This window comes from Vidua macroura, chromosome 7, assembly GCF_024509145.1.
Source record: "Vidua macroura isolate BioBank_ID:100142 chromosome 7, ASM2450914v1, whole genome shotgun sequence".
Classification (NCBI taxonomy): domain Eukaryota; kingdom Metazoa; phylum Chordata; class Aves; order Passeriformes; family Viduidae; genus Vidua; species Vidua macroura.
Window position 1 is genome coordinate 8,446,441 of NC_071577.1, and position 72,089 is coordinate 8,518,529.

Below are 72,089 nucleotides of genomic sequence, written 5' to 3' on the forward strand. Positions count from 1 at the left end.
AATGAGAGAAAAAAGATTCCCAGGAGACCTCCTTCATTTGGTTGGTTTGTGTTTCAGAAAAGCTGCCTGAAAGCCCACCCCTGTACAGGCTCTAGAAAGGCAGCTTCTTTTTGTGTTTTAATTAGTGGAAAGGTAAACACTGTTTTCTAGGGAGGTTTTGGCAACTCCTCAGCCTTTCATTCACACTTGTTTTCAGTTGTCATTCTGTAAGAGAGCTGCAGCGTGCTTGGGGCTCTATTAGAACTTTGACAGAAAAAGTAACTGATGTCCCAAGCACGGCAATCCTCCGAGCCTCCTGCTGGGCTGTAGGAAAAGGTTTTTTGCCACCTGTGACTGAAATAACTGAATCAAATGGCAGGGATCTGTTGGGAGCCATTGCTTCAGCATGAATACAGGAGGCTTCATTACTCTTGTACCAAGTGCCCTTGAATTTTTGCAGGTTCAAACCATTTTTCTAGGTGCTCTTACATATCTTAAATAAGGAAATCTGTTCATCCTGAATATATCGCTTATAATCAACTGTTGCTAATATATGTCATTCAGTATTATAAACCTGGAGTAAGTCCAGTCTGAAGTGCAGTCTTTAAAATTATGTTAAGCTACATCTGTTGAAATGAAATCTGTAAAATTGCTTTTCCATGATGAATGCAGGCATGGAAGATTTTTTTTTTTTTAATAAAGATGAAATTAAGGTTGTTGTTTGTATTAACTCTGCTGTTTTCTTACTAAAACTTGTGAAAAGACCACACGGTAATCAACTTTTGGAGTCAGCTATTGCATAAGTGTAGCTTTTGCAGTACATCTTTAGTTTGATTCAGGTCTGAAATGAAACCATCTGATGCAAGTCTCATTTTGTGTGGCATTTAACAAGTGTGAGATGATAATTGCTGTCACTGAAGCATGACTGCTTTTGTAATGAATACTTTCTGCTAGCGGTCAGAGTACGCAGCTCTGTGTGTGTAATGCAACATGCTTTAATCTTAAAATAATTAGTAAATTTGCAGTTGAATTTATTGTTCAATGAAGTTCTATTTCACAGAGGTTCTGGCTTCTGCAGTCAAATGATCAATGTTTGCTTTTAATTACGTAGCACAGGAGAGATCCTGTGCACCTTTTTCTGTAATGGCATTGTGCTTCCAAATAGGTATGTGGATAATCAAAATCTGGAGAGCACAGGTTTAAATTGGTTAGTGAAGTGAAGTGCTAGCCCAGCAGATCACGTTTTCTCCCCTGTGCTGTTCAGTCAAATCCATGTTATCTGATTTTACAGTGGCATTAATGTGGCTCTCTTGTATTTAGGTGGGATTGTTTGACTCTGTCACCTTTCCATTGATCTTGCCCACGGATGATACTGGTGTCGCCTTTCTGCTCGTGTAAAGTCAATACTTTCAGCAGTAGATTAAGAGCTACTCCCCTCTGGCTGGAAAAAAAAAAAATAAGTACAACAGGCTGGCTTTGCCTTCTGGTGCTCCTGTGCCAGCAGCAGAGCTGGTGGGATGCTCGTTAAAGTGTGTGAGGGCTGCAGAAAAGTTGTCAGCTTTCTTCTGACATTAATAAATGCCAACATGCATGCCATGATCCTCTGTTCAAAAATTCTTCCCCCAAACTCAGCCTAGTGTTGAAACACTAAAATGCAAAATTAGAAGTACAAAAGTGTGTCTACATATATAAAATCTTGTATATGTGTCACTTTTGGAGAAGGAGCAATACTTGAAAGTCTAAAGTTTTGTCATCATATAATCAGAGATTTTTTTTAAACATTATTTTAATATTCCAGAGATAGGAACCCAAACCATAACACGGTAATAAATCATAATAAATATTGCTGTAATCAAAATAATAAAAAACCTGACACAGAACCTTCTCAATATAAGATAATCTTTGAAGTGAGGAATGAAATGCCGTGTTTTGTAGGACAGAAGTGTTATTTATGTTTTTTTTCCAAGAACAATGCTGCCTGTCCTTCTGATATGGTTGGTTGCCCAAAATAAAGACTTAAGCAACTTATACACATGCCAGGGAGCTCTGAGATTATGCAAGCAGGTATTTAAATATTAAGAATTTGCATTTTTACTTTACTGTTGAACTGTTTTGTCTACTACTTCTCTTTGTGATTCTATTACTTCAAAAAGCTATTTAAAATGCTTTATTTAACAATTATTTATATGAAATAAAGAATACTATGGTTAGAATCAGGTAGGGAGGAGGAAAAGTATTTGTTAATGGAAAAAGTAAAAGCTTCATGCTAGTAAATATCTTACCTATTTATGAGAGAAAATGGTGAAAATGGTGTAGAAAAGCTTTTTAAAAGGTCAGTGAATTTCTATGAAATTGTTCTGTTCTCATTGCCTTTAAGTGTGCAAGGTGAAGATTAAACACTGTATGTTGAGTGCCTGAATTGCCATTTAAAGCAGATGTCAAACACTGGCCCCAGAAAGAGAAAGGACTGAAAACTTTTTGCTTCTTCCTTCCACTTTTTTCAGGAGCTATTTTTCACAGCAGTAATTTCATATACACCTCCCTTGGCAAGGTATTTCCAGCAGTCTCTGTGTAGAGAATATATTTATACCATCAAGATAATCTTTAAAGGTGAGTCTTGTATGGTTAGTACTTGATAATTCCTAAAGGAAGCCAGCTAAGGAAAATATGTAACTCATGCTGTGGCACAGGGCTTTGCCTGCCTTACAACAGGTAGAAATTCCTGGTGTAAGGCACCTTCCTTCCTTTCCTGTCAGAAAGATTGAGCTGGCCAAAGAAAGGTTTTCTTTTAATAAAGGCAAAAATCAATACTTCAACAGCTTTCTTGAAAAGACTGAACAGAATGATTTTAAAAACCCAAAGTGATGACCACCATCACAGCTTCTCTGTTTGCATCACTTGCTCTCATGTGATTACTGAGCTGGAAAGCCCAGTTTTAAGGTGGTGGGGACACAGTAATGAAAAAATGTTTCAAAAACCTCACAAATTCAGGATGCAGAAAAAACTATTATAATCAACAGCTGTGTCTCGCATTCTGAAGGAAAGAGTCCAAATAAAAGCAGGATACTGATGAACATTGATTCTTTTCTATGTGTTTTCAGCTTCTTTTTGAGGACACAAATTGTCATTCACTGTCTGCTAAAATCCATATTTTTCTACTATTGTTGTTAAGGCATTTTTTAAAAGACAAGATTGCTAACAGCTGCAGAACCTGTTAAATTTTCATATCAACATTAAAGAGATGACTAATTTATTAATCTGGTTTAGATTAGAATGACCTTTTCTTTTCTTTGTATTAAAATCCCTTCCCTGAAAATTAGTGTTTTTCTCCAGGTTGCATGTATTGATTACTAGTGCTGGTGTTTATTCATAATTAGGAGTACAGTAGGCAAGAAAGCCATTTTTTTGAAGCTTGATCTAAAGCCTTCTGGCATTTTTATTGGACTGTCTTTTCATAATAAACCTTATTAAAAGCCTGTAAATAGAGGGAGTGTACTTTCTAAAGAGCTGTAAGAAAATTAAATGAGCCCAACTAGTTTTCAAAATTTTGGGCTAACCACCTCAAAAATGTTGTGGCTGATGCAGGAGTGCAGTCAGTCATTTTGCTGGGACTTTGGACAGTCTCTATATGAAAATGCAACTTTGATCACAGCAGTATCTGCACAAACCCCAACCAAGAACCAGCTTTGTTCTGATTTTTTGATGCTAAAATTACAACCTTCTATTCGGGAAAGTAATTATTTCTTTTTATCCCCCCTTTACTTTCTTTTTTTTTTTTTTGATGTTACATGAGAAAGACTTGAGCAGCCAAATATTAGAAAGATTAGAAAGAAGCAATTTGGCTTAGAAAGAGCTATATAGATTGTGGAGGGTGACAGAAGCTGTCAGTATTGATTTTCTGCCACTTTCCTGTTTGACCTTTTGGATTGCAGCGGGCACTCTTAAGAGGATTTAGCTTGTACCAAATTAAAGATATCACAGAACAATTGCTGACTCATATTGTGGAAGCTGGCTGAGCTCTGCTGCCATCAGTGCAGGGCCATGGTCATTACTTGACTTAATGTGCTCTTGTGGATCAAGTTGTTTGAAAAGCTGCTTATGAAAACAAGGTTGATGATGATAAATGAAGTTGCCACCTACTTTATTTTCACACACGTGCATGTGTGTATTTAAACATACTGCTTTAAACTTCTGCATGTGAAATTCGAAATGCAAAGCGATCAAAATATGCCTCCAAAACTCTGATAAAACAATGCTTTAAATATACATCTATAAAAGCTTCATTTGCATTGTTGAGGATGAAATTGGAACAAAAAGCCTAAGTGCTTTGTCTTCATTTAACACCTCCTGGCAGCAACTTGACACAAAACTTCAACGTGAGCATCCTCTGCTGAGTACCCTTCCACCCTATTTGGAGGAAATAAATTTCTTGTCTGGAGCAGTTCAAATACTTTAATCTCATTTAATATTCATGAAGTATTTTGCTATATGATGGAGTTCAATTTGTGGAAATAGTTGTTTTTTCACTGGATGCCCAAAATACAAAGAATAAATATAGAAATATAATGAATAGGTGAATTCCTTTTAATTGTTAAGACAATTTTCAGAAGCAACATGCTAGTATGCAGTTTTTTGTTTGACAAACTGTGCGCTAGATTAATGCATTTTAAAATGGCACAGGAATATTGATCTGGAAGAGCTGTGTGAGCTGAGTGTTTCTTTTTAAAATAAAGTTGTTATTTGTATTCACTCTGCTTTTTGATACCAACACCCATAAAAAGACCACATGGTAATCAGGAATCAGCTATTGCAGAAGTGTAGCTTTTGCAGTACATCATGCCCTGCATGTGTGCATCTTAATGTATACATGAAATGGCAAACCCATGTCAGCCTCAATTAACAGAGGGGCAAAGAACTCAAGAGTTTATGTATATTTCAATAATGCAGGGTCTAATGGAAAAGAAAAACAGGTTACACTGTGGGGATACTGCTCATTAATATTGTAGGATCCACAGATGAATCTCAAACCCAGAGGAAGTCAGCCTGTGCTGCAGTTGCTTGGCTCTGCTCTGCTAAAGAACAAAGTCTAAGGTCCAAAGACCTTTAAGCTTTGGGCACACACATATTTTTGTCCACTTACTGTTTTCAGTAGGCTGTGCTAAGCTCTGTGTCCAGACTGTCAGGTTGTTTCTTTTATAAATAGCCATATTGTGTTGATATAAAAATTTGTGGGTGTACCACTAACTGTAGCTAAGCTGGAGGGCTGTTCATGTGACTCCTGTATCAGCCTCCGTGCAGATACTCTTGCTTTGTAATAAAAATGGTTATCAGGTTTAGAAATGCTAATTTTGCATACATCCGAGTGATGAGTCCTGCTGGGACGCCTGTTGTGCATCCAACCAGTTTCCATGGTGTGGGGCATTTGTCTGCTGTTTGTTTCTTCAAGGCAACTGGAGTTCATTTTGACTAAAAAGAGACAACTTTTGGCGTGGTAGGTGTTGCTCAGGGCCAAGGGAGAGCTGAATAATGCAAGGATATGAAGTATTTGTGGGTAATAAATTGTTTTCTGCTACCAAATGCCTTGGGCTCACCACCAGTGCTGGCATCTCCTCAGTATACATTTGTGTCTAGTGTGTTGAGCCATCCTTTCTCCCTTCCAGTCTTTTTTTTCGAGTTCTGTCAGAGGATCCTTGAGGCTTGAGGTCATGCTGCTGTAACTGCTGAGCAGTTCACAGCCATTTAGCAAGTTCTTTGTGAAGGCTGGAAAATAAAGATCTTTGGATCTGTGGTTTTATGGAAACCTAAACGTGCAGGCTTTTAAATTTTTTCTACAATTAGGAGGCCTTGATTTTAGTTTTTTCATAATTGCATTAATTTCTTTTGGACTTTATGCTCTTGTTATTGGATTTGATTACCCCTGTAAAAAGATTGGTTGCTCTTGGCCATCTCTCCCAGCTGTTCCACATCTCATACAACCTCCCTGTTGTTTGCTCTGGCATGGTGACGATGGAGTTTAACTGGTTCTGTTAATTGATTCAGATTTTAAGTGAACATTTTTTTCCCCCTATTTTTAACCTAGATCTGCTTGCTGGTTTATTTAGATGAACGCGTGCTCCTGCAAATTAGTGTGCTGGCACTGTGCAGGAGTAGCCAGCCAGAAAGAAGAGGCCTTTTCATTGAGGAGGAAGTACCTGTAGAGTACCATTTCAACTTCTGGGGACTCTAAAACTGTCTTTTTTTACTCTGTTCAGAGTCCTTAAAGCAAAAGGAATCTATGGGCACTTCTCTAATAGGAATGGTCAGTGAGGTACATGAAATATTTGGAGTTTCAAACCGGACCTGATAGGTTTTGCAATGTCCCGGTTGCTGGGAAAAGCCGACACGAGTGGATTAGCTCTGCTCACAGAGGGTTTGTGGTTTAGCATCTCCTTCTCTGATAGCTGCTCTGAGCCCTGCAGTGTGTGACAGATTGGCAGAAATAGTCCCTCAGACTTCACTCAGATCTCAGGCTCAAGTCCGATCCTGAGCTTTAGTCAGTGTTTATTGAAAATGTATTTAAAACCCAATTTCGTTGGCTGACAGCATGACAAGATGTCATTCCCTGCATTTTTGCTCAACTTCAGAGTCTTTTGACAGTGCTCAGTGCGGAAAAACAGGAGAGGAAATGGAAAAGTGTGACTCAGGGTGAGTCTAAATGTATCATTTATGCTAACGTGTGAGCTGGAGTGGGATATTTTTGAGGAAGCTTTGGCTGTTTTGTGGATGCGGCTCATTTTCCCTGCATCTCTCAGAATGTAGTTAATGATCAGTGCCCGATGAGGAATTGATGATCACGGGCACTGCTTTTATCCCCTACTGCTGGCATCAAAGCCATTCCCAGCATGGCCACAGTCCTGGTGCTTTTTTAAGGGTCTCCTTGGAAATGTCATTGGTGGTAGTGGCCAATCATTTTTAGGTATTTTCCATCAGCTTGTGTACATCTACGGGATGTCAGGCACTGGAGTTTGGCTGTCCTCGTGCCAGGGTTGGCTGCTATTGAATACTTGCCTGGGTAGTAGACAGCAAATAGATCAATAAAAATGCTTTCTCATGCCTTTTCTGTTTCTCACACTGTCAGCTTCAGAAGTGTTTGCCTAACAATATATCTTGACACATGGCTGTACTCCAGTCCTTTGGTTTCCCCTAATTTTCTAACACAAAAATGAAAAGTATCAAATGAACCAGAATTTTTTCTTCTCCCCTGTGGCCAGGAGGTAGAGTGAACTTCTTCCTTTTAGGCATGTATGAACCTTAGGTGGTATTTTCTCTTAAGCTTCTATTGTCTTTTATTGAAATTATTGATTATCAGCTGACTATACAGCCTAAAGTCTTCAAACTGAAGCATTAACATTGACATAAAGTAGCTATTCTCATGAATTGCATCTATCCAAGCAACTTCTTATACAGGTGAGGCTCACAACAGTGATAAATGCTTCATTTGCCATTTGTTTCTCACACACAGAGTCAGACAAACTCATTAAAGCTCATTTGGAAAAGATATTTGCCATGGATTGTTAGCTACTGTATTTAGCATATAGGCAGCTGCTTCAGCAGCAGCTGCACTTACTCCAGTATCCTCTCATTTCTTCTTTTTTTTTTTTTTTATCAACCTGAGATCATTCAGACGTTTGCAATATTTTTTATTGTGTTTTCAGAGAGAAGGAAGAGCGGGCCCATCTCATCTCAAAGATGCTGTGCCTCAGACTGCTACAAGGTCACTCCTAATTTAGCTAGCATAGATCCGCCAGGGTAAATCAGGACCCCTGCAGGGCTCTTCTCATTGTTTGGCAGCTTAAAAAACAATCTCAGAAATGAAAGAACAGGATCTTCAAAATCTCTTTGTGTATTTGCAAAGCACTGTTCTTACAGTCTCATTTCTCTTTGCCTTGGTAGTGTTGCTGCCTTTTCACTTAGACCAACGTCCTCATCACGCTCGAATTGTGAATAGGATTTTGAATCTACTCAAGAGTAGAATAAATCTTTAGAAGGATTTTTTTCAAGGACTGTTCTCTATGGCAAATTTAAACTTAATCCCATTTCCCATTAGGGCAAACTTTTTCACTGGGCTTCTGAGTAAAACAATTTATTTGCATTATTTAATGATGCCAAAAGGAGTGATGCTTTTCTTTTCCTTTTTTTTTTTCTTTTTTTCTTTAGATTAAGTGTTCTTCTGACCGTGATAACACTGAGGATTAATTTTGGAAAATAAATATTTATTGCATCATAACACAAATCTTAAGCTCATACATATTCATAATTAGACAACTGAAGGAGCTCAGGAGAGTAATTCCTAGTGGGTTTTGGGGTTTGATGTTGTGGTTGTGGGGCTTTTTTTTTTTTTAACTAGAAGTTCTAACCCTGTACTACGTTTAATAATAGAACATGTCTGTGGAGGACAGTGGGATAAAGCCATACAGACCATCAGCTGCAGGCTGGAGTAGGTTGTCCTGGTTTGCAGCTGGAATTGTTTCCTGCCCCCATCCAGGACTGCTCGGGCAGACACGCAGAGCTGCCCAGGAGTGTGTCAGACGTGGCCCAGGGCTGAGCTCTGTCTCAGTGGCTGGGCAGGTAAGTGCTCGTGGCACATAATGTAGGGCCAGTCGTGATGGATCCCCAAAGCTGTAAAAAGACAGTAAATTTGCATGGAAAGACTTAATGGCCTGGAAAGCAATAGTAAAATAGAAGCACAACAAGGGTCTGTAAAGAAAAGTCACTGAGCCAGCTGCGGGGATTTCCAGGAGTGCAGAGTGCACTGGGGCACCATGTGCTCCTCAGTAGCTCCCAACTAACAGATCGGCTCTGAAAACATCACTGATTAAATTTAAAGTATGACTTGAAATGCCCTCAATAGGACAAAAGTAACGCTTGCATTTTTAAGACGTTGTTTTGTATTTTAATAATGATATATCTGATTTTTTAAAAGCAGAACAGATTGCAGTTTTAACCAGTCACGGAGAAATTGTATTCTTCAAGGGAATGAAATGAGACAGAAACATCTTTATTTCAATTCATGTATTATATTAATTTTGCCTTTCTTTAAAAAAAAACTTAAAATATAAGCAAAAGCAGAAGAAACAAGAAAAGCTGTTCTGAAAGCTTAGTAAGAGAAAAAAAAAATCACTACAGAGGATCATGCTAAAAATCTTGCAGAAAAGAAAATTATTACAGTCAAGCATGACAAGCCAAATCGAGGAAGGCTGAATGGAATAATCACCAAGAACTCTCATCCTGAAAATATAAGTATGCAAAATTTCAGGTGTAAATTTTACCCTAGGTCAATCACATGCTCCAAATGAAATCTATTTAACATAGGGTCAAATTTTCTGTTTCCCTGATGTCTTGCCCAACTTTACTGGCAATTTTCCTAGACCAAAAACTAACTTCACCAACTCATTAAAGCTTGAAGAGCTCTAGAGCAACTTTTTAATACAAATTAATAGCAGCCAGTCAATTGGCAGTCAGTTAACCTGTGGTTAAAATAAACAAACAACTTGCCCTAACCTGTCCTTTGCCCTTTCTCAGGTCCTGAAATGCTTATGAAAAATGTGGTCATAACCCTTGGATTGAGGGCTGCCAGGCATGAACACTGACATCTGTTCCAGCACTTGGTGTTTGTGCTCAAGGGGGGCTTTCAGTCCATCTCCAGGGCTGTGAGTTCTGCAGGGTTCAAAGGCACTCACTTCATTTAGTTCAGTGTGTCAGTGGAAGAATCAAACAGAGCAACTTGATTTTTCCCAAGGAGTCTAATTATGTTAGACACTCACCTGTCAATTGAATTAAGTCAAGTAGCTATGAAAATCTTCAGACATCTATATGTCTCCTATAAGGAAATAAAAAGCCAAAATGTTTTAAATCCCAGGATGTTTTAAAATCAAAATTCTGTTCTAATTAAAGGAAATGACTGGACTATTTAATGTAGAAGAGTAAAGGAGATGGATACCAGGCTGCTTCTTCCCATGCTTATCAGTAAGCAGTGATGAACTTCAGTAAAAATAATATCTAGAGCTAAACCATCTTTCCTTTCTACAGCAAAGCCTCCTTCAGTCCCACTCTGTCAAAAGATTAGTGGTAGAGATGTGGTTGATAAATTTTTCTTTGACATAACTACACCTGTGTTTTTCCATGAGTGCTGATAAAGAGCTCCTTCTTAATACAGCCTCCCAGGCAAAAATGTGTGGCCAGCACTCTCACTTTACAAGTGCCTGCTCTGCCTGAAAGTAGGTTTTATAAAGCACCAGAATAAATAAATAATTCTACAGGCCCGTGCCCAACAGTTAGTTTTAATGGCAGAAAAAACCAATAAAGTGATTTTATGAGTCCCAGTTAAAAGTAATTATACACTATAAGTGTTTTAGGTAAGTAAATGAGTCAGACAAAGCTGATAACAAATTGCTGCCTCATTGTGAGCTTCCTTTCCAGTAAATTCAGTCTCACCATGGCAGGACGCTGTTCTGCATTGCTTTGCTCTCCACTGAGTCCAGCTTTGGCCCTGTTCTCATCTGTCTCACTCCATTTAGTGCAGGGCGTGTGGGATTCAGCTGCTTGCATTAGTAGGTGTATGGGTGGCAAATGTGGTGTTGCAAAATTAGGATGACTTTAGGAAGCAAACAGCACTAATGGGAATACATTTTGCTATTTCATTCTAATTTCACTGTGTTATTTATCCTAATGCTAGGGTGTTTACCCAAACACAAAATACTGTCTGTGTGTTTATTGGGAAGCTGAGAAACCAGTTTGACAATAATTTGCACGTCTTCCATAGCATTTTCAAGTGTGCATTTTCAGCAGAATACTGATTAGTTCTCCTGGATGTAATAAGTGCTTTGGTTGGAACTGGGTGTCTACAGATAGTCTTGAAGAAAAAATAAAGGTGGTGTGGGCTTTTTTCAGCCTCTGATATTTAATTAATTTAAAGTACCACTCCTTCCTACCACTCCATCCTTGGGCCCATCCCCATCCAGTGCAGTGAAGCAGTGGGGTCACTGCTGGAAACACCTTTGCCCAAAAGGAGGTTGACAGAAGGGATCAAGGAAAGTGTTTTGGCCTTGTAAGGTGTAGTTTGCTATCACCTCCTACAACTCATGGGAAAGTTTCAAGTAGGATAATCAAAAAGACCCGACAATTTTCGTGGTAATTATTTTCCAGTCAGTTGTCAGTCACCTTACTGAAACTCCCTGTCTACTGCTTGGAAAAGAATTTGTCAGGATCAATGAGTAATCTGATCCATGGATCAAATTAGTAATTGATCCATGTATCTAACTGCCTTTTGCTTTGGTCTCCCCACCTTGATAAGGACAGGAACCTTATAAATAATTAGATTTGTTACTAGACTGCACTAATATTATTAATGTATTCTATTTTTTATTTATTCCTTCAAGTACATCAGTGGATGATGTACAGACTGCTTACAGGAGGGAAAAAAGTGCTATGCAAAGATATTAAAAACATTCTACATACCAAATAATACCAAGATTGATAGCAGAGGAGATGTTAGTAAATTGTACATTTTATTCCACAAAATCTGCTGTCTTTATAATACCAAGTAAATATACCAGACATTAAGGAATCCTTTGTTAATTGTGCTCATGCATGTCACAGTTAATTAACTATAGGAAAGCGTGCTCTTAAGTTGTGGCTGGTTTTTTTTTTGTTCTTTTTTTTTTTTTTTTAGGCTTTTTAAAAATACTTTTAGGCTGTTTTTTTTTCATATAAATATAACTAATAGGCAGAGTTTTGCCAAATCAAGGGTATTAGTTTAATTTTTTTTTTTTTTTTTTTTGGAAATGTCTACACCACAATTTTGCTTTTTTGTTTAGTTATCGTAACAGGAAAAAATGCTTTAAATATTTTTTTTTTGTGAAACAAGGTTACACTGGAACATTTGTCAGGTCTAATGGGCTCTAATCCAGAGGATCAGACCAGAGCAGCCTAATCCTCTCTGGGATGACTATAGCAGTAAATTATCCTGAAGAAGGGCTTTATTTCTGTAATACGTTTTGCTTTGCAGTGACTGTAGGCCTGACCCTTTTAAGTCTACAGTAAATGCAGGATAGCTTGCTGCAATAAAAGGAGCTCACATTTATTGTAAAGTAAGAATATTCACACTAGTAATCACCATGGAATAGATAATGTATTATAATTTCATATTCTTCCTTTTTTTTTTTTTTTTTTTTTTTTTTTTTTTTTTTTTTTTTTTTTTGTCCAGCTGACCTTTCTGCAGATAGTAGAAGTGTGAGCCTGAAGTGCACTCCATAAAAATATCCCCATGGCTGAGGCATCCAGTGAGCTCTCCAAAGTTATCTATTCCTGTAGTATTCTTTCTTTGTCTCTCCCTCCTGTAATGGGAGCACAGAGTCCAGTCTGGTTTGTGACAGCCCCTCTGTGAATAAAGCCTGCTTTTAATCCAATTTATCAGATGTTTGCAGTAGCATTTGCATAGGCTTAAGGCTTTGGAGGATGGAGAAGATGGATTTAGAGAAATAAAGCTAGCTGATAGATGGGATCACTTATTAGAGATCTTTCATATAAATTATGAAAAATAGCTACAGTGAATTATAGCTGTAGGCTTTCAGATAATAAGCCTTTCAGGAAAAAAATAATGAAACTAAGTGACACTCAGTTCTGAGTTTTATTACCAGGCTGAATCATAATTCAAAGTTCTTTTAAAACTTCCAGGATGGTTTGCAAATCTTGATGAAAATGAAACTAAACTTGATCATATTTAACCAGTTTAAGTGAGTTTTTGGCTGCTACTTTACTCCAGGAATATTCCTCTCCAGTAAGTTTCCAGATTATTTCTGTCTGCACTCCATTGCCTGCTGCTCTCAAGGTCCAGGGACTGTAATTTGTTACTGTCAGGTTTTGGGCAGTTATCCCTCATCAGTATGGACAGGGCTGGGGAAAGCCTCCTCTGCCAAGGCAGCACTCCTTGCAAAATCAACAGTAACAGCCTGGCAGGCAAAAACCCAACAGCCTCTGTTCTCCTGTTTCCAGTCTCTGCTTGATGCCTCAGGTTTGAGCTTTTCTATTTTTCAGATTCTGTGCTGCTTTAGTGTGTGGGTCTGGGCTTCATATTAGGGATGGTGAGCTCTCTTCACAGAGCAGGGAGACAAAACAATTCCTTCTCCAGCTGGGGACCAAGGACAAATAATCCAGGTCTCAGGCCCAAGAGCACAAACAACGTGGACTGAAGAGAGAAAAACAAGGAGGATGGACTGGGGCTGTAACTGGACAATTAACTCCAATATGCAAATGGAGCAGAATTTATAAAAGTGAGAGACCCCATGACCATTTTGGTTCATCTTGGGTGTGGCCCTGGCTGGGCTCTTGTGCTGCCCAAGGTGGATCCATTGAGGTCTCCTAATAAATCCCTACTTTATTCTTTAGCTCTGTCTAGTCTCTGTTCTAGGTCAGCCTGCACAAGGCATCATGCCCATCCTTGAAACCAGACTTTCCTCACTCCCAGTGACTCTGGACTTTGCTCACTGCCAGCAGCAGGAGCAGTAGACTCAGTCCTAGTCTAGCCCAGGGGATCCCACAGTGACAGAGAACCTCCTGAACACCATCCTTTAAGGGTGTTCTTAAGGGGGTTTTTGTGTGTGTGCATGTGAAATAAAATAGGCTTGAGGTTTGTTGTGCTGCCTCTGGAGAAATGGGAAATGTTTAGTTTCATGAAGTTTAGTAGCTGCATAGGAACATCTGCCGGTTTATTTTACTGCATAAAACATTTTACAGTAGCAAAGGATGTGGATGATAAAGGAGTTTAGTGCTGCATCATGATTTAAAACAAAAAAATTCTGAAAGGGAGAGGGTAGAATACAGAGACTAGAGTGGATTTGTGCATGGCACTGTGGTGTAGCATGTTCTTGGATCTCTTGGAGACTAAGGAAAGAATAAGCAGAGGTGATGAAGTGTAAGGAATTCATGAATAAACCAGAAGCATGTCATTCAGGGGGCACAACATGAGACAAGGTGTGCTAGGGCTACATGTACTTAACAATGACCCAGTCAAAGGGAATAAAAGGTAAGTGTTGATGACCTTTTCCAATATGCAACAGCTGAAACCAGCAGAATGCAGGTGCAAAGCAAAGGGAGTGATGCTGAGTTAAGAGTCACTTTCCTCAGTTGTACAGATCAAAATCTTGCACAGGTTTAAAAGGTTCCCAAGGTCAAGTACTTCTGGTCCTTGTCATTTGAAAGTCCCTTCTCCATGCATGACTGAGCCCCATTATTGTGTTCCACCCCATCTATTTGCATTTAATTTAGATGTGTTGCCATTCTTCACTTGCCTTTGAAACTTTGATGTCCTATTGTAATGTAAATTTTACTCTGTGCCCAAAAAAACCCCAGCCGAAGGAATTTAGTGATAGAAACCCCAACCCCAAGATCCTTTGCAGTAAAGTTTTCCGTGGAGTTCCAGCATCCCTGTCTCATTAATATGCATTGGCTTGCCAAATGTAATTGCATTCAGGTTAGGTTTTGCTATGAAAAAAGTATATTGTTTCAAAAATGGTGCTTTAAATCAAGGACACCACCAGTGAAGCTACGTAACTTTATTCAAGGTATTTCAGAACATTAGTAAGTCTTACAAAAGCTTGCTTGAGGGTTAATCAACAGTATGGTGTAATGGTGTAAGATCTTTATGAAAAATTATAATTCAATTCACTGTTCTTGTCTTAGGATCCATCACATTGACTCTCCTCATATATATATATATATGTATGTGTGTGTGATGTTTTGCAGTATTCCAGAGTTCTGATAATTCCCTCAAATTCAGATTTTTCTTTTTCATGGTTTAATAAGCCCAAATTAGGTGTCCTCCCTTTGTAGACTACAGGAATTACTTTTAAAGTGTTTCAAGGGAATGTATCTCCTTAGGGTCTTCATGCTATTTCCACTGCTTTCCATACACAGCATCCTGGTAATACCTGAAGTGGTTTAAAACCTGTGGTTTTTACTAGTTGATACCAAGAGCTGAGTGCAGAGTTTCCAGGTGAAATTTCCACAGTGCATAAATGTATTTTCTAGCGTAAAGTCCTGCTATTTCTTGAAATAAAATGCTAACTCAGTTTGGATTTAAATGGAGCAGATTTTGTGAAACAACACTGTAGAAAAGTGTTAGGAATGTGTGAATTTGTCATGTGTCATCCAATATTCAAAACACCACTCTGAAGTGACTTGTGCAATTCTATTAATGGACAAAATTTTGGTGAGGGAGTACTTCAGTTTGGGTATGAATCAACAGTGTTTGCTAGCAGTCCAATCATGCTGAATTATAGTTAAAGTGCTACTTTAAATAATAAGTACTTTCTGGATATAGTTTTAATTTTATGACTAGTGTTCCCCTCTCTTGAGAATAAACAGCATTGTTATGAAAATATTCTAATCTGATAAACATAAATTTTTCATTTTAAAGTCCCCAAAATATATTGGAAGTATATGAGTCATCAGCTGTGAAAACTGCAACCAAATACAGTCTTTTTCCCCAAATTAACTTGCTTTTGGATGTTCTGATTACAATATCACCTTTTCTCTAAATCTAAATGAACCAAAGAATTTACAGTGAATAAACTCTGAGGAACAAATGTGAGAGGTTTGATTTGTTGAACAGAATTTGACATGTTTGGGATTTCGACCTGAGATTCTATCCCAGACAGACTTGTCAAAAGCAGGAACCATTGCACTGAGGTTATACATGCTCAGTGTTTAACTGGTATGACTCTAATCTGACATGACAGACCATTTCCATGCCCTTTCACAACAGGGCACGTTACCACCGATGTATTTAGGGAATTAGAAAACCTCGTATGCAATTTTCTCATAAATGATAAGCAGAGTTGTATATGATACATTGGCTAATGTATGATAAACAGAGGGGTGTGTGTCCTGATTTGGGATGACAAACACAAAGGGATGAAGATATTAATTACATCTCAGCTATGAAAATGTTCCTTCTGTTTCATATGTACAGGCATTCACTAAGGACCTAGTAGTTTCTTTAATTTTGTTGGGTTTTTTGTTTTTTTTTTTTAAGTAAGCAAACTTTCTTGTAAAAGCCTTGTAACTAAATTATTGCATTTCGTATCTTCATGCTTATTGTGCTTGGGTATATTGCTGAGGAGTGAGGCTTGGATCAAAATGAACTTGAAAATAGCCTTCAGCATGATAAATATTTGTATTTAAATAGAACCCCGGGAAATCCTTCTAGCCTCTGACAGAGCCCTGAAGGGGAGCTGGCAACTCTATAGCAAACTGAAGTGTGCAAATCTTCATCCTCACAGCAGATCCAGTAAATATGTGCAGTGTAACACAGCAAATATGGGAAGGCTTTTAGTTGCAGAGGTGTGTAAATGTTTACAAATATGATTAACTGCAGAGCACAAAATCCATTCGCAGCATCAAAGGCAAAACTAAAATTACTTTTTCCTGCCCCCCTCCAGGATTATGCTGAAAAGAAAAACACGATAGCAAAAGCTCTGGAAGATCTTAAAGCCAACTTCTACTGTGAACTCTGTGACAAGCAGTACTATAAACACCAGGAGTTTGACAATCACATTAACTCTTATGATCATGCTCACAAACAGGTAAGAGAAATCTGCTCACTACTTCAGCTTAGTTTCAGAAGGAATAATGAAATAAGATGTCCATAAGGACTGGGAAATCACAGTTGAGTTATCCTCAATTGAAGATTCTGGAAAGCAAAATTCACTGTTTTCTTGGGAACAAATCTTACTGTGGAGATTTTACAGTCAAAAAATTCTGAGGTGGGAAGAAAGAGAAATTTGAAGAGTTTAATACTGAAGAGTAGCAGGGAATGGTGAATAATAATGGATAATGTGATTAAAATTGTAAATGTATAATTTCCTTCTTATCAGTTTAATTTTTCACATAAATGCTGTGGTATACATCATATGTGACTTACTGGGAAACATTTGTTGCAACAGATGTGCATAAGAAACTTGACATACTCTTTGGTAAACTTCTTTTTTTAGTGCAGATACAATTGTGAAACTGGCTATGACTAGTTAAATTAGTGCAGGTACAGTTCTGAAATGAGCTATGATTTTATTTCAATGCACTGTATTTAAAAAAGTGTGTCAATGAAAGGTTTCTGTGTGTTAGCTATAAAGCATCAGTTTTTAGGTTTCTATCACCACATTATATCGCTTCACCTCCAAGCTGTGTGTCTTACTTTGGTGAGATAAAAGCAGTGCTCCCACAGAATGAGAGAGGCAATACATCCCAGGGCAACATCCTGATCTGCAGAGGGGTTAAATCTATTTAATTCAAAAGGAAGGACAATGCATCTTGACTCCCCTGAAGAGATATGTAATGACAGTGCAAAGATATGTAATATCTGTACAGAAAATTCCTACATAGGGCACTTAGCTGGTAATTATTCTGTACCTTTTCTGTTTATTTTTGTTAGTTTGTTTGTTTTTTTAATCTGGTGAAATCATATGGTTGTGCATCTGGATTGATTGCTTTTATTCTAATTGAATCTCCCTTTTTCCTGTTATTCTGCTCAGGGTGAACGTAGATAAGCTACTACATGTTTTATATCTGTATTATATAGAATAATGATTTGCTTTTCTTTTGCACTAGTCCTTGAAACTTTTTTTTCTCTCTCTCTCACTGGTATTTTTATTTAGCCCATAATTTACACTGTCAGTGTGAGTGTTAGATTTAGTTTGGAGAGCTGTGAAGATGTGGACCTCAGCAGCAACAGCAATCTGTGAGAAGCTGGAGGGAAAGATGCATATATTAGATAAGAAATTAGCAGGTAGCTTCATTGTATCCTGTAGCTGTTTATTATGAGTTTTAGTTAAAGTACAGCTGGAATTGATTCTTCAGGTGTTATATTCACACAGCAGTACATCACTGATGGATGGCAGGAAAAGAGAAGTTATGGGCAGAGTCTTCCCCACTTGACCTCACTTAGGATTTATATTTATTATTTTTTTTAGTGCTGTGTAGCACTTTGAAATAATGAGAACCTGAAGGCTGCAGTCCTTGTTCCTCTATTCAGTATTGATGAAAAATTGATTTTGAAGCTGAGGTCAAGTGCGAGACTGAACAGGAACTTTTTATCCAGTGTTTCACATGGTAATTCTTGTTTTCTCATGGCTTTGGGCAGGAGAGGATGGACACTGCACCAGCCTCTGGTGGAGCATGGCAGAATCTGCCTTTCCATCTTTTCTGCAGGGGGTCTGTGTCTGTGTTTGTATGTGGCTCTGTGGATGTGTTTGGTGAAACACAGGAAGCCATCCCCTTCCTCTGTTCAACATTCACAAGTCTAATCTCCCTGCTAGGAATTAAAAAAAAAAAAAAAAACAAACTAGTTTTCAAGTAGAACAATTTGTATGGATGCTTGTTTGGCCAAAGTAAAAATTTTCAGTAATGTTACTGGCAAATAAAACTGTTGATTCCTGAGATAAAATGTTGAGTTTAATTCTCCTGAAATATTTTTTTTTGTGGTGACTTCTATTAGTGCTATGAAGAAGAAACATTCCTCTTCCCATATTTTGGGTGGAAAAGGTGGCAGGCAACATATGCTGCAGCACAGACTCACTCTGATTGGCTCTGTTTTCAAGAACTTCACACCAAATGCTTTTTTTGGGTAGTTTTAATAAGCTTGCTGAAGACATGTGGAGGTGCTGCTGTTGAATGCTCTGATTTTGTCCTGAGACTGCCTATGCCAATGGCAGAAGTTTTCCAGCTGTTCAGTAGAGGTGAGAGGAACTAATAATCTGTCTTTGGATTTTGCTTCATATTTTTCATTTTCTTCTTTTTTTTTTTTTCTTCTATCACACCTTTCTACAATAATGGACAGGTAAGGGAAGTACACTTAGCACAAAGAGTTTCCCACTAGCCAAGGACAGTTGTGCAGCCACTGTGGTTTCAGTGATGCCAGCAGCCAAGAGTGGTTTCTATATGATCAAATGGATGAAAGCTCTGCCTAAACCTCAGCTCACCCCAGCTTTTCTGAAAAGCCATATTTAATCCTAATTGTGCAGTCTGTTATCACACCATCTAAGCCATGGGAGGGTTTGGCAGAGAAAATGTTCCTAACAGCTTCTGTACCTCAGTTCTATTGTAGATTTTCTTTCCATCCAGTCAAATGTTGCTAGCACACAAAATTTACAGGATTTAAACCAGAAGATTTGTTATGTGGGTTCCTCCATTGGCTGGGAGGCTCTGTGCTGTCAGTGTTGGTTGTGTTTTGATTTGTTATGTCTTAACAGCTTCTGAACACCCACTCTGAGATAGTATGAGCACTTTCTGAGCAGTCCAGAAAGAAAGCACAGGACTAGGGTAAAGCCAATTTTATTTCCTAGGACCTGAAGGAGTTCAGTGTCTCAAGAGCCCCACTGCCTCTGTTAGTGCTTTCCTGTTCTTAGCTTTTACAGTATTGTTTGGAGAGCATATCTGCAGCCTTTATGAAATACTCCAGGAACAGCAACTTGCAAGCAGTCAGTGGTAATAGAGAAAAATGAACTCTCTGCTTTGCTTTGAAGGCTTAGACAAAAAAAAAAAAAAAAATACCCCTAACAGAATAAAATGGTGGTGTCTTTAAAAGCAGCAACGTTCTGAGCTCAATACAGAGAGATGAGTAACTGAGGCAGAACTGCTATTATTCAATATAGTAATGAGGGAATAGCTATTTGATGGTCTAAACCCACAGAGTGTGGGATTTGAGACCCATGCCAGGGCTTCAAAACATATGTATGGCTCTCTGCATCATCTCCTCCATCTCTGGAAGGAGCTCTGAAGTGCTGAAAACCCCTGCCTGTGCTCCTTGAGACACTGAGGGTTTGATAAATGCAGCTGAGTATTAAACTCTGAGGCTCTGAGTGACCTTCCTGTCGTAGCTGCTTGGCCTTGGTCACTTGTGCTGTCCTGGGGAAGAAATCTGGACCACACAGCTCAGTCCCCTGTGCCAGCCATGCCTCCAGAGACTTTTGTCACTACAGGGACAAAGAGGGTTTGAAAGTCTCCATCCCAGAACTTCTGATGAATCACCCAATACCATGGCAGCACGCTCGAGCTTGGTGTTCTTTGCCCTCCCAGGAGGACTCTTGCAAATACCAAACAATAACAATAACAGCAAAAGCTGGGATGAAAAATAAATAGCCCTAATGTGTTTGCATCTACAGATGAAAATACAATCAATTAAGTAAATTATAAGCAGGAATTTTTCCCCACAGAACCTTAGGTCATGTCTCAAACTGTTTCTCTCTGAGTGAAAATGATCTCTGTGCTCTACAAATGTATTTAAAATTGTATGCAGGGAATAATGCACAAATTATGCAGGAAGACTAAATTAGTAGTTGTCCCCTTTCCCTATTCCAGACACAGATTTCTCCTGTCCACATTTTTCTCCTCTCCTTACATCTTTTTCTTTGCACATTTTTTTGACATCAGTGCCAAATAAGCTGGAGATAATTTCTATTCACAGTAGAGAATTTCAGTCTCTAGATAGTCAAAAGTCCAAACTTGAATAATTTTCATGTGTTTGAATAAATATTTTGTGGAATATGGGTGGAGAACAAGAAGTTTGTAAGTGGAAAGGTGTGATTAGACATAACAATAATATAACCCCCATCCTTTTACTAAATCTGTACCCCCTATGAGGCACGTAAGGTATAAATTAAAAGCAATATAGCACATTTGGGATGTCACTATTCCCAGCAAAGATAATTGGATGTTAGCAGTTGTTTGAGCCTGCAATTTGAAAACAAAGCAACGAATCCTTATAGTCATCATTACAGCTCTTTTTAAAAGCTCTCATCCCAGAGTTATTCCCTCTGAAAAAGAAAATCCCCATCTCTTCTACTTGGCTGGCACCTGCAGAGGGTGCACTGCAGTGCATCTGCAGCTTCTGGCAGAGCCCAAGAGTTTGCAGGGAAATGGCCAAGTACTGGGAAAGTGATACAGTGATGGAAATGAACTTTTCACTGAGAGCCAGCAGTATTTCATGCTGTGTTTTTTCAGGCCTGCTTTTTGCAGGTTAGTTTCCCCTGGAGCTTTGGAGGCAAAGTGTTGCATGCAATTTTTGAAATGTAGAAATAATGATTCTCAAAAAACCCTGTTGTCTTCTAGAGCAGTATGTCCAGAGCTTTGGTGTAGTACAGGATAAAAACTGAAGAGTTTCAAGAATTTTCTGAAGATTTGCTTCATGAATAAAAAGCAAAAATGATGCATTGTGTGTCAGATTTCAGGCCTGCTCACTAATAAGAGATTTCATGAAATAACTGCTGCTCTTGGATCAGGGAAGTGCCTGGCATGACAGAGGGGTGGCTGCATTTCTGCAGGGACAGTGAGGAAGGGCAGCAGGATGCAGGTGCAGTGCAAGTGCTCCACCCTCCTGGGGAGAGCATGACTCTGGCAGGGAGGCACTTGCAGTGTCATTTTTCTTCATGCCTTGCAAGTAAAAATAATTATCTGCAATGCATTTTGGTATTTCTCTTCTTTCTATTTTTCTTTTCTTCGAGGCTGACTTATTTTTAATATAACAGAGTCAGTTTATTTGCAGCTGAATTTTCTGGAATGGAGAAATTTTCTATTCCTTCTCTTACTTTATCATGTTTCTCATGCTAGAGAGCTACATCTTGGTGTGTCCTTGTGGGCAGGCAGTCATAACTACCCAAGCATAGAAGAAATGCAAACATTTGTATTTGAATCGATCCTGTGTAGTCCTTTCTTACTGTTATTGCTTTCCCAGAATGTAACTTGGCATGTCTTCCTATATTTCTTTTTTTCCCCTCAGGAGAATATACTCATCTTTGTAGCCTTTTTAAATATTAAGGGAACACAAACAAATGTTCAGCTGTGCATTCATATACAGAGATGTTTTTGTAATGCATATACAACCATGAAATGAGCCCCTCCTCTCCCTAATATACTCTGCTCTATCACTGTATTTCAGGTTGGTTTGGGATTTTTTTTTTTCCATTAAGATTGCATTATTTAACCATCTTTAGTGGTTGGATTGGTAGTTCTTTGGGTTTTTTGAGATTATTTTTTTAGTGAAAAACTTCCTTTTAAGCACTTGTGCTGGCATTAATGCTAATAAGGTTCGTCACCAGGTCTATTAATTATAGCTCAGCACTGCTGGGAGCACTGGAGCTGAGCTTTATGGTAGACTTCATGCTTCCTTTTCCAACTCTAAATAATAAAAACAAACAAAAAGCCTTCTGCTGTAACTGTGAAGACAAAGGCAGAAATGCCACCATGATAGGAGCCCACTGGGCCACGAAGGAGGGAACCAGACTGAGGATCCCACTCCTCTGGGATATGGGATGTGTCCAGAGCGCACAGTGGGAGTCTTTATTCCACTTTACCGAATGTATTTTAAAGTTAAATAGAAATGTTCTGTTCTTTATGAATATTTCAGTATATTTAGGGAGAAACGTCACACGCTCTTTCCTGGATGAAAGAAAAAAATTATTTGTTTTCCTTCCAGTTTTTTTTTTTTTTATTTTACCTATAAAATTTAATCCCAGCACTTGGCTTCTTGATTGGTATCAGTGTAGCAGAGTAGTTAGGCATTCTTTAGCTCCAAACTTGTACTAACAGGTTAGATGAGGATATTTTTGAGTAAAGTATTAATCCAGCAAAATCCAATTTTGTTGCCAATGGGTGTTCTGTTTCCTCATTACCAAAAAAAAAAAAAAAAAAAGACATATCACGATGTCCCTGCCACAGTAATTACAACAGAAAAGATACTGTGTAGCTTTTTCTGTTTTCATGTTTGGGAAATTTGATTCTGTAATAATGTTTGATTAACTAATTGACTTTTTTTTTTTTTTTCTGAAGAAGTGTTTTTAGAGCAAACACAATTACAGTAGAGGAGTAGATACCCCATCTGTCCCACTAATAGCCTGCAAACAGAATATTAACCCCATGCACTGACACTACTGATTCCATGAGGAGCCTGTTTTTTACTGCAGGAGGAGCCTTAGTCAGTGGCAGCCCTTCCTCAGATAAGAAACTAAGTATTTATCCTCAGTTCTTTATTTTTTTTCTGGTTTTGAATTATTGCAGCCTTCTAATTTCTGTCCCTTTCAATATCCAGATCAGCCTGATAACCCAATAAATCACTAGCATTAAATTTCCATGCAAAAAAAATTACAGTTTCTTTTCAACTGCACATTGCTCATTTATTTTCCAAATCTAGATTGTCACTTCAGTGAGGGGAAAAAAAATTACAGCACTAATGCAAAGCAGAGGGAGGGAGGGAGGGAGGAGTAAAGGACAAGAAGAAATGTTGTTTGCTCTATACATCGTGCACGTTCCTTTCCCTGGCACATGTTTATACTGCTCTGGGGTTCATCCTTTTATTTAAAAATCTAATCATATATTTCAGTCCAACTTGGTCTTTTTAAATCAGTTCATGAAAATTTCTTTATGCAAGTTAGCAGAACTTGGGGCTAATTTTTTAAACTTTGCTTTACTATATCAGGATCTATGAGGTTTCTGCTGTTTGGCCAGCACTACTGCAAAAGAAAATACTTTTTTTTCCTGTTCATCAGTAAGATAAGAATGGACACAATAATTAGGACCTGAAAATAGGAAAAAATACAGGTTTTTACTTCATGATTCTGAGATGTGTATTGTAATGCATCTTCTGACATACATTGTTTTGATGGGGAGAAATGATTAAAAACTTATACAAGCATGGGGATCAGATGATGGTTTACCTATCACTCACTTAGTTTTATCAGACAATAGATCAGCTAAGCAATTACCTACAAGAAAAATACTGCTTTTTATTTCCCTTTATGCTTTAACAGAGTCAGTCTTCCACAGTTAATTTAAACTTCATTATGGCTGCAAAATTCAAAGCAATCACCAGAATACCTTTTCTGCAGTTTTCAGAAATTCTACATGCAGTTCCACTGCTGTCCTGAAAGGAATCAAGCAGGTTGTAGATTTAACTGTAAGTAATGAATAATGTGGAAAGCATTTTGGGACTCCATGGTTTTGAGCTGTTAAATGATCAAAAAGAAAGCAAAGGAAAAACTAATACATTCCTAGTGGTATATTAAATTCTGACCCCTCAAGGTGAACAATTTCTTACAAGATGATCTAATTTGCTAAAACAAGTGGTGTATGTCAGTGGTTAGTACTCTGTGCCTGATCCTGCAAAAGCCTCCTTGTAGTTTCCTATTTGCCACCAAAAAAGAGGTTCAGGGTATTTTTTTTTTTTTGCCCTCTGGGAGCTCTGCCAGTATTCTACTTCATGCCCTGCAGTTTGTGCATGCTGGTTTCCATGTGAGAGCTCATTCTTCTTTGGGAAGAACTGAGCAACCTTTTCAGCATGGACCACAGTCATTCTTAGGGTAACTATTGCAGTCTTTGCTGATCCTTGCAAAATCAACCCTCCATTCAGTTCAAAAACAGCTTGTTCTTTTTTTAGTGGTAGCTCTGACCTGTTGATGAAACTTAGCGTTGCAATCAGTGCTGCCTTTTGTGAGGAGATGTGACAAGGCAAGCAAACTGCATGGAAGTGAGAGAGTTCTTCCCACAAGCCATGGCCCTGCTCGTCCTGCAGCTGGGACAGTGAGACCTCTCTGGGCCAGGGCTGAGCTCCTCATGGTCCACTGCAGGGAAGGCTGTGAGTGTCGCCCTGTTCTTTTAAAAGTTTTAAAGTTCTTTCAAAAGTTTTCTATGCCTTCTGGTGTTTACATATTTCTGCTGGAGTTTCTCACGCACTGTCATGTAAAGAATGTTTTGCATTCTTTGTGGGAGGAGAGAATTGATGGACCGTTGGTTTGACCAGTGTGGTTGGAGAGGTGGCAATTTCATCCTCCAATCACTGTCACTTTTGGAATTCTATATCTTGCGAGGTCAGAAATAAAACTGCCTCTTTTCCTTCTTTTGCATCCTGAGTGAACACGTGAGTTATTTCATGTTGTAGTGTGATAGTGAGCCTTGGGCAGGCAGGAGCACTGGGGTTTTATTAGGCACGGAAATGCCTAATAAATGCTTAATTACTAGAAACAGTAATGTCTTCAAGTTTCTAAGCCACTCTAGGATTGTTCAGTGGAGCTAAAATATGAAATTTGGGTTTTTCTTCTCTTTTTCCCCATGCAGTCAATGGCTGCAGAGCCTCTGCTGGTTGGCTCTTCTTTCAGTTTAGATTTTTAATTGGTGCTACAACTACAACTCTACAGGAAGGGTCTGAGTACTTCTAAATTTAATCTTTCCCCACCCTCATGCTGCAAAAGAATGAAATAAGAAAGGCCTAAATAAGGTGAGCATTTGAAGGGGCAGGTGAGGTGGGCAGGAGTGTGTCTGTTTTGTCCACTGCTGGCAGACAGGCAGTAGCCATGGTTTGAAAGCATTTCAAGAGTCAATGAAAAGGGAAGTTAGAAATGTGGCCCCGCCTTGTCCTGTTTGTGTTTTGGATTGGCTGAGACTTTTCCTTCATCTCATGGATACCATACACTTTTTGCAGACATACCTCCTGGTTTCTCTGTTTTCACCCAGTCTTGTCTTGACAAACATCCTTGTGACAAATCTGAATGATTACATAAAGGACTTCTCAGTCTCCATGTGTGGCAGAGGAGTGGTTCAGCATCACACAATTGAAAGTGTGGGTGTCTTTTGGTTGAATGATTTTAAAAATAAAAAAAAAAAATAATTAACGCATTCAATCTGCAAAAGACCATATAAATACAAGCACTGTAAGCCTCCCTCTTGCAGAAATCTTTCTTTCCTTGAATTATCTGTTCCAACAGTATGTTGCATCTTTTCTTAAATTAGAACTGGCAGGAGACCCAGGGTATACTGTAATATAAATTATAAATCACATTAATTCAAGTTCATTCATGATGAATGTAACTACTTTTAAATGCCTTGCTTCTCTGATAGCACGCACTGCTGTTGTCTTGGTGTGCAGTCTTGATACACATAATGATAACAAGGGAGGACACAAGTAAGCCCTCACCTTCCCTTTTCCAGCACTGAAATTCAACAAAATTGTAAACTATTTTTTAATGAAAAACCTCAAACTTTTTAAATGCTGATTTTTAAATTTTTATTTTAAACTATTTTAAATTTTTTTTAATAGCTGTTAAGTGCTTGCTTGCAGTGTCATCTGTATGCCACATCTGGTACAGGATCTCATTGTGCTACATGATTTATAACTGCAGAACAACATATCTGCTTCTTACAAATTGGTTGTAATGAGAGCTGGAAACAAAGCAAGAGACTGCCAGAGATGGGATGGCAGAGAAGGGTTACAGCAGTACTGGAGGTTAGGGATCATTATTGCAGACTTTCTTGACACTCACAAAGGGGACAAATTAGAAAACAAGTAAAAAAAGAGAATGAAGCATTAAAATGGTGCTTATCAAAGTCACCCTTGGTGTTTTCACTGTCTTTGCTAAGTAAGCCTTAAGCTATCAGGAATGGTTCTCTTTCTTCTGTTCTGTCAGACAGAGCCTGCTGCCACCTCTCCTTCTCTCTCATCTCTCTTTACAGTCCCACTTCTCAGCCCCAGCAGGAGACTTTTCTTCTCTGCCATTTCAAGACTCATTTCTTGCTTAATGAATCCTTCTTTTTCCCTTTGTTTAGATGAGAGTACAACACATGCTGCTGATGCAGTTTACTTCATTTTCCCCCCTCCTTTCTGCCCACAGTTTTGCATTTCTAAGGAATACCCAATTAGTACACTTTCCTTTGCATCGGCCTCATGTATAGGGTTGGTTGAAAATTATGGATTGTATAATGAGAAATACATTAAAACCATCATCTAAGGTAAATTTTATAGTCTAGGTGTGAGCTTTATGTGCTCACTGAATGAGAACATGTTTGAGTCCCAGCCTGTCTCACATCTGCTTTGCCTGCAAGGCTGACACCTCGTCACTGAGCGCTTGGTGCTTGCGTGGCACAGTGGGAGCTCTAGTCTGAGTTTCTCCTTTTTGACCAGCACCTGCAAGTGGCCAGACCCAAGATAACTCAGTTCAGCTGGGATCTCAAAGAGAAAAGAAAAAAAAAGTCTCTGAGGGGCAGGTGAAATCACTGGGGAATTAACAGGTAAAAGAAGTCCTCTACAGGGAATATTTACAGGGAGATTTTTTTGTGCTCAGATGCTTAAAACTAGGTCAGGCCAGAAGCAGATGTCCATCCATCCCATGCCAAAATTCCTTCCAGGAATATGTTATATACCTGAGGCTGTTTTAGGATCCTTGTTACTTTTTTTCCTAAACAATATTAAAAAAAACCAAAATCAGAGTCAGGAGGCGTGAATGTCCAAGCAAAGCTTTCATTACAATGAAAAGCTTGACATTACATTACATTTTACTACATGAGCAATAGGATTTGTAATGCTGGGAGCTGGGCAGCCTTAAAATGGCTTAATATGATGATAATATGGGCGTTTATTTTACTCCAATAATGTAGATAATGTCTTAAATGACAGCTAGTCTTTTCCAATGACTCTGCGGGTGGCAGATTTTCTTTCCAAGCTCTGCTCGGGTGTCTTGCTTTGTCTCTGCACACCTGCCTGGCTGTGAACAAAGGGAAGCCAGAGTAGCTTATGACTCATTTCTGCCTCCATTAACAGCAAGATCAACAAGGCAAAAATAGTGTTGTATCATTTTCTTTAAGCAGTAGAGAAAATACTGTGTATTAAAAAAGTGCTGGGTCTGGACGCTTCTTCCTGCCTCAGGGTAAGACAAGTGTAAAAATCCGTGTGTGTCCCTGTTGGAGAACAGCTTCACTGGCTGCTCATTGAGTGCTGGGGATCCCCTGCTCCACAGGAGCTGCTGTGCCTTCCCATAGGGGTATGCACACAGAGGATGGGCTCCTTTGCAAAGCCCTCCAGCTGCCATCTGACCTGGAGACACTTGGCTTGTTATTTATTTTTAAGAAGTCAACTGAGAATAACAAAGTTCAAACAGTGTCCCTCTTTTCTTGGTCCGCTGCAGAGGGTGAGCAATTCTGCAGGTGAAGCAAAGCCAATTCTTGTTCTGATTTTTACATTTTTTAAGTAGTTTTTTTTAAGTGGAAGTAAAGAAAAGCAGAAGCAATTTTTGAGCTCAGTTGACTCTTGGGGTGAGCCTCACTCAAGCAAGTGACTGGCTGTGCATGCTGTGCCAGGTCTGTATTTGATGGGGAGCTGGAGCAAGGGGAATGAGGGTGGCTGGGGAGGGAGCAGTGCCCTGCCTTGCCCTCTTTTTTTTGGAGGGGAGAGCTCACCTCCCCATGGGGAGTGACTGCAGGACTGCAATAGCTGCCCAGGGTCGGTGCCTATCACTCCCTGGACTTTGTGTGGCTGGAGGACGTAAGGAAGTGGGATGGCATCCCCTGCTGAGCTCTTCACGCTCTCATTCAGTGGTGCGCAGTTCGGAAAAATCATAAATAAATAAATAAACCCCACCGAGCTCATAATAAAAATCTTGAAATATTAGTCACTTCTGGGAGCACAGATGATTTCTGTGGAGTAAACTGCCTGGTACACTGCTAAGGAAAATATTTTCTTGCGCATTTGTAACTGCTGTCATTGACAGTAAAATTGCTTGAAATATAAAATAATGGTAGTGTGTTGCCTACCGTGACAGGAACTGTAAGAGGTTTTGACCTTTAGTAGGCTTTAATGGGTGCTCAACAGAGGAACTGACGCTTCCATTTATTAACTTGTAATTGTCCAAAATAAATCCTGCTTTCTCCCGTCTACTAGTTTGAAGCCTAGGGTATGTTAATTGTGCTGGCTCTTCTCCAGGCCTGACACCTTGACAGCTCTTGTCAGCTTTTAAAAGTTATTCCCTTATGAAAACTATACTAGTTATTCTCCCATAATGGCCTTGCCACTCATCTCTTCTGTGTTTTTTAATTGTGACATCAAAGTTTGCACTTAGCACTGACCCTCTGACAGGAGAGTGTTCTCTAATGATGAGCAGTAGGTCAGTGCTCCCTGTTCTGGAGGAATGCAAAAAAAAATTAAATCCAGCACTTTGGTTAGCAAGTGTACACCTGGGACTCTTGCTTTACTAAGGCTCAGGTATTTGCTCTTCATTAAAGAAATGAGGTTGTACAGTAAACTGATTTATTAGCTGTACCACCCAGTGCTCTAATCTCATCAAATCTCACACTGTGCAGGACTAGAGCATCTCATAATTTCTAAAAAAAGGCAGCTAATTAACATTTATGTGCTCCAGGACATGGTGGTGCTGAGACTGGTGGCACATTTTCCTTGGAGCTGGCACTGGAGCAATATAATTGTGCTGATGGAGTTGCTGCCTTAGAGATATAAACCCGAGACCTTGCCCAGCACAGTAATTGCAGTTCCCAGGCTGCTTGCCGAGGAGAGAGGGTTGTAGCTCCAGCTGTGCACTGGCCAAAATCCAGGCAGGTATTTAGATTACCCTAGGTTAATCCCCCCTGCAGCTTCAGCTGGTGACAGTGGCTTTTTCTCTTCCCATCCTCTCTGTTTGGTGTAATTGGTGTGCGCTGTCAGAGAGCTGCCACTGTCTGAGCCCAGAGCAGTTCCATTGATAGTACAGTGTACTCCTCAGCCCTGGTGCCTGGAAAAAGAATAAAACCCTCCACTTTAACACTGTAGAATTGATTGTTATTGGAATTACAGGTTCTGGGTAAGGAAAAATACTACTGTCTGTATTTGAGTCCTTGAGCCACCAGAAATCACTGGTTTCTGCGTTTGGTTTACATGTCAGCAGATGAACAGCACTAATCAGATCACATTGAAGAGAACACAAGTTAAAGGCAATGCTTTTCCTTCCACTTGCTTAAAAGTGTAGCAGCAGAATATTATTTGGGACAGTCTGATGTGTTTTGATGGAGGGTTTTGTTCTTCTGATGACTTCTCTAACATGCTCTAGAATCGAAATTTTTCTCCCTGTGCCCTGGAAAATGGTGAAGTTACAATAATGTGGGGATCACACAGTAACTAAGAGAGTTCAATAAACTATTGCTCTTCAGTATTTTGACTGAATTAAGAGGGTATAATTAATAATTTAACTATGTTTAGGATCCTCAAGAGTGAAAGGCAAAACTATGAAAATCAGTAGTAATTAGAGTTTACTTTTCATATTCTCGTTGGGCTGAGCCTGCAAAACCAAGCTGCTAACTCTGGCTTCCCAAATTTCCAGGACCAGAAACACCAGTTCTTAGAAAGTCTGACTGTCACCCCAGGTTCTCCCATTACTTTTAGGATTCAGACTGAAAAATGTAAGAGTTTCCCATCACAAACCCAGTTCAGAGGGCCATTATGACAGATCAGAAATAGCCGAGGAGCTGCACAAGAGAGGAAGGATCGACTATTTTAAATGTGAATGGATATAAAAAGGGTCATGACTGAGTCTCTTCTGAATGTTACGTCCTATTGGCCATTTGCTGGTGGAAGACAAGAGTCATTAGGCTCGTCTGTAATGTGTCGATGGCTGGAGAATTCTACCAGGGTGGAAGTGGGAGAGGCAGTGGCACTGAGCAGGAATCTGGACACAGATTGCAGATGTGCTGTGCACAGGGCACCAGCTGGTGTCTGGAAGGTCAGCAGGAATTTCAAGCAGGATGATTTATTGTTAGTGATACTGCCCCAGGCAGAAGCGAGAGTTCGCAGCATCAGAGTGATGTGTCCCCCTTGTAGGCACATGAGATTTGTTCCACAACACATTTTAAAAGAAGGGAGCAAGTCACAGCTCTTCTAATGTGTCTGCTTGTAAGGGTGTGAGGCTGCTGCCTGTGATTGGATCAGACTCATGATTGCCTGCTGGAAAGCACCAGCTCTGGTTTCAGGAGGAAGGGCTGCTGGGGACTTTCGCTGCTTAAATGTGCAAGAGTGTGATGAATAGACTCACCTCGTGCCTTTGTCAGGTGCAGCTGAGTGTATGTGGTTTCTCAGGGAAGGCTCTGAATTTCTGGTGGGGAGCCAAAGATCCAAATTTAGGTTTTCAGGGAATTTGCTCTCGCACTTTACCATCTTCACTGATTGAAGATTTAACACTGAAAATTACAGATATTTTAATGCAAGAGGTACTTCAAATTATGCAAAAATTACTTAAGCGGTCCTTATATTTTGTGTGGACATAAAAGATGTTTTTTATTCAAAAAGGAATTTTTCATCCAGTATCTGATTATCCTTCTTAAATTTTAGAGGGGAAAAAAGTGCCAAAACCTTAGTGTAAGGTGTAGGTTCAAGGCATAACTCCATTCAATTTATGCAGCAAAGTGTTATACATTAATAAGACTTTGTGATAAAAGAAAACACTACAGAACTTTAACCAAATTATTGAAACTAAGTAGATGTTACTTTAGTTCTAGCTTCAGTAATTTTCCTGCAAGTTATTTCCTTTAATACAAATTTGGGCAGTGGGATCAAGAATGAGCTTTAGTTGTCTGCCAGCAGCTCACTTGGGGACCTGCTTCCTTAAAATTTGGGAAGCTCCTACCAAGTCCAAGTTCAGGTTTTGTGGCACAAACCAGGCTCTGGTGCTGCCTTTGCAGAATGGTGAAATGGGAAATGACCCTGAAAGAAGAAATATTTGGAGTGATGAAACTGTTCTCCTGCCTTATTCTGGGAGTGATCTATGACTTAGCTGATCTCTGCCTGTGTTAAGGCAGGACAACATGAAATGGCCCATGGGGGTTTCAGCCTATTCTAAGCAGTCTCAAATCAGAAATGAGATGCAGTGTCGGCCCTGTGCAAGGTTTTTCATGGCAGCTGCTTCCCACTGGCTCGATTTTCAGGCAGAGTTTGTTTGAAGCACAGGCTGTTTTGTTTGGCAACTTGGGCAGTACAATAAATCTGAGTGAATGGTGAATGGGTCTCCTGCTTTTCTTTGTTTGAAGCCTGTTTGGTCATGCCTTCCTTTAATTACAGGCCATTCTCAACACTCCCTGTACTGTGCTGAGGTTTTGTGTCACCCTGGTAAGGATGGTCAGTCTTTCAGCTTTCAGCTCTGCTGAATTGTGCTTTTTACTGTAACTGGAAGACATTTTAATGTGTGTATGTTTGTGTTAGAGGTAGTCTATAAGTTCTGTTCAGGAGCTGTCTCAGCTTTGGAATTTGATGAATTCCCTGAGCCTTTTTGAGTCTCTCTGTGACTTTGTAGTGGCATCCTGAACAAGCAGGCAAGAAACAGTTTTGAGGGATGACATTTTGATGAATGGATTCAAAACTTTCATGAAGGATGAGTCACTTTGATGGCATTGAGAGAGAGAGAATTCCAACAATAAATCCAAAATGTGTGGAGAGAAAAAAGTGCTGCCTTTTGTAAACCTTTCCTAAGCTTCATCTGTGGCAATTTTGTAAGAAAAGGGAGAGTATGTGGAAAAAAACAACAACTGTCTTCCTGTTTTTTTTTCCCTATCCCAGCCCAGAGGCATTGCAGCATTTTGATAAAAAATCTTGAAGCAGGAATGTGGAAATGTTAAGGCAGAAGTAAAAATTTCAGCCCAGCCTACTTTAAGGGATGTTGTGAAGATTGGGAACAGGTATCTAAAACATCTACATTTCCATGGGAGATAACTTGTGGAGAAAGCAGCCAAAGTTTTGGTAGGCTATAAGGAAATGTCATGATTTGCCTCTGAATTCTACAGCTATTCGTAGGAAAAGAAGTACATAACGAAATTTTAACCCAAATTTGTGAAAACGTTTTCCTCTGTTCCTCGCTAAAAATGCCTGTAAGACTTTCAAGAAAGAAAAAGATTGTGCAGTTGACAAAAATAAAAATACAACTACTTTGGTGAATCAGCCAGGAAAATAGGGAGATCACTCACAGGGTGCTCCTGCTAAATTAAAGACCAGCAAAGGCACTTACACTGTTTCAATTCAATAGTGTAAATCTTGTGCAAAAGCAGATAATCTGGTCTGTAAATACTTACTAATTGTGGAGTGCTCTAGCCGTGCTTGTGTGGTGCTTGAGGATGGTGAGAGGTTTGTTAGCAGGGCTGGGAGTTCTTACAATAAGATTCTTTCTTTTTCTTTCCTTGTCTTTGTCGGAAGAGCAGGCAAGGGTTTCACAGCTCTCATCGATGGTTCTTAGTTGCTGAGTACTTTGTTTCTTTGAGTTTGCTGTAGGGAAAGAGAGGGAGGCACTTTTTAAACTTTTGTAAACATACAGTTATGTTGACCTTGAGATGATAAAGCTTCTGCTCTTATTTTCCATTTTCTGTGGCAATGCTTTATCCAAAAATACCTTCACATGGAGTATAGACATTTTAAATCTGTCTTCTGCTGAGATATACAGAAGGTCCACCTAGTTAATTGCCCCTGTTATTTATGTGTCAGATAGATGGCTTTTTATGGACTATTTTTTCTTCTTTTCATCAAACCTTGAGCTTATGGCAGTTCAGATTTCAGAGTTCAGTGCTGTAGGTAGTGCTCTGTGCTGTCTTCCTTGCAAATTGGAACCTGTATCATGCAAGTGGATGTATTTCTATCCTTGCTGTTGTTGCTGCAAAGAAAAGGTACAACAGGTTAATGTCAGTTTTCCTTAGGAATTGCTTTCTGCCTTCAGGACTGAGATTTGGGTACGTTTCCGTTCGGTAATGAGCTTTACGTTATTAGCTAATTATTGTTTTTCTTAATTTCCTGGTGATTCTTAATCAAGGGCAAATTATCTCCTGATAGGTTAATATCTGACTGGGGTAAAGAAATATTGCAATGAATTCCTTCTGGGTTGTATTGAAACAGAAAGCTGGTCCTGCTGTAGCCATCATCAGCTCTGTCATGTGTTCCTCAAGGCTGGGGTACCCAGCCAAACACCTTCTGCACTTATGGGGGTGAAAGAAACACACCCAGCGTGCAAAGCCAGGAATTTGTTAGTTTAGCTTGAACAAAAGTCCTAACAGCCTAACAGAAAGAATTATTATTAGGCCAATTATGATCATACAGGCACTTAGAGTCCAGATCATCTAATTATAAGAGCTTGTTCCTGACAATGATACAGCTATAATAAGCTTTCTAGTGTCTGATTCTTTTCTGGTGTTAATGGTCCCCCTGAAGAAGAAAAGCGAGGTGTCATTGCAAGTTGTCAGTAATGTGAATTCTTCATGTGGGGGAGTATAATGTTGGTATCCTCTGTGCCAGGAAGAAGGTGAAGTTAATGTTGATGGTTTCTTTCTCCTCACTCAGGTCTATTTGGGGACATTGTTATGTGTTTACTGGCACAAATACATGCTCCACTTAGTTGCTATTTATCCAGTGCTTCATGATAATTTTCAAAAAGTCAAATTTGCTATATATAATAATTTTTAGTTATGTTGGAGGATTTTTCACAGAATCCCAGATTGGGTCAGGTTGGAAAGGAACACAGTGGGTCATCTGGTCCAACCTCCCTGCCCAAGCAGGGTCATCCCAGATCACATGGTCTGGAATATCTGTAGTGAGGGAATATCTGTAGAGTCTGGAATATCTGTAGTGATTTCCCAGCCCCTCTGGGAAATCTGCTCAGTGCTTGACCATTGCTCAGAAGTTCTTCCTGATGTTCAGGTAGAACTCTGTGTGCATCAGTTTGTGCCCACTCCTCTTGTCGTGTTGCTGGGCACCACGGAGCAGAGCCTGGTCCATCCTCTCACACATCCCTGCAGACACTGACAGACAGGGATGAGGCTCCTCCTCATCTCCTCTAAAGGCTGAACAGCCCCAGCTCCCTCAGCCTTACCTCAGGAGAGATGCTCCAGTCCCTTCATCATCTTTGCCACCCTCTACTGAACCTGCTTTGGGAGCTCCATGTCTGTCTTGTCTGAGGAGCCCAGAAATGGACAGAGCACTCTGCATGTGGCCTCACCATGGCTTCATTTCCTTTTTATCCCTGAACTCACTTTTATCCATATTTTAAAGTTGCATTCCTCTAGCAAGCAGTAATGTAGCATTAGTGAGTTGTTTATAGCTCTGGGGCCCTGCTGCCATCCCATTCATCCCATTCCTTCCACATGCAAGGCCCCTGCTGTGAACTTGTGCTTGTCCTTTTGGGAGTCTCTGTCACAGTCTGTTACAGTCCTGGTTTCCCACAGCAGCCCCCAAGCTGTGGTTTACTGATAATTAAAGGAGCACTTTATTAACATAGCATGGTGATACACACATCCCTGCTCTGCAGCTAAGATTTCACTCTGCAGAAGCAGTGGGGCAGTAGGAGATACACATAAATACAGACTTGCTGGCCCAACATTTTTTTTTTTTGTAATATCAGTGGTGTTTTTCCAGAGTTACTTTGCAACACGCTTCATCTGCATCACTGAAACTGAAAACATCTATCAAATCCTGATATTAATTGATCTTGCCTTGTAAGATGCAGCCTTTATATTTAAGATTCTTTTCTGTAATCTGGTGTTTCCCTCCAAGGGCTCTGTGTGTACAGTATTACAGGTTGGCTTAAGGATAACTAAGATTTTGTCTGCTCCACTTTGTTGTGGCTGAGATGTGTCAAAAATTGCAAAGGCTCATTCTTGTCTCAGTTTTCATTGGTCAGATTTATGTTCTTTCAGGAAGCTTGTCATGGTCCTGGGGTAAGGGTGGCAAGGACCAGATCCTGCTGCTGAGAAGCAATTTGTGAGCAGAGGCTTTGGACAGCTCAGTGATCCAACATAAAAAGTGGTATGAGAAAGGAATTGTGATTTAGCTCTGACATAAAGAACTAAAATAAAGAGCTCACTTTGGGGGAATTCATGTGCCTCCTCCAGCCCATCAGTTATTAGTGTATCCTTCAAGGGTTATGGGAAATAACCTTTAGAAGACCTAACTGTAAATTCTAATTCCTCATTTTTGGTCACTGTGCATATTGTATAGATTAGAAAGATTTAAGATTTGGTAGGTTCATTTCAATCTCTGTGGCAGACTTTCCTAAAATGTCACTGACCAAAGAGGCTGAAACTAGAAAACATAGACCAAAAATGCCTGCTATCAATTTTTAACTTGTAGAAAGGGTATTATGTCCTCCTGCAGCCGGGATGGAGTAAGAGTCAGAATAGCAGCAGGATCCTAGAGAGAACTTCAGTGCTGGAGACACAGTGACCACTGTGGAAAGCTGATAAATGCCAGTGGACACTGGTAGGTGTTGGAGGACACTGGAGTGAAGAGTTGTTGCATGGAGTCTCAAAGAACTCAGAGGTGCCAAGTACATTATTCATGCAGAAAACAGCAAAGTGGTCTCCAAAATGAGCAAAAAGCAGCTGAGCCATGCAATCTTGTGTGTTGATGGGAGTGTCCATTTTGTAACCTAATCCTACTGCAGAGCCATTCTAAAGGGAAATCCAATTTTCCCTCTCCAAAGAGGTGTAGAGGTGACCTTCCTCTGAGAGGATTTCCTGGTGAAGAAGTGGTGGCTCCTGTGAAATGCTTTATGGAATATGAATGCTGATCAGACAGGGATTTTTCCATTCGCTTAGAGCTCTCTGGATAGACTTGAAAAGAAATGTTGTGGAGCTGTCAGTATTTATGCATAGAAAATTGTAACTGGCCAGAAAATAAAGCACAGATCAACATTTCTCATTCAGTGGTTGGTGCCCACCTGAAAATATCAGGAAGCAGTGGCTCCTGGGATCAGTGTTTTGGTTGCAGTAAAGTCAAATGAGAAAATATTGGATATGCCATGCTCAGAAAGATTATTCTGGATGTATAAACTTTGGTGCTGGAGTGAAAGGAATAGTGGTGGATCATGCTGTGGGACCAGGGAATGGCACCTGATGTCTGAAATGATCCAAAGCTGGGAAGAGGAGCTGTGGCTGCTTAGGACACCCCATATTTTTGGCCATGTGGGTATTCCCAGAGGGGTGGAGTTAAGCTCTTTTCTCTATCAATAATATAGGAATAAACATTTACTTGTCAGGATTTACAACATTACATGTGGGGGTTTTTTGAGGGTTTTTTTTGTTTTATTTTCTTTGTTTTCTTGAGGTTTTTGGGGTTTTTTTGTTCGTTTTTTTTTTTTTTTTTTTTGGCGGGGGGGAAGTGACCCTTAAAGAAATGATGTGTACCAATCTTGTCTTTAATCTTTGTAACTAAGAAAGCTTTCTTAAGGGTTGCTGAAAACTTTCATGCTGAATTTGAAACCTCCTCTCCCCATGAGCTCAGCAGGAGTTTCCCCATTGACTTCAAGGGAAGTATAATCAGGCCTAGAATTATTAAAATAAATACCTTTAAACTACAGACTCTGTAACCACTTCCCAGATGTAGAAGCCTGTGTCAGCTTCATGCTCTTTTCATTATCTGGTAAAATTATTTTGATAGGTGAGATGCTAATTCTGTAGTTCTGTGTTGTTTCCTTTGTGTGTCCTTATTATTTATGGAATATTCAGCTGATTTTTGCTGAAGCTAACAAAAAAATACCCTGCAGCTTGCAGTAAGCCCAGGCTGTTGTTACACACGTGGTTAGTAGCTATCACAGTGAAATATTCAGTGTGCAACGCTCAGCAGTTCTGCAGGCTTAAAACAATGTTTTTGCACAATGGCAACACTGCAGCCATTAAGTCAGGTTCAGGAAACATAGTTATCTTAAAACAAAAGCAACAGAAGTGTTAATTTATGCTTCATAACCTGTTATTTGTCAGAGTCCTGGAGCCTTGTTCAGCTGCAGTGCTATCTGCATCCTGCAGCAGGGGATGCTGGAGAGGAGCAGAAATGCACAGGCACCAGAAGGGTGTCAAATCAAGTGAGGCTTCTTGTGCTGGGAAGAACATTAATCATCCCATAATGAAGTATGTGTTTGTTTCTGGCAGATAATTTGAGAGAGAAAAGAAAAAGAGCTAAGAAATCTCTTTTTCCTTCTATTGCTCCCTTGTATATCTTTTGCAGTTACATAATCAAGAGTAATTAGTGTGATATTCATCAAGGGTAACTAGCTTTCATGTATCTTACAGGTGCAAGTGTGAAAAATATTTAATGTTATGATTTTCCTCCTGATTCTGAGGCAGTAATGTTTTCATTAGGTTTTGCTTTTCATTTTAAGCTCAAGAGTAATTTATTTTTCCCCATAAAGTTAGGTAGAAAAATCTAACTTGAGACACTCTACAGGATGCTTCAACACAAATATGTAGTCTCAAAAACTAATTATGTTTCATGAAAAATTAATTTCAGTCTTTATATTAGAAAATTAGAAAAGACTAATATGAATTTTCAGTTGTGTAACATAATGCATGTATTTTATATATATTGGTAGGCTTTAAATGTAAGAGCTGTCTCAGCAGTTCTCTTTTGCAGACTGCACAACAAAGTGTACTACTGTGTATTGTACAAGTGTGCTCATGAGCAACTTAGAGTAGTTTGAGAAAATTTGCATCACATCAATTCATTTGAAGTTAGTGAAAAATCCTCTGCGTCATGAAGAATCTCATTTTCTCACCAGGCCCATGATGGATGGGTAAAGGAACACCAACCTTCCTTTCCTCTGAATTCATCCCCACTTCCTTCCCAGTCTGGGATGATGCTCATGACACTGCTAGAGAAAGAGCAGTTTCACATCTACTGAATCAACCTTTTCAGGAATATTATGGGCTCCAAGGACTTGCTATTTTTAAATCCTGCATATAACCGTGTGTGTGTTAGATTTCTTCTAATATTAAAAGACCATCAGGAGGGAATGGCTGCAATCTGTGGTAGAAATATGAGGGGAAAAGGATTATTCACAGCCTGTATATTATTTGTTGTCATCTGGAGAGCTTATTATCTCATCATTTACAATGTGGTTCTGTTGCAAAGTTGTGGGGTTCTTGGTGTTTAAGAAAAGTTTTAAATTTTGCAGCTCAATGTGAGATGCAAACAGCCACAGGCAGAGGCAGGCAGAAGCAGTTCCTAACTTGGAACAAACTGAAAGTTATTGCTCAGCCAGCAAAACAGATTCATGATATTTTTTAAAGGCCTCTTAAAAGCAAAAGTGAGTGTCCAGTATGATCCATACTCTGATAATGTGAGGAGGTGACTCCTGCACGAGACAGAAATCCTACAAACGGTGTTTGGAAGGAGTGGAGACAAGATCAGGTAAATGGGACTTTTCACGTTCAATTCTGGAATTTCTGCAGGGCTGGAGATGCCCCAGCCCCTCGTGGTGACATGTCCTGGTGCCACCCCCCTGGCAGGAAGCTTTCCCTTATCCTGTCAGCAACTTCCCATGGAGTGCTGTTAAAAAAAACCCCAAAAACCCTTGTTCCTTGTCTCTTTCAGGAACTTATCATAACAATTAATTCCATGGTGGCAGCATGAAAAAGAAAGAAAAAAGTCTATTAATTTCTTCTTGATTTCTCCTTTCTGTGGAAATAATGTGCCTCATGTAACTTCTGCTAGGGAAGGCCTGCAGCACTAACAGGGTATTATAATTCTTTGGGTATTATACTATCATTTTCTTGGAACTTTAATTTTTTTCCTCTAATCTTTACAAGAGGAGAATTTATTTTTTAAAATAATAATGTGAAAGCTATTGTCATGAAAAGTATGTAGAATTGAAGACCAGAGCACAAGGGACGAGATGCTGCCCTGTTGTGCTGTGTGAAGGGGCCTCCAGCTGCAGAACAGTAAAACATATATGTGCTCTCACAAACCACTGAAGACAGAAGAAAAATATGTGCATTTTACATCTTAGTAAGCCATGTTTTCTGCTTTAAATGGCATATTTCATTCCCCATTTGAGCATTTACAGGTGTTACATGAGCTGTGTTCTAGTCAGTTATTATTTATAATTGATTAAGCTCGATCCTCTTTGTGAAAGATACTAATCTGCTTTGGTGTGACAAGTGTTTATCTGATGAGCTCTTGTCACACTGTTTGCCACACCAGAATTCACATAAAGCAGCAGTATCCCATCCCAGCTAACAGGGAGTTCCTGCCTGCAGTCCTGCAGCATCCAGAGAGAGGGGAATATGCACAGCTTCTAGAATCATCACTGGAAGCTAAGCAACACTCATGTTAATACTCATTACATATCATATTTTTTTTAATAAATTGAACACAAGCAAAAAATAGCTTTATTAAAAATATGTTTAGATTTCGAGGGAAGAGATTTTTTAAAAAATAAATCCAAATGCCAGTTTTGTCCCACTTCCACCACACTGCTGTTGTTCATGTTTAGGTAATTAGGAAATTTTTGAAGGGCATGAAGGAGCTGCAGTGGACTTCCAGCTTCTTTTAGGGTGCCAGTGGAGTTATAGGAAGGACAGGATCTGGGGAACTTGGGATCTCCTGCTGGACTTGGGATGCACATGCAGCACTGAATATCCCATGTCTTCATGATCCCAGCCTGTCGCTGGCTGGGCAGGTGGAGGAGGAGTGAGCTTGGCCTTTTATTTTGATGAGTTATTTTCAAAAGCTAAAACCACATAAATTAATGATTTAGTGACTACTGGGAATACAATCATTTTTCCTGATAAAATGAGAAGACAATAAAGCATCAAAATTTGATGTCACGGCTGTTAAATTCTGTAATTTTATACTTCCATTGATCAGAAAGTGAATTTATAGCTACGTATTTTCAGCATTGTAAAAGTCTAGGTAATTTAATTGTTAATCTAAGGTCAAAAGTGAATTAGCATAATAATATCTGAACTGCACTGCCCTAAAATCCCCTGACAGACATCTTTCTGACTCCTGCTATTATAAAAACTGTTCCCATTGGTTCCTGACCCTGTTAAAGCTGTTCCTAGATAAGCTTTGCAAGGATAGTTTATGAGAGCCTGTTTGAATAAGCAGTCCTTAGATGATACCTTTGTGGCTGTTTTTTCTGTGAGATATTAGCACCACAGAGAGAGCCTGTATCAATCCTGATGCTTGTTATGACTTCCCCTTCAGTCTCATAAACTTTGTTAAAAATCTCACTGCTTTTCTTCAGAGTCAGTTCTGACAACATTAAGTTATATGTTCAAAGTTATAAAATTATTTAAGTCTGGGTTTTTTTTTTTCCCCTCCCCTTCATTTTAACACCTTAATGCCCTAGTATTCATGTACATTGGGTTTCACTGTTCAGCCTTTACATGATTTTGTTGTCCTGGGACTTTTTATTAATTAATGCCTTCTCTGTCTTTTGAATGTCCATTAGTTTAAAGGGCTAATGCTACAAGTGTTTAAATCTTGGGATAAAAAAAAAAAAAAAAGAAAAAAGCCAACAGCCACTTTCCAGGGTGGCAAAAGGCTTGTAATAATGATATAAGAAGTACATTATGTAATGCCATAAGTTGTCTTTGGTTTTGAGATGATTTGATCCAGGGGGGGATTTCAGGCACCTGGCTCTGGCAACAGAATCTGGGCTTGTGGCTTCTCTTTTATAAAATGCAGTGGAGAAATAGGAAACTCATAATAAGGAAATCCAGAATTAGGAAACTTTTTGAAAAGCAGCATGCTGAAATGAAATGTAAATGGGGAAGACAAGGGTGAAGTGAAGAGACCAGGAATTTCCTTTTGGAAATCCTCTTAGGATTCCCTTGATTTTTCTTACACTTGTCTTCCTCAGCAAGTTTGGGAACACCAAGACTCTATGTCTGTGAGTGAAGTGCAGCCACACCTGAGTTTGGAGCTCTTGTGGCCATCTCCTGGAGAGTTTCATCCATGCATAGGTACACAGAATTCTGTAAAATCCTGCTTTTCGTCTGGACTGATGAGCCTCGGCTCAGCACGACGTACCGGGCGTGCACTAAGATACCTGACTGAGTCTTTTAGAAATAGCTGGAATATTTCTGCTTCAGGCCCTGTGTTACAGTTAGATTTGTTAAAATAACCCAGCTCCCAGGCAAAGCAGCCCAGTTGCAGGATCGCATTACAAGGCAGGAGAATCAGGGTCAGGCTTCCCATCCCTTCAGGCTGGGCAAAGTCATTTGCAAACCGAGGGCTCCGTGCTCTGCACCTCCAACGTGGCAATCCAGTGTATCAGGATAATGATGAAGGCACTTAGGTCTCTTGGAGAAATGTCATTTAATTATTCATTGTGAACTGCTGGTTGAACTCTGCTGGCTGGGTCACACACGTTTTTGTGCTGCTTTATAAGCAGAGGAAAATCAGGAGGGAATTCAATACAGTGTCCCTGCCTGTTAATTATTTGCCTACTGATCCATGGAAAAACCTAAACATAACAGGCATTAAACTAGCTATTGAAGTTAGCATTAGTGAACAGCTCTGCCACAGGCAAAGGCAGAAAAATGATAAGGAAAAGGCGGTTTATAGGAACAAGTCACACTTGTTTTTCTGTTGCTGCTATTTACTTTGAACATCTTTAGGGGGGGTCTTTCTGATGCTTACAATGCATGGACTAATGGTATGATTGGGTAATAGCTCATTTTCATTTGCATAATTCAAGTGAAACCAACAGTTTTTCCCAACTAAGGGCAGCATAAATGCAGTGCCAGCAATCCCAAGCATGACTGAGTACAGTAAGGGAATGCAGGTGATGATAGTTCATCACATGGCTAAAAAAAACAGAGCAGAAAATAGCTACAGTATCAAAAAAAAGAAAAAATGGAGGGGACGCAGTTACTAATTTAGGTGATCTTTTATTTAAAGGAAATAGCATTTTTTTTTTTAAAGACCAGGTGCATGTCTTGTGGTTTAGAAGTAGGAGGAATTCCACTTAGACATGCATTTGCAGAATAAAGACCTCAGGGGCTGCCAAGTATATTCTTTGCAGATTGTTAAAGCACTCCATGAAAGACTGAGATTCCAGTTGTGAGAAGAAAAGAAACAAAGCCCAAAGTCGTTCACTTTCTGCTAAGACCAGTTTTCTGTCCAGGAAAGGGAGAGTGTACCTACCAGGAGCTCTGACAGAAGGGCAGCTCTGGATTCCCGAGAAGAGCAGGCAAAGGCTGAGCGCACAAAACTTGTGCCACACCTACTTGTAGCCATCCAAGGAGAACAATTTAATTGCTTAAAAATTGAGAACAGGCGTGGAGTGCTGCTAACTTTGCAGCAAGACTAAAGGGTTCAGAATCTGGTCAGGCTCAAATCACTAATTGTAATCATCCCAGTAATTGCAGAAAAGTACTGCAGCTGCGAGGTGATTATGGATTTGTATACACCTCAGCTTCTCCTTTTTAAACCGTGTGAGACAGCGCCCTATTATCTTCCTTTTGTTCCCTTCCTTCTCACTTACTTCTTTGCTTAGCACTGCAGGGGAAAAACACCCTGAAAAAATACTGAGCTCCACAAATGCAATCAAATCCTCTCTTTAAGTGCCAAGGGCTGGAGGTGAGGAGATGAAGGAGCAAATTTCATCTCTTCTCTTGCGATTTTGAGTACTCAGAAGTTGCCTATGAAATGAAGTACTTCAGGTTTCATGAGTGGCTGGTGGGAGGCAGGGTCAGTATCATGCTATCTAGAAAAACAAGAGTGCACAAGGGTAAGATATGTTCAACAAAGATGCTCCACTCTTCAAGTTTGTTTTTTTTTTTTTTTTTTTTTCTGGGAAAAAAGATATCATGCATCTAGATTTGAGTGTACTTATAACCTTACACTGTATTAGTGTAATAAAACAAATTTCTTATCAGTAGAAAATTTTGAAATTTATAAAAAATAAATGGTGGAAGATGTGATTACATTTCAGATTATTTTTCTCTATCTATCAAGGATATTCAGGCATTTGAAAAAGAATGCCAAACTTGAAAATAGAGAGTGGCACTCATTTTTCTGCAAGTCTGTTTTCTCTGCATGTTTCTTCATATTTATTTCTTGGCATTGAATGGGCTGCCCAAATAGTGTTACCATCACCCAAAATGGCAAAGACTAATTCAGTGTGTGACTGACTCTAAGAATATCTCAAGCTGGGTTGGACCCATCAGGATGATGGAGTCCAACTGCTTGCCACTTGCAGAGCCACCTAAAACTAACCATGTGTCGCCAAGAGCCAGATGGTATGTGTGAGATATCTTTCTGTGAATAGGGGAAAGAAAATTCACAAAAGGGGTGAAATGAAAAGAATTGAGAAGGAGCAGGAGGACACCGCTGATGTGTTTTGCAAACTCTATTCTGTGTATGTGTTATGTGTGCCAGCAGTGGTATCAAAAGCTCTTAATACCCCTCAAACAATTTGAAGTTCGAGTTTTTGTTTCTACAAATCACTGTGGCCACTGTTCATGGCCAGTCATTAGCCCTGGACACTAAAATGGGGCGGCAAATTACTCGGTTCTTCCCAGAATTGTGAGATTATGGTTTTGGAAGACAATGTCATCGAACTTTGAGCCATAATCAGGGCACAATGAGGACCAGTGGGGTTTGGGACCTCCTGGAATACATTTTGCTGGCATGAAGAACAGGGAGACCCCTGCATATTGTCCTTCTGTGATGTAAAGAAAACGAGATTCCCTTTTGGTGTGGAGAATCAGAGCTGAGCACTTCCCTTCCCAAAGAAGCAGGCTGGAGATAAAATCCCATGAGATCCTGGTTGTATCTGTAGAACTGTGTCGAGGTCGGGCTTGAAGGCACTTGAGATGGTGTTTCATGTTCAGACTCAGGTGTTTATTGTTTCTTATCAGTGTCACAGCCTCACAGCCACCAGTTCTGCAGCCTTTCATTAGCAAGGCACAAAATGGCCAACTATCTCTTGTTACAAGGTCTTTTAAAACTTAACTATCCCATTAAGAAATGACACCTAGATTGTTTTCCCTTTTAACCCAATAACTGATCTCTGGAAGCCTGCCATGCAGACTTTTCTGTCCAATTACAAAACATCACCCAAACCCAGGAAGAAAAAGGAAGAAGGAGGTGAAAAAGAACAACCTGCCTCTGCCCTAAAACCTCCATCCTGCTTCATATTTATTTCTATATTCTAAAACCCCAAACTCTAAGTTTTCCACCTTGTGATATTACACACTTCTAACCAACTACACACCCATAATCCCAGTGCTATTAATCAATTCTGGAAGTCTTCTCCACAGCCTCAGGTCAAATGCAGTGTTCTATTGTGGGTCTGTGCCTTTCAGCACAAAAAGTTTAAAATTCTCAGCATCCAGTGTTCCAACACAACTGCTGTGTAAGACACCAGTGAGAGCAGGAAACACAGGCTCCTTCAAAGGGACTATATCCCCATTTCAGAACACAAGATTTCTCTGTCCATTTCATCCCTTGGAGATCCCTGCTGGGTCAGGACCCTTTAACAGCTCTAATAATGCCTGGGATGGCAGGACAGAAGCTCTCAGGAGTTTTGCAGGTGTTGGCATGCTGATAGCATGGCAGGGAAGAGCCAGAGGGACCGTGGGAAGCTGAAGGGAAGAGCTTGAAGGCCCCTGAAGACAGGGACCTTCCCCAGAGCAGCAGTGACAAGTGCTGTGCCCAGAATCTCAGGCAGAAAAATTCCAGATTTGGTATCATCTGGGAGGGGGGAAGGGTCAGTAGGCTTTTGAGAGGCTTTGCAGAAAAATACCTGGGCTGCTCTCATTTTTTATTGATATCTCAAAAAGCAGTTACACAGTGGGGAATGTTTTGGGGAGGAATCACGAACAAAATTCTGGGTGAACTTTGCCTCATCCTACTGATCTACGTCATCACAAAAGCTACAGTAAAATTTGCCAGGTTGTCTGTAGCCTGGCTAACCTATCTCTAGGTATTTTGGTTATTCCCTTGAAATCCTGAAATTTGTTGAATGGTTAGGTTTGGAATAATTGATGCTGTGGGCACTTCGCAGCAAGCAAGAGTCATTACAATGTTTCTCATCCCAGGGGTTTTTATGCACATTATGTGACTGTTTCTTGCAGAGGCTGAAGGAACTGAAGCAGAGGGAGTTTGCTCGAAATGTAGCATCTAAGTCGCGAAAAGATGAAAGAAAACAGGAGAAAGCCCTTCAACGTTTGCACAAGCTAGCTGAGCTAAGGAAAGAGAGAACCTGGTAAGTCCATTGCTGCTCAAACAGAAAAGATACTTTTAAATAAGCCCTCCACTGTTAGCTGGTGCTGTGGGATGCAGGAGAGCCTTGGCTGTAGCCACACACATGAATTTTTAGGGTGTTCTGGAAGCATTCTGTGCACAGTATTTGATTCACACTGTGTTCAGGAATGAATGTTTAACACTGCTTTTTCAGCTGAGCTAAAATGACACATATTTTTAGTTTAAAAAAAGATGTGTTTCATATATATTTCATAAAAGCAGGCACTTTGGTTGAAAGCTGAGTGAACTAGGTCATGCATTTGCAGGCTGACACTACTTCATTGATGAGGTGAGGAACACAGTCTGTCTCTCTAGGATGTAACAGATCTCTGCGATTTCGTTTTCAAAATGCTCGCCTGGGAAAGCATCCAGAAACCTAGCTTTAGATCTCAATAGCCAGATTTTTATATTAAAAGGTAAATGCTCCTTTTCCCCTTCTCAGCAGAGTGTTTACCTCCCTCTGCAAAAGCGAGTCCTTGCTACTTGTACTTTTTTGGTATTGTATTTGGCAAGCTGTTGAAATTAGTATTGAACTTGCTTGTTGTGACTGAATTCTCAAAATATGACACAATTCTGACACTGATAAGCCACTGAAAAATGTATGTACTTGTCACAGTGTAATCTCTGGAGAAGAAAAAATGTAGATGCTCATGTGTAAATGTTTTCTCTTTATTCAGACTTCACCCCCCCAAGATAAACTAACAGAGAAGTCCAACCAAGCTGCAGCTCCTGCTCAGAAATAGTCTCTTTGTCTGTAGTTTGGATGGTGGGCAGTGTCCTGAAACAAAATCTGAATGAGCAGGTGGATGGGACACAAATGCTGTGGGATCTGTTTGACAGGAGAAACACAATACCTAACTTTTTAATCTTCTTGTGATAACTCCTGTGGAGACTCTTTCTCCTCCATGAGTGTTTTAACTGCTTATATCTTACACTTGAGTAAATTAGGTATCGTTCCCCCTAAACATCTTCCAAAATATGAATTTTGCATATTGCATGAGAAAGAGGAAAGAGGAATTGACTGTTTTCCTTTCTCCATGCTAGTGAAGCACAGATTTTGCAAGCCTTTGTTGTTTCTGGATTATCTGGGGTTTTTTTTTAAATATCCTTTTGCTAGTTCCTGAAGGAGAATTTCTATCTGTGCCTAATTTATCTATTTCATAATTGCTATTTACTGCTGCTTTGCATCCTTAGAGGTGTGACATAGACAGACACATAGGATATTTTAAACTGGCATTTTCTAGGCTAGTTTTGTAGAAGTCACCATTTTATTCTGTGAAAGAAAGGATATGTGTGTGGGTTTAATATATATTTCAAATTTATAAAGAACTGGGCAAGGCAGGAATTCTCATGAGGAATTCCTTTCTCATAAAACTTCTACCTTAATTTCTAGACCTGATAGGGTAAAGACATTATTCTTCATCTCAGCACTTCTTGGGGTCCTAAATGACTCTTGAAAGTTTTACCAGTGACTCATCAGTGAGTATTGCTCTGCACTGTAACACAGAGTGATTTGGCTAAAACAAACAAACAAATGGTTTTAACATAGGTCCAATACTCTAGTGCTGAGCAGTTTATGTGGATCCTGGAAAATTGTCAGCTTAAACACTTTTTGCTCTTCTCTTTGCTTCCTATTAAGTCAAATAGAACAGATGGGAAGAGGGCATTAAATGAAGAACAGAAGTAGACAGTGATAAATTTTTTCTCAAGAGGGATGAATCACTTACTTTACTTCTGCCAGCTGAAATCCTCTCCCCAGTTTTATTTCTCCATGAAAGAAATTGCTGAGATGGCGATGGTTTGGTCTGTGCACACAAATAGGATGGGAGCTGCTGGGGGATTGCCTGTGGGCAGAGCAGCAGTCACTGGAATGATGACTACGTGGGAAGTGCTCTATGAAGCACTCTCTGTTTTAATTTATTTTGTAACATGAAGGAATGTAAAACTGCAATCTGTAGTAATAGTGTTGTAACCATGATGGTCTGCTGGGAGGAAGAGCAAGATTTCTGTGGAGACAGATAGTTTCTTCTTTGGCCAGCCAGCGTGTCTAGGAAAAGTTAACTACTTTGTAGGAATATCAGTCCTTCAGCTGATAACTTCACATGAAGGAGCTGGAAGCATAATATTTACTCATCCTTTTTTTTTAGTACTAGTCAACTGATCTTTATTATAAAAGATGGCATTTTTTTGTTGTCTAAGTGTACATATCCACAGAGTCTTCCTCTTTCCTTAAAAAGCTCCCTTAAATACCAATGTAATACCGTGTTCCTGTCAGCAGTTCTCTGAACAGTATTGACTCAAAGTTTCATTTTCCTTCCTAGCGCTCCTGGAAGCGGCCCTATGTTCAAATCCACCACAGTGACTGTGCGAGATGATTGCAATGATATCCCCAGAAGTGCTGCCATAGATTCTGCCAAGAGCCAGGATTTCAGCTGTACACTAATGCACGATGCACAGAGCTGCAAAGACATTGCTTCTGTTATTTCTTCCACTCCTGGAGATGCAGGTAGTCATCAATCCGACCCTCACAAATGCGGAGATCAGGTTCAAGGAACTCAAGGACACAGAGTTGGGTTCTCCTTTGCTTTTCCTAAGAAAGCAGCAGTCAAACTGGAGTCTTCAGCTGCTGTTTTCTATGAGTTTAATGAGGACACCTCTATGGAGCATGGATTTAGCAGAAGGAGTAGGTTTGTTCCAGGAACGTGTAACCTTCAGTCTCCTTCAGCAGCAGAAATAGTTGTGTGCCCTGAGGAGAAACACAACTGTTTTCACCCTCTGGTGGAAAAATGCATAGACACAGCAGAAGCTCCTGAAGCTCAGGAGTCAAAAGAGCTGTCCAGTGAAGGGAGCAGGGTGCTGGAGAGCCCAGCTTTGCCTGCTGCCATGTCCCACTCGAAGCAGCTGCTGTCCTCAGACACGGATGGCCACGGTGTGGATGTTAGCACGGCCGAATTAGGGGACCAAAGGCTGGCCCTGGTTGCAGACAGTGCCCAGATCCTGCCCCTGGACGGCAGCGGGCACGAGATGCAGGCAAACAGAGCTTCTGTGCAGGAGCTTGTGGAGGATTGTTCCTCTCTGCAGGATGTTGCAGAGGAAAGCTATAATGGTGAGAACAGTGATCCACCTGCAACTGAAACTGAAATAAAAAATCTGGGGGCTGATGCAGCAGTTCCATCACCGTCTGAAGAAGGTAGTGGAGCCCCAAAGAGCAAACCGGACATATACAAGAGACCCTGTCAGCCCTTTGTTCCTGTTCTTAGCAAATATGGATCAAATATTCTTCAGTGGCCATCAGAAATGTTAATTTACACAAGTACAGACCCATCAATTTCTTATAGCTGTAATCCTTTATATTTTGATTTTAAGTCATCAAGAGCAAGTGAAAGCCAAGAAAAGCCCAAGCATCAACCAAGCATACCTCATTTGCACCATAAAACTGAATCTGATCATATCTTAGTCTCAGATTTTACAAAAAGACCTACTTCAGAGTGTGGTGATTATGAAGTAGAAGTGAATAAAAATGTGTGCAACTATACAATACCCCTGTTAAGTGATGTTTCCCTCTTCAGAAATTGTGACCTTGCAAAAAATCAAAACAAAGTGTCCTTGGATGAGTCATTCAGGATTAGAAAAATAGAAAAGTATCACATATCTCATAACCCCTTACGACAAAACACTGTGATAGATGAGAAATACAACAAAGTCTGGATCAAAGAAGGCCATGAAAAATGGCTTCACAAAAGCAGAAAACGGAAAAGGAGAAGAAAATTATGTCATTGTCATTATCATCACTGTGGAGACACAACAGTAGCAGAAATGGAGATGTCTCCAGTAACTGAAAAAGAAGTTATTTACAGAGATGAAAATAAATATCAGCACCTCCAAAATAATGCAGAGAAGTTCAGGCATGATGCAGGAAATATCTGGTTAAGTGCAGGTGAGGTGCAGCAGTCACAGCCCAAATTCGGCATTGAAAATGGTCCTAAGAGAGTTGTGTCTGCATCAGGTCACGTACACTGGGACAGAGGCTGGTGTGACTTTTGGAGTGCAAAAAACAGTGGCCATCACCATGGTTGTAAGGGACCCCACAGAAAGAGCAGAGCGAGCTCCCGGAGGCAGGCAAAGCAGCTGAGCTCCAGGAGGCACAGCCTCAGGCACTCTAAAAGGTGCTGTAGCTGGAAAGCCAGGAGGTCAAGCTGTAGCCCAGAGCATAAATGTTTAGGACAATGCAGTGAGGAGAAAGGGCTGAGCCAAAACCAGCCCACCAAGAGAGGTTACAGTGTTCTGACAGAAGAACCCGAGAAACCCCACCGCAAGCGGAGGCAGCACACCTATTCCTCTTCCTCGGATGAAAGCTCATGTGGACAGGAGTTATCAGCAGAGGAATATCTAAGGCAAGGACATGCTTTAGGTACCTGTCACAAGGCAAAAGGGAAGCGCAGGAAAAGGAAGACTAGGATCCATCATGTTTTCCTCGACAGGAATGCAAGAAGTGAGACCTCTGAATCTTCCAAAGAAAATTCTGCGAATTCTTCGTTAAATACTTTGGGGGACTTACTGACTCAAGACAATCTAGAGGAAACTAGTGCAGCTCCTAGAGATGAGGATGCAAAAGATAGGGATGAAACAATGGAGCTGGAGGAGAGCAAGTCGCCTCTAGAAAGTGCTGGCCCGCAGGTGCTGGAAGACGATAAACCGACGGCGTGCGCAGCGATGGAGAGTGTGCCGGCCACGCTTCCCGATGGCATCATCACAGCTTCTGCTGCTTCTGCTGCCCCTGAGCAGAGCGCTCCAGCAGCTGCTGTCAAACAGGGTGCTCCCCAAGAGGGAAAGAAAAAGGAAAATGTCAACAGTCGTGAAAATCAAGCTCGTTACAAAGTCCCCGTCCCCAACAGGCACTTGGAACAAACTGCTCCTAAATCCTACCTTTGCCATTATGAGTTGGCCGAGTCTCTACCGCACGAGAAGATGGGTGAGGTGGCCGGTGAATGGGTGCAGTGTAATCCCGGCATATTTAGCAGCCCCCCGCCCTTGCCGTTCAAAGAAGCACATGTAAACAGTCACACCTTTCTAACTACCGAGCAGCTAATAGCCCCCTTCCCCCTGCCCGAGCAGACCCTGCTATTCCCTCCTGACAGCCCCGAGAAGTTCAAGGAGCTCCCGTCGGAGGCGTTTCAGCAGATGGTGCCGCAGACCGTGCTGTCCGGCAAGGTGAAGTTCGCCTTCGCCCCGCCGGCCATGCAGCCCCCGGGGCCGCCGCTGCCGCCGCCGCTGTGCTCTACCTCGGTGACCACCATCCACCACACCGTGCTGCAGCAGCACGCCGCCGCCGGCGCGCTCAAGGTGCTCCAGCCCCACCAGCAGTTCCTGTCGCAGGTGCCGGCTCTTTCCAGAGCGCCTTTACCTCACGTGGCGGTGGCCCCGCGGCTCTGCCCGGCGGGACACGCCGCCTTCGTGGCCCCGCCGCACCTGCCGCTGCTGCCGCCCTCGGTGCTGCCGCCCGGCCCGCTGGCCTTTCCCCCGCTGCCGCACACCGTCTTCCCGTCCCTGCTGGCCCCGCACCCGGCTGTCATCCCCCTGCAGCCGCTCTTCTAGGACACGGACGGGGGGGAAAAAGCCTCCGGCGGAACCGTCCTGCTGTTTCTGCAGTCCCCCCAGCTCAAAGCAGTTCTGGGAACTAAACTGGTTAAAATTTCTTGTTCCTCGGGAAGCATTTACTGTAAGTATAATGATGCAACAAACATTCATGGCAAGTTCAGACCTGTACCATTACTAAAGCACTGAATAGTCTGATACTGATTATGAACTATATATATATATATGTGAAAATCATGTCTTAGAATATGTATAATGTATATAAAATATATTTATAGTTCTATAACTTATGTTGTAAAGTATTCACTTTTTGTTTTTTATCTTTGTGTATTTGCACCTATTTAATGTTTAGACAAAGCTGATGCACTATGTTTTGTACTATGTTCTCTGAAACTGTAAATCTAGTGACAAACTATCTCTTGCAATAAATTTTTGTTAACTACTTAAGTATATCAAAAATCTTTCATTATAAGCCTCATGGATGTTGTTCTTCCATATCCTTCTGCAGCTGAATAGCATCCTCTGCCCCTGCTACGTTGGGATAACCAGGTTTCCTACACCTCAGTGATTTATCAGGGAGGCTCAGAGGCCAGTACCTCGAGGGCAGCTGTCTCACCAGGCCAGAGAGAAAGGGTAATAGATGTGTTTGTGTTAGCAGCTTGATGTCACCGTGGCAAATTCTGCCCATTTGTATTATGTGCACACACTGCTGACTGGTGGAGCTGATCCCTTTTATACTAAACCACAGAAAGGCAATGTAACAAATATAACGCTGGTGATGGAAGGGGAAGAAAGGCCAATATTGACAGCGGTTTGGTTTTGAGGGAATATTGCTTGCAGTGGAAAGGTAGAGCCTTGGTTCCACCAAGCAGTTTCTCTGATGGCACACAGGTCTGTCAGAGAGAGGTCCTTGCTGCTGGGCAGTGTGTGAAGGCAGCGAGAGCACAGCAGCATGAAGGGGAGGTCAGGAAACCCACCAGGGTTTGATACAAATTCTTACCTCACTTCACCCCCCTACTTCCTGCAGCATTTCACTAAAGAAGTAGAATAACACAGAGTAGAGATTAATTGAAGTAATAATATACTGCCATTGTTTCTAACTGTATTTCAGAGACTTCTCCCTACCTCTGCAGCCTTTTCATTGCTGTCAAACCTCACCCAGCTTCAGCTGGTGAAACCTCCTCATTTGCTTTAGCATGAGGTATATCAGAGCCATGCCTGCGACGGTCCAGAATAAAAGCAGAAGTCATTCTGAGATAGAGCCATCCCTCTGAGTTAAAATGAAGTGTTATCATGTGAGTGAAGCCAAGGATTTGCAGCATGAAGGTTAGTGCTAGAAGTAGGCCCTCCATAATAAAAGGTAGGTAGGCTCTCACAGTTAATTACTTCTTTTCGCCTTTTTATATACTATAATAAAATCATATAAAGTTGAACTGAAAGAATAGTGAATTTTAAGTATTATTAATATACATTGCATATTAATAGCTACAGGCGTTAACCGTTTGCAAAGTAATGCTATATCTTACAACATATATATCTGGATCTTATTTTCTGCATCCACAGCATTAGAACCTACCTGTATGGATATTGCAAGTTTTAGTATAATATTTCATTAAAACTATGGCAAACAACTTCTTGCCACTGTGATTACAGAGTCATCTGCTCAAGGGACGTGAGTTCCCCACGTTGTGTGGTCGCAAAGGGCTTATCTATGTTAAAAGGCAAAATGTTGATAAGGAAGAGCAGATGAGCATCCAGGTTCTGGAGAGTGCCCAGATTCCTCACCTGAGGCTGCAGCAGGGAGTGGGAGTGGGGTGCACCCACCCCTGTAATGCCAGGCTCCAACTTCAGGTGGATGCCCATTTCTATTCATGTGGTACCTAAAGAATACAGGACTACGTGACTTTATACTCCTTTATTTCAAGAGTCTGCCTGCATAAGGTGTTTGTCTCCACCACCTCCTGTGGCCGAGCACGGGAATCTCCGTTGGAAGCGGGAGGGTTGTCCTGGGTGACTTGGGTCCCTTGGGTGACGTGTCCTGGCCTCTGCCCTTCTGCCCTCCTCTGTGGGAGGCAGCACGCACGGTGCCCTGCGTTCTGATCTCCCATCAAAGACAAAATCCATCTCATCGTAGAGCAGCACAGTAAGAAAAAAAAGAATTCACACAGGACAAACACGGTTGCACGTTCTGGCAGAATAAAAACAGCCAATTTAAAGTTTTCAGTTGCAATGTTCATTGAAAAATCCCATCTATGAACTTGGAAGTCCACATTTTTTTCACCAAAATGTTCCAACACCTTTGAGTTCTTCTTTTTCCTTACAATTTAAATTATTTTAGGTTGTTAAACAGTTTTAAGACATTGCACAATTCTTTATTATCTACTGTAATTGCTGTTCAATAGTGTATAAACTATTTAAAATAAAAGACTAATAACCATAAAATGTAATAATTTTCTAAGATGGTATTGCCTTTAATGCTAGAACTGTTTGTATATGTGACTTCATATGTAAAAGCAAAAGCAGTATAAAAATAAATCATAAGTTAAATTTCAAATTGAACACACTAAATTAAATTACCTAATGAAATATTCTTTTGAGTTTCTGGTTTATTATTAAATACATAACTTCTAGTAAGTAATATAAGGGTAGTTCTTCTTTTGTATCTTTTATCTGGTATTTTAGATTAAATGTGTATTTTTATTCCGTAAATTGGTAGTCTAATTTAGAAACAAAAACTATTGCAAGTGCTAAATAATTGAATTTTTATAATTCTAAATAAATTCTACCCAATTCCTTAAATCTAAGTAATTTACTTCTGAATTTACAAATTTGCACAGATCTTGACTGTCTATGCTCCTGGCCACTTTGCCAAATTTAGAATTTACTGGGATTTCTTCCTAGTGCAAGCAGTAAAAGTGTTGCTCCCAAAGGGCAGGAATTAGACCTTGGGATCAAGCACTGTGTGAGGTTAGAGAATTTGTGATTTCCCAGAGCAGCTCTGCAGAGAAGTACCTGAAAAGACAGCCTGTTCCACTGAGATGAGGAGAAAATCTTTATTTTGGCCCTTAGAAAGTTGCAGCCTGCCCAGACTGACCTTCCTGGGGGCATTCCATTTCTCAGGTAATGTGAGCCATGAAATAATGGTCCAGAGGAGCTCTTGGGCATGAAGGAATGTTGTGACGGACACTTTGGAGTAACCGGGCTCTTGTCTGGTGTCTCTTTTGTCTGTAAGTACACAGAATTTTTAAAATGTTGCCAATATATGCAAAGAATGGGGTTGTTAATTTGGTTTCCTTCACAATCTAGAAGCTGCACGAGCTGTTAATTGCTGGGGAGAAATCACCAGATTTCAGATTCTAAGGGAGTGAGCGATGGGTTGTAGCCCATGGAAAAGCTGCAGGTCACAGACATTGTGAAGAAACACTTTGTGTGGAGGATCATTGAGTGAGAATGTTTTTACCTTTCAGTTTAATCAAACAACAAAATGGTCATGAAGCAACCTGAAATGTTAACTTTTTATTAGCTGGTCAACTCTTTGTGCTTGTAAGAGTCCTTTTGGGTATGGTATTGAAACAAAGCTTTAAAAGACGATTGGAACATCCAATTCTCTTTACTTCTGTACGTGATGATGTGCTGCTAATACAACAGATCACATGGACATAATTTTTCTGACAAATTTATTTTCTGCAACTGTGCTTTTCCCTCAAAATACTTGTTTTCCATTATGATAATATTTACTTGATATGCTGCAGTTAAAATACAGCTTTAAATATATTTGTTCAGATTCTTCCTTGGTGTAAATTTATGTACAGCTTCTGGCTTTGGTTTGTAACCACCAAAAATCACTCGTGCTGCAATGCCAAGGGTTCTGTTAACTGCCCCAGATTAAGGCAATACATTATGACCACGTGAATGTATTTTGAAGACAGCTCCTTGTTTGTAAGTAAGGTGGTAAATTTTAATCTGATGGGTATTTTGCTGTGGTGCTCAGAGTCTACATGTTCTAAACTCCATACATTCATTTTCTGCTCTCCAATTACTGTACATTGCCTAAAGGCTTGTGTATGTGTAGCAGTGCACACATTTATGCAATGTGCCTACCAGTTGTAAAATATTGCAGTGCTATATTAACTCTCTTTATTGAAAGTAAAGGCATTTTTACTGTATAAAGATCATTGAATATTTTTAAATTAACATGACTGACTATCTAAATGTGTATGTTATTTCATAGATCACTTTGATTTAGTATTTGCAGCAGGCATGGTTTTGTACATTATGTCCTCCCTTCTCCTCTTTACTTCAGGAACACTATAAAGTTTTCTCTTTTTCTCTGTGACTAAGATTATCAGAGTTTATGGGAATTTGCCTATTTATGAAAATGACCCAGGCTATTTTATTGCTTTCATCTGCAATAATTAGTGTACCAACTTCATGAATTATAAGACATCTTATTTTTGCTTCAAGCTTCTGTTTTATTTTATGGATATTATAAAAGGTTGGGAAAATTTCTACCCTGAGTCTAAATTTTGACCTCTTAGTGAATTTCTGAAACCAATGGAGTCTAAGAAAGATTTGCCATTAGTGTTACTGAAGATTTATTTTGACCTGGAGCATTAGGTCTCTTTATTTATTAAAACTGCCTAATACTTGCTGCTTTCAGTTAAATAATAATTTCATAAGGTCTGATGAGGAGCACAATCCAGTAAAGGAAAATTAATCCATTTTTAATCAGTCTTCTTCTACCTTCTTTGTTGTCAAGTTGTTTATATAATTAATGACTATAAAGTTATATCTTTAAGATTTCTGTTCTGTATCATCAGTGTTTTGAAACACGTCCATGCACCTTCTAGTCAAATACCAAAGAGAAAAACAGTTCATTGGAATATTGATTTCTCTACCTGTACAGGCTCACTTAGACATTTTAATAAGTAGACCTACATTAGTACAATATGCAGGTAACATAATGCATCAGTAGTTTTTATTTTTGCTGGGATAAGATCAAAATGTGCAAATCCATGTAGAGAAAAGCATTAGTAAGCTTCAAATGTGAACCCATGATGAATACAGTATTATTTATGAGAATTAAAGATGGTTGCTCTTAAATCAGAAGTGGTGTTTGTTTGCTATGAATGAGACTTTAAAAGATAATTTTTTTTTTCCTCAAAAGAAACAGCAAACAGGAAAATAATTTTGAAAATACTTGTTTTTAAATCAGCTGGATAAAACCTGTGTATTTTTCTCATGGATGAGAAACAGCAAGTGAGTGTTGGACATTCAAAATCCTACATGTTATAAGGAAAAAATTTACACTTCTAGTACAGTCTTACCTTGATGTAATCCAGTGAAACCTGCAGGAGGAATTAGGAGATTCATTTAAATGAATGTATTTGCACTACTGTGAATACAGAGAAAGTGAAGCCTAGCTCAGGTCCAAATTTTTTGTTGCAATCCAACTCAGATTTAACAGCCTAAGGAACTTGACCCCAAACCTTCTTGCATGTAACAGACTCTTCTATAAATGGCTTTTATGTCACCAGAGTGCTGGAAAGAATGACAGTGTAATCCAGTGAAATCTCTCCTCCCGTGTCAATAATGCCTGCTGAAGCAATCACTGTAGGAGATGCTGGAAGGAGGAAACCTGAATTGGACAATGCCTAAATCATACTTTTTCCTTGTGGGATTGTAAGTGGAAATGGAACCTTACTTGCATTTTGGTGTTTGTACATCTCCAGGTGTGCATGTGTGTGTTTGTACTCATGTACCAGGTTATAGGTTTAGGATTCTCTTTTTCCTAGGCGTAGTTAAGTAGTGGTAAGAATATCTTATTTGAAATGTACATAGCAGAAGGGAAGAAATCACTGAAGGAAGGACTATTGACACAGAATAATTAGGAAAAAAAGTGGTTGTAATATAATGAACCCACCTTTTCCTCTTGAGGGTGGAGGGAAGTTGCATGAAGTTATTTCACTTGCTTTTTATTGGGTGGCTCTGCTTTGTATCTTTTCACCACTGAAATTAGCAGTGCTGTTTGCCTCAGCTGGTCTGTCAATCTATCAGTGTCAAGAAAAAAAGTCAGGTTAGCAGGAGAAAATCTGCATACAATTTGCTCTTAATAAAGTCCCTTTTCTCTCTGGAGAAATTATTCATGGAACGAACCCTCAGTGTGCAAAATAAGCCTGTTGCTCTCCCTGCCACTGCCTACAGCTGCATGTTTGCTCACCTTTTTTTAACTTGTCATTCTCCAGGAGCAGAAAAATGAAAAGGAAGTTATTTTCTTCCAGTGCCACCAGCTGAAGAAGACTCAGGGCTCCAGCTGGGTTTCCTCAGCTCTGTTGGATGTTGGTGCAGTTGTCTGCTCATGGCAGAGGTCAGTCAGGACTCTGTTCTTGAAGCTATAAGAGGACACCCAGTCTGGGATGTGGGGTATTTTGTAGTTTATTTTCCATAAAGTGATGTGGGCCATTGAATGTGTTATTGGTTAGTAAAAAAGGCAAAATGCTATTAAGGTTGTAAAAAGCAGATTAAATAGAAGCTAAGTGTTGGGGTGAGAGACAGAATGTCGATCACAAAAGGTTTCACGTCGGAGGTGTGTAAGGTGAGAAATTGATAATGCAGAAAAAGAGCAGTATTTTACATACAATGTAAAATACCCTTACATAGGCAACATCTGTGCAAGAAAAAGCAGTCTTGATTCACCAGTCAAGTACTGGGAGCTGAATTTTGGGCAGGAGGTTGTTGAGGGAAGCGGTGTTGTGTGGGACGTAGGACAGTATGCACAGGGGGAGCGGGAATTGCTACTCTGAAGGAGGTCTTGAAGGACAATAGAAAGTGGTTTTACTTTTGGAGGGAAAGGAAAGGCAGGGATGAGGGGGGTCAGACCTGCCAATATTCAGGAACTGGATGGTGGAGCAAAGAGCTACAAATGAGGCTGGGTGGAGGGGAGGCACTGCTGCAAGACTTCTTAAAGACAGCTTCCATAAACTCTACTCAAGCCGGTAGAAATTAGTGATAATTAATCTCTAGAACCCCCCTGCCTCCTTTTTATTCAGTTTTCCTGGGGGGGCTACTTCTACTTTTACCTACACCCCAGGATGGCGAGGGCTGGGTTTTCCTGCCACAGCACTGTGCAGCATTAGCATGGGCTGTGGCACACAGGAATCCTGCAGTGGCTCGGGGACTAATTACCTGGAAAGGTTAAAGACACAAACAGCTATTTAGAGTGTTTTTCAGTCGCAGGCAAACACGAGTGGAGGCCAGTGCAGTGCATGGGTGAGAGGTTTGACCTGAGATGGGCGTGTATCAGGCTCTGTGTGCTGCTGTGTCACAGTGTCACATCAAAGCTGCCTCTCCATGTTCAATTATCATGCAGGGTTTTCAGGCTTAGAGGGACTGAGAGATGCAGCAGCAGGAGCAGCTAAATGTGACACGATTCTCCTCAAATGCTGCAGCTACCCAAGCATCTCTCTTTGCAAGATGTTTTTTAAATAAAACTACGTGCCTTTTGATGGCAGTGCTGAGACCCCTTTCCAGGGAGCCTGGATGTCTGGGGAGCTGTTGGCTGCTTTACATCTCCACCTTGCAATGGGGAGGAGCAGTGCAGGGCTGAGCAGATATTGCCAGCCAGAGGGTTTTGTTCTGAAGCACTGTATATAATTCTAGCAATGGGAAAGCAAAACCCTAGTGGTCATCAGGGATTCCCTGTCTGTGACCATTCAGCAGACAGCTGTCTGAAATTGAGTGGCCTCGTAGATGAAGAAAGCTCCATAGAATAACTGGCAAGCTTTCTTTTCATCTTTTAAATCCATAATGCATGTATATACATATTGTTAATAATTCATATTAATGGAGAGCTCTTGCCCAAGAGCACATTCCCCTATCACAGAAAATAAATTGTTTAATGATGTCTAGGATAGAAATCAGAGGCTAGCTCTAAATCCAGCTATTACAGAACAGTACTAGAAATGCAGTGCACACTTCCATAAACAAATAAATTCATTACAGTTTAATAACAGTGGAAATAAAAAAAGTAAGGTAATTTAAATAATGTGCAAAATAGAGCCATATTTTATTCTAAAGCCTTCAGGGCTGGCCTTAAGTGCAGGTAAACAAGGTGGAATTTTAATTTTATCATCGTGGCCTAAATTTACTGGGAAGCAGAATTCAGTTTTGTGGTGGTAGTTGTCCAAGCCTGGGTGGACAAGGCTGGAAGAGTCTGGGAATGCTCAGTTTGGTGCTGGGTCACTCAGTAGGTGGCACGATGCAGAGTAGTGGCTTCTGGGATTTGAGAGCAAAGGACAGGATCTGCAGAGCCTCACTGCCACTGAAGAAAAGCAGGGTTTGGAGATGCCAGTGGTGCATTGCAGAGGTGGGAAGGAAGGTGAAGAGGAGAAACAGGACCTTACAGGCTAAAACTGCAGTAGTCTTGCAGAGAAATTTTGCCAGTTGTCTGCACTCTTTGATTGTTGGCTAATTTAAGCACCTTATTTTCATGTGTTTTAAAACAAAATAAACAGAGGGATTTATGTCTTGCTTAGAAATGGGTAATAACAGGAGATTCAGTAGTGACTGTTTTTTTGTTTTTCTAATCCCAGCAATTGAAATATTCCTTATGCTGGTGAGAGCTCACTTAGCTGGGTTGTGTCCTGTCCTGCTGGTGTTTTCCCTGGGAGTGCTCCTCTGCAGTGGATTGCTCCTGGCCATCAGAAACAAACCTACCAGGTGACCCAAAGTGCTCCTGTTTTACATATTTTCCATTTTCCCTGCAGTTTCATGGATCTACGATACCTGTGGACCATTTCAGCTGGGTGTTGTGTGTGGGCATTTTTCGTGGTGATTCTGTTATAAATATTTGTGTTTGCTCTGTGATAGTTCAGCTTCAAATAAATTTTTGCTTGTCCTATTAAATGGTTGTTTTGTTTCAGAGAATGGTCACATGCATTTTTCCCTGGGGCTGAATTAGGTGCTCCTCTAGGTGATGTGTAACTCTCTTATGCTGTGATAACAACAATGTCATCCTGGGAGAGTGGCTCTTTCCTGGCCAATGTTCTATTAAAATAGCAATAAGCTGGTACTGGTTTAACTTGAAACCTGCATATCCTCATCTGCAACATCTGTATCTGATTGAGCTGCTCTGAATATGTATTTGTAGCTTGAATTCATCTCTCTCAGTGAGTTTTTGATTCTATGAAGGTTTAGCTCAGAAATCTCAAGCCAGTCTGGATTTTGAATTCAGGATATTCAAGTAGGCCTAGATTTGACAGCTTTTGGGGTCTGATTGGAATTTCTGGAGCCATTAAATGGTTCTGAAGGCTCTTTCTGAGACTGCTAAGAACAATTTTGAATGTTCTCTTTCCACAACCCTATCACACTGATAATCAACCTCACAGACTCAGCCACACATCCCAAGCATACCATATCTCTGTACTAATTAATGTAAATGGGATCTCAGCCCGTAATTTTCCTAGAAGATCTCACCATACCATCCTGGAGTAACTGAATTTGGTAATTTTAAAAATGCTGGCTATATTATTTTTCTTTTAAAGTCTGTGCAGTAATTTGCACATTCATTCTCCTTTCGCAAGCAGGAGAGATTTTGGCTTTTTCTTGATGTTTGTCAAAGGGAAGTAATTTTTTATTCAATAATACATTTTTTCTTTCAAATCACCCAGAAATTTTAATATACTTGCTCTGTTATACAATAAGAAAATGACTGTTTATCCCAATGGATATTTTTTCAGGAAAAAAGAAAAAACTCTTTGCTTTTTTGAGGGTTTAAACGTGAATTCTAGTTTCCTCTCAACTCTGTCTTGTGATGCTCCTTGTCAGATTAATGTGTTTTAAAACTGTCAGTTGGTACCTGAGCTGTCAAAAAGGAAGATTAAAACCACACCTTTCATTTGGAGGATTCATTTTGCATTGCAAAATGCAGAGGAAGAGAAAGAAAACCTTCCTGCTTACTGCTGGAATATATCTGAGGCTTGCTGCGTGTGCCATTCTGGTTATGTTTTGGGGTTAGGAAGCAATTTCGGTTTCTGTCAGCCCTGGGTATTCACACTAGAACAGATTCAAGATCCTGAAATGGTTTTTATTTTGTGAGGAACAGAATGTACAGAAATGAAGGGTCATGGGTTTGATTTTTTTTTTTTTTTCTCAGGCGCAAACAGGGCGTGTGACTCAGGACAGAAATAATTTCTGCTTCCTTCAGGAGACTGGAACTGTTCCATTTGCCTTCTAATGTAGTGGATACACTTACTTTATACTGTTAATAAGTAGATGACATATCTTAAATCAACTTTTTAATTTTCATGAAGTTTTTAGCTAGGAAAAGAGAAAGAGATAATGTTTTTAATACTAACAAAGTCACTCTATTTTTTTCAGATATTGTTTCAGAAGAAATTACTGTGCAAATCCTCAGTTTATTTTTTTCACAAATTGAAATAATTTCTGAAAGAAATACTGAGAATAACCCTTGAATTCAAGCAACAGGGAGGCATTCTGCAGCAGCTCCCTTTGGTCCCAGGTTCTAATGAGACCATCAAGGCTGGCCAAGGCCCATAAACACTGCAGAGGTTTGGAGTGATTTTGTTCACCAGTGCCACTAATCCAGCTTTAAATCAAATTTTCAAAACCTGGGTCCTATTCTCCTCTCAGTCTGAGTGATAAAGTGCATTCAGGGGAGATGATGCACATGAGATAGTACTGCTCATTTCACAGGACTTGAAGAATAATCCAGGACTATATATTTCTCTAGTGTTTCAGTTAGTGTTTAAATGATTCAGCCATCATTTTGGCTATGCACTTATTATGGAAGGTGCTTGATTTTGATCTAATATGTTCTGAAGACTTTTAAGACCATTTTTTTACAGTTTCTTAAAGTAAGAGCCTATTCCACTCTCAATAACCATAAATAATTCACTTTTCTGGATATGGATATATCACCATATCTTGCAGTCAGGTCAGTTTTTTTTTACATGGAGCAAAAAAACCTGATGTGGGCAAACAACCTGGAAAAAACAGTGAAATCAAAAAACAGCAGATCCCTATGCACATATGACAGATAGGCATATTTTAATGAAAAATCAAACTTGTAAAATCCAGATCTTAATTTGCCTCTGTGCTTGTTTTGTTCAAATTACAAAATATGCCAATTTTTCCATTTATCCCAAATACAAAGTAGCAAGACAATAAAAAAACAACCAAAATAAGAGAGACCTTACCGTTAATGGCAGAATTCATAGGCAGAGTTTCTTTCACTGGGATATAATGAAATAAACTGGCTTTTTGGGTAAAGTTTTGGCTGCTTGAAGTCAGTAACCCACAGCTCATTTTCAGTGTGTGTTTTGGTAGGTGCTGTGTAGGAAAGGACAGGCTGACAACAGATTTTCAGAGATACTATGTTGGATTTTGCTGATAAACAGGCAATATTTTGGATCTTATAAATAATTGGATTTATAGAGAATCATTTGCTCGATTTCGATATGTCCCACAACTTTCTCAAAATGTTTTTCACTGCAAAATACGATAGTAATTGGGGACAAATGGAAGAATTATGAATTAATTGGGGATTTTGGAAGAAATATTTCTTGTTACATTGAGCATGATGACCAGTGATTTTCTTTGTGTGCGCAAAAAAATAGGTAATTTCTGTGTACAGATTTCTTCCAGACTGAAAAATGACAACCAAAACTGTAAATGCATTTGGACCAGGCCACATTGAAAAAAAGTGAAAGTATGTTCAATTATGCAATATATAATTTCCCTTTCTCCTTCTGTCCCAGGTGGGTGTTGTGTGACAGGATGGAGAATGCCTGGTTACCATAGGAATGCAACATGCAAGGAAGCTTCTAAATAGAAAGCAGTTAATGTAACTAAACATCTTTTGGTGTCACCGCCTAATTCCTTTCACCTACAACGTTTAAAAGGCAGATATTTGGAAATAAGCTTTACCTAGCAAAGTTACAAAACCCTGAGAAAACACCTGCAGGAAAGGCAAGTGTGTTTCCAGCCGTGTGTAAACGTGCAGCTGAGAAGGGATGAGTGTTTTTATCTCTTTGCTACAACCTGCTCTTACAAGATAGATGCAATTCCTGTCAGCGAGTGGGTGCTACGGAGTTGATGGGATCTGAACAGGCTTTTCATGCCCATTGCCCTCTACTCTTCATCAGTTCTGCTCTGTCATGATTAATGTGCTCCCTTGCAGCGACCTTAATTGTTTTTTGAGGGTAAGAAGAGCGATCATAATCGCAGCTGTTATGAATTTAATTCCGATCTGCAAAGAGACTGTGCTGTAAGCAAACGTTTTCATTTTGAACACTTAAATCAATGGTTTTCAATTACAAATAGAGAACACAGTGGCTGGAAACGTTCCTTACCAGAGGGTAGATCCTACCCCTATTAGTCACTCCCATTGCCTATTTTTCAGGCATTCACAGTTGAAATTGTGAGCTCTGGAAATAAAGGATGCGGTATCTACAAAAAAAACATTCAAATTGTGGATGGTCTCTAATTAATTGATGAGTGCAGATTAAAAAAAAAAAAGCAGCTTAGATGGCCACTTTCTTTTGAGTGCATTGCCATGAAATGGCATTTGGGCTATGAATGGAGTGGACAGTCTTCTTTCTGTCCTCCTTTCTTCTTCCCTGTGTTCAAGTTTTGTGCATCAGAGAGGTTTATTTCTATAGTAATATGCTGCTCTTTGTTGTTGTTTGAACTGTTGATGTTTATTTCTGTTCTTCCACCCTCAATTTACAGCAGGGTGCAATTCTTTTGTGCCTACATCCTGGCAATGCCATGAGGGAACCTCCAGGGAAGTAGCTGCTGATTATGGCAACGTATGAGGAGAAATCCCATCCCTTTAAGGAGCACATAACCAGGAGTATAACTTCATTCAAACAACTTCACTTAAATTCAGCTTCTCATTGTGAAATTCAGAGTACAGAGACAATACCAGCAGTAGAAAAAAGGATGAAAACTCCCAGTTGAAATAATGCCCAGAAATTGCATTCACTCAGTGCCAAAGACCTGTGGATGGCTGAAGTCTAACAAAGCTCTTCACTGAGCTAGTTCAGGTAAGTACATTTTACATATGAGTAAAGAACGTTTTGTGTATTTTTTCTTGTGTTTCCTCCTAGATATTTGGGGTTACAGTGCAAATATTCTGTCTTATCAAAGTAGCTGTTTACTTTAAATTGTCTCATGAATTTAAGGAAGCTGCTTTTGAATTGTGGCACTGTTCACTGTCAATGCAGCCAGCGATGGGTGTCTGTAGTAAATGCCTTATTGTCTGTATGTCACATTACACTGACACTTCTGTCTACATATCTGGTCACCTGTATGACAGGGCTCTATCTACTCTTTGAATTTTGTAGTGACAATGGAATGTTAAAGAGGATAAAATACATGTGTGGGTTTGTATTTAGATACACATTTTCACATCACTTTCAGTCAGTGAATCATCATTAAAAAAAACCACAAGTTGCAAATACTTAGACCTAAAATCAGCACAACTGCCTCAATATATATATATTAAATGCTCTAAAGAAAATTGCACATGTATGCCTGACTTGTTTCCTAATATAACAGCATCCAGATAGTATAATGCTGCGTTTTCCAGTTATGAAGAATAACAGAACTAACCAGGATGACTGATTTCAGGCACTTATGCTTATGTCCTACATTATTGGACAAGAGAGTCTTACCAGTAACAATTTAGACAAGACCTTTTTTAGTTGGTTGAAAAGCCAGATCACAAAATATATGGTGATGTGAATTGTAATGCACTGTAGCTAATACTGGTTCAGTATAAACTGTTTAAGTTTGTCATTGATGAAATGGTTCTGGTGGGTTTGGGAATGTGTTAGAAACATTGGTAAATATTTAACACATTATATATCTATTATATATATATATAATATATATAATATATTATATAATATATTTATATATAATATAAATATTATATATATAATATATTATATAATATATTTATATATAATATAAATATATATATATATATATATATATATAAAAAATTAAGAATCGTACGGATATCAATGAATCAACACAAACATTCCAAAACTTGTGAGAAAAGCCACACTGCCCTACCTTTGGTGTGGTGTGAAACCATTTCTCAGTGATGTAAAGAAACATTGCTCAGCATTGCAGGGTGGCATAATTTAAAGCCTTAATTAAACATGCATGAGGGAAGATTAAATCCATTTTTGAAATGTTATGTCATTTAAAAGATATATTTTATTTATTACATTTGCTATTAATTTTAATCTTGGTGATAAAAATATATTGATAGAATTTAAATGAAATTTTCTGTTGAAGCTTAAAGCTCTACATAGAGTTTGGGGGGGGGGGTTTGGGTGTTTGGTTTTGGTTTGCCTTAGGGGTTTTATGGCAAGGGGCTGGGTGTGTGGATTTTTTTTCATTCATGTGGTGATGAGAAAAATTACTCAGAGTGGTGGTAGAATATCCATCCTTAGAGGTTTTCAGGATTCAGGTGGACAGAGCCATGGCTGACCTGCCAAGTTGCATGGAAGACCATTGATCCTGGTGATTTCATTCAAAGTGCAGTGCTAAAGATCAACCCAAATAGAATTGGGATTACAAGGGGCAGCTGAATCTTCTGTGCGGAGCAGGGATAAATCAGCATCTCCATTAAGCCCTGTGACTGCCAACTGACAAAAAAATGAAAATTAAAATCCAGGTTTGGTCAATAGCATTTAAATCCCAGATTATTTTCCAAACTAAGAAAGGTTGTACCCAAATCTCTGTGTATTTTTCCTTCACTTTTTATCACTGGTACAAAAATCACTTGTGAAATTCTGAAGCAGGGGAAGGACAGGTGGTTGTGTCTAAAGACACATGGCAAGGCATAAAATGTGAGAATTTTCATTCTTTGTGTACTAGTAACCAGTAACTTAATCCTGTTTTTCCTGGGTGCACTGTTAGCATAGAACTTTTTTTTTTTTTTTTTTTTTTTTTGCTTTGCTTTTAATAGTTTAAATTCATTTTTGGCAACTGACATTTTTTAATCTCTCTAGATTTCATCAAAGGTTGATTTGTTCTTAAAAAAAACACAATTATGCTATATATTTATTCACTACATCAAATCAGACCTTTTCACTTTTAGATGTTTGGGGAATTACTAGTTTTATTGATTATTTTACAGTTAAATTGTATTTTATCAAATCGAATGAGTCAAAGGTTTTCAAAACCCTTTTGTTCCTGCAAGTAATTTAAGATGCAGTTCAGTTGCAGTGGCAGAACTGTTCTCACTTTGGTTCAACATCTCAAGTTTCAAGTTGTTCTCCTGGTCCCATTAGATCATCTTATTGATTTGCCAGGCATTGATTTACTGGCTGCTCTGCCAGCAGCTATAAGAACACAGTTTGTTTGCAGCCTTAAAAAAAATTCCCAAACACTGCTCACAGACTAAGTTTGAGGAGTAGGCTCCGTGGCTTTCAGTCAGATTTCTCTTTAAAAATATTTCTGTGTAGAAACAAAAGAAAATGTATTTAATGTTAGTTGTATTTCCCACTGATGAACAGCTTAGGCAAAGAAATTGGAATTAACAGATTCATCTTAGCCCAGTAATGTATTATTCTTTTTATTTTTTATTTTTTTTTGTTCTAGTTTGCACATGCTTCAGTTTTCTAGATGTAATTGTATTCAGGCTTTTCATTCTAGTGCAAAACTAATACGCTTAGACTTTTGCCTGAAGTTGCAAATATTTCTGTGCAGCACAGATGTGTAAGACAGAGATTGCTGAGTGGGCAGTTTGCAGTGGGATTCTCGGCAGACCCCTGCAGCAAGAGGCCCCAGAGTTTCATCAGGGAAATGAGCAGGTCACTGGAAAATCCATTAACGCTGTCTTCCCTCTGTTTCCTAGAGCAGCTTTCCCTTTCTTCCTCTCCTAGTGAAGTGACAGAATCTGTGTGAATGTGGGACAGCCTCTCCAGGCCTCCACTCTCCCTGGTGATCCTTCACTTGGAAGTGCCCAAAACAGGGTGTGGATGTGGCACTTGGGGACATGGTTTCGTGGTGAGCACGAAATCATCTTAGAGATCCTTTCCAACCTCAGTGATTTTATGGTTTGGGGAAGGTGTTAAAATAAGGTATTTCCTCCTTGCATGTAGATCTGCCTGTGGAAAGAAACTTGGAAACCTTCAGCATGTTATTTTGATGTGTCAGTTATGCTCTAAATGCATTCTCTCTGGCCATTGCAAACTTAAGAAAAACTGTCCAAGTTAAAAGAGGTTGTGAGATGGACAGGTGAAGGGTTTGTGTTCAGCCACAGCCTGAAGCGAAATGGACATTAGGGAGGCTGCTGAGGCAGGAGGAAAGGAAGGAAGGAAAATATATCTGTCAGTCTTGATATAGAGAAGGTGGTGGGTTTGGGGGATTCTAGGCTCACTTCCACATCTGACTGTAGGAGTAAAAAAATGAGGCTGGTTGTATTCATAGAGTATTGGTTTTTTTCTTTAAAGTCAAGCAAGGTATGACAAAGCATCCAGGAAGCTTAGGGAAAAGAAACCTCTTCACTGTAAAGAAACACATTTCTCAGAGCTGCAAAGTGAGGCAATATTGAAAGTTCCCAGTGGCTGAAATCAAGACAAGTGCCAAAAGTAAATGTAAGTACAGAAAGAGAGGGGAAATACCAGAATCACTGAGCTCTCAAGACACGTGGCAAACACAGAAGGATAAAACCTCTCTACTGGTTATAGCCAGGATATAAACTATCATTTCCCTGTATTAAGCATTTTGGTACAGCAATGCTGAGCCTTTTGTCACTTTTTCCAGAAGCACTGATTATCTGGCATATAGAATACCCTTACTTACCATATGTCTTCATGGGCTGTCTTGTCTTCCATGCTGGGTTTAGTGTACCAACCTTCCTGCTATGTTATTGTCATGTCAACTTTAATTACTCTGCTTTTAAATGCTTACTACAGCAAAATGACTTTGCAGTGGATTAGTGTTTAGGAGTATCCACATTCATAGTACATTCTCTGACTGGTGCATAACATGCATTTGATTCAAACATTTAAAACGTCAGATTTAGGGCTTTTATGTCTAGAAATGAGTATTATATTATTTAGTCACTAAAGACAGCTATGCTTTTATAAATATAACTTTATATGTGGGATATCTTATATTAATGCAAAAAGAACATCTTGTTATTAACATCAACTTTTAAATTTTATAACAGTAAATTTATAAGCTTACTTAAAGGGACAATCCTTTATTAAAAGTTTGGTGAAGAAGCACAGACCAGCTCCTGCTGCAAGAGGGTGCACATGTGATAAGTCATGCTTATAGCCAAGATGAGCCATAAATAAAAATAGTTCTGCATTGATCCTTTTGTTTGAGAAATCCCCAAAACTCATTACAATACAAACTGTGAGTTGTCTTTGGTACAGAATTTCCTAGTTTTTCCGGGGAACCAGACAATGGAGCTTTTGGAATCTTAAGTATTTCTTATCAACTTGCCAAGAGGAAGCTCAGCTGTGATTACTTATAATGCAAATATGATCTGCCCACGGCTTTGGCCAAATTCCTCCATTAAGAATAGAAACAACTGTACCTTGCAGTTCCCCAGTGTCTCATTGAGCTATTAGCTCTGTCTTCCCACTACATTTCACACCTGGAAGTGCACTTTTAAAAATAACCCCTAGTTCCAATGCCAGTCCTCAATAAAAGTTTCTTTCATCCTTTTGGTTTCCTGCCTCAGGAAGGATGGAGAGCCCAGTACCACACATAGGGAAAAATCTGGGAGCACAGCCAGCAGCAGCAGCAGGAATGAAAGCCCAACACTGCCATTCCAACCAGAACAATTCTTCCCTCTTCCTGCCATAGGAACCTAAAAAGCCCCCTGGAAAGCCTTGGAATCAGGGCTTTCCTGAATGACACACACCTGTGGGTTATTTACCTTGTGTTTGATATTGCTGCAGTAAGTGCAACGTTTTTTGTTTTTAAAACAAAACTGGAGTTATTTGGGTGACAGTTTTCAGCTTCTTTTTTCTACCTCTGTCGATGTTGGGATTGGAGGCACTTGAAACAATAGTTCACGTTCAGGCTTAGATGTTTATTTTTTCTTATCTATATCACAAAATACCACCCAAACCCATGAAGAAGAAGGAAGAAGAAGATAAAGAAGAGCAACCTACCTGCCTCTGCCCTAAAACCTCCATCTTGCTTCATATTTATTTCTATATTCTAAAACCCCAAACTCTTAAGTTTTCCACCCTGTGATATTACACACTTCTAACCAATACTACACACCTGTAATCCCAATGCTATCAATCAATTTTGGAAGCCTTTTCCATGGCCTCAGGTCAAACGCAGTTCTCTCCTGGGAGTCACAGTCTATCAGCACAGAAAGTCTAAAATTCTCAGCATCCAGAACTCCAACATTTGGGTTCTCAACATGGAAAACGGTAATTATTTTTTTGTTTCTTTAAAGGAAAAAAAAAAACCAAACAAAAAAACGTAGTTAAGTTTCGTAAGGTGATGCTGCAAAGTTGAAATGGAAGGTAGTCCCAGATATCTTTATGGCCAAGTTCTCATATTTGGTATAGTGAGCTGAAGCACCACTACTCACTCATGTTTCGAGCAACCTTGGAAAAAAAAAAAAACATTGACTGCGCTGGAAGTCTTATAAATGCGTATTTATTTGTCTTCTGCAGCCATCCCTGTTTTGTGTTCCGCTGCCAGTAAGAAGCTTAACTTGAAGATAATTCAATGGAGCGCTGTGTCTCGGAGCTGCGGCGGCAGGCGTGAAATTGTTTTACCTCTCTCGCTGGCGGTGCGCGGCGCTCTCCGGGCTGCCGCGCGCACCATCTGCCGCCGCTGAGGTAACTCTCGGGGTGCTTGTCAGATTGATTGCACTCAGCCACGGCCCAGGCACAGGAAAAATAGAGTTCCTAATTACGTTTTACCAGGGATCTTGTTTAACTCTGGGAAGTGGTAATTCGGAAATGAATGGCTTTGGTGGACGTCTTAGAATCTTTAATTAACAGATTACTCTATTAACACACACATTGTTTTCCAGGTGAGTGAGATCATTTGCCCCTGGGGCTTTTTTTTTTCCATATGCCTTCTGTTCCTCCAGCGAAATATGTAACAAATTGAAGTATTCATTTTGATTACATAAAACACATGGGTATACAATTATATGAAAAGAAAGATGACATTTGTTGCCTGCCTTCCCTAAGGCCCCTACAGGCTTTGCCCTTCACTGAAAAAATACTGCATAAAGTCATTAGAATATGTGCTTTTTTTTTTTTTTGCACATTATATTTTTGGAAGGGTATGTTATTAAAACAAAAGCCTTTACTAGAAAGAATGGGAAAATGATACCTTACAAAAATAATTTTTTTTTTTTTAATAATACTAAAAGAATTTTTTTTTTCACAGAAGTTTTACATTCTTTCATATGTCAATTATGTGACTTATTTTGGAGCTTTTAGGAATGCATTTATTCAATGTTACCAAATTTATATAATAAATGTGTATTAAAGAAATTAGATATTCATGTAAGTATAATCAGTTTACTGCTTAATTTTATTAATCTCTTTTTTGCTCATTATTTTATGCTTTACTAAGCAATTAATCCACATTTGAATCCCTTTATATGTTTTACAGGGATACTTTCTGTACTGTGAAACAGTTTTTCAGCATATACTAGGCTGGAAGAACTAGTTCATTGCGATCTCAATATTTATTGGAGCATTAAATGAAACATTGGGAGAGAAAGTTAGATTGCATAACTAAAATGACAACATCTACAAATTATATAAAACCACTAGGAATTTTTAAAAATATATTTTTGTGGTGCAACATGCAGAGGAATTTATTTGGAAAGAGTTCAGAAAATGAATTTGAGCTAAGTCAGGAGTATGTGAAATAGTTGTGAAGAAGAGTTTCCTTTGTTTTGTCCATTATGGGACTTGGAACTAATCCCTGTTGAGGTTCTGTTCTTTTATTCTTTATCTTCAGTCTTGGAGAATTTTTTCCTTCTTTCCTTCACCTAGCTAAGACAAGGACTCCTGGATTTATCTAGACCTGGCCTCTGTCCCATTGGATTTTTTAGATGTGTTTTCTGGATATCTTGCAGAAATTCAGCCCAGGGAACTTGAACTTGACCCAAGCTCTGGTTCCTCACCTCTGCCATCCACATGTGGGGATGATGGGTTCTGTCTGGATTCATGATAACAATAAGTGATTCCCTCTGTAGATTGTCTTAGTGTTGCTGATTAAAAATGACTACATAAACCACTGTTTAGATTAAGACTATGTTGAATGTTTAGTAGGCTCTTTCCTACCAATACTTATTGGAAATCATGCAGGTGATCTTTCCAGTCTCAGCAAGAAAGCTGCCATCACTAGAGAAGACTAAGCTAGAAGACACTTTGACCAAAAAAAACATCCTGAAACCACAGACAGGAAATTAGATTTATTTTTCAGAACCTAAGCTTTCCATCATGCTCCAAGTAAAAGAGCATTCCATGCCTTTTCACTGTTCTAAGCAATAGGGGAACATGCATTTGTGTGCCTGTGTATGTTTGTGAGCTTTTGTGTTTATATTCAGCTACAGAAAATCTGTTTCCAGCATCAACAGTGCATTATACATATTTCACATTGAGCTACTTTGTATTGCAACACCTGCCTC

The 72,089-nt window shown here is 39.7% G+C and overlaps 1 protein-coding gene across 1 annotated transcript; it reads left to right on the top strand.

The window, feature by feature from the left end:
- The first annotated feature begins 8,400 nt into the window (after window positions 1-8,400).
- On the top strand, window positions 8,401-53,962 carry ZNF804A (zinc finger protein 804A). The gene is made up of 4 exons (XM_053982449.1): window positions 8,401-8,586; window positions 16,458-16,601; window positions 45,646-45,776; window positions 48,136-53,962. The coding sequence occupies exons 1-4, from the start codon at window positions 8,401-8,403 to the stop codon at window positions 51,407-51,409; spliced, it is 3,735 nt and encodes a 1,244-aa protein (XP_053838424.1). The 3' UTR covers window positions 51,410-53,962.
- The last annotated feature ends 18,127 nt before the right edge of the window (window positions 53,963-72,089 follow it).

Coding starts and splice junctions, on each gene's coding strand:
- ZNF804A (XM_053982449.1), top strand. CDS start 8,401: ATGTCTGTGGAGGACAGTGGGATAAAGCCATACAGACCATCAGCTGCA. Junction 16,602..45,645: donor ATGATCATGCTCACAAACAG/GTAAGAGAAATC, acceptor TGTTTCTTGCAG/AGGCTGAAGGAACTGAAGCA. Junction 45,777..48,135: donor CTAAGGAAAGAGAGAACCTG/GTAAGTCCATTG, acceptor TTTCCTTCCTAG/CGCTCCTGGAAGCGGCCCTA.